The 53,505-nt window shown below is 45.2% G+C and overlaps 1 protein-coding gene across 1 annotated transcript; it reads left to right on the plus strand.

The window, feature by feature from the left end:
• Nucleotides 1-23,499: 23,499 nt before the first annotated feature.
• LOC113450862 (C-type lectin domain family 2 member D-like) lies at nucleotides 23,500-34,184 on the plus strand. Its single transcript, XM_087923423.1, has 4 exons — nucleotides 23,500-23,589; nucleotides 24,273-24,484; nucleotides 30,613-30,710; nucleotides 34,034-34,184. The coding sequence occupies exons 1-4, from the start codon at nucleotides 23,502-23,504 to the stop codon at nucleotides 34,161-34,163; spliced, it is 528 nt and encodes a 175-aa protein (XP_087779549.1). The 5' UTR covers nucleotides 23,500-23,501; the 3' UTR covers nucleotides 34,164-34,184.
• The last annotated feature ends 19,321 nt before the right edge of the window (nucleotides 34,185-53,505 follow it).

The following is a 53,505-nucleotide window of genomic DNA, read 5'->3' on the forward strand; positions in this document are numbered from 1 at the left end:
ACACATTCAGCTTTCACGAAGCTGAGGTTGTTGGCCATGATATAACTAAAGGAGGACGCCTTTTAAAAGAAGCCTGGCTTTCCAACAGCAATTCTATCAATAGGCCTATTGAGCTATCACTGGCCTACCAAGCACTGAGACATCAGGAAAGACCCTGCAGGAGGAGCAGAGACCACTTCTCATTGGGGAACACGGACCAATGGCACACACACACACCCATCCCTGGACATGTGGTTTCATCTTATGAAGGCACAGCCAGGCCTGTCGAAATACAGTGGAGCTCAGCAGAGCTGCCTCAAGTTATAACAGACAGGAATAATGAAGAACGAGCCGGGCCAACTACAAGGTCACGAGCAAAGCAACAAACTGCAGTAGCTGGCATGTTAACATCACCTTCTAGAGATAAGCATTCCAGGCTGGGTCCGACATGGGAGAAAGCAACAACAAGAGATAAGCCTTCTTTAATCAACATGACGGAAGCAAAAACAACAGAGCTAATTATGGATAGGAGGCAGCATGTGCAAGGGCTAAATTGATTAATGATATATAAAGGCAAAGATCTCTGTAATGGTAGCTTAATACTCCGACGATGTCAGCAGAGGCTGACGAAAGCTTAGTGAGTACGTTAAATGTAATTTTAAGTTCCGGAGATCGCAGGATGTCTGTTTCTTCTTTTACATACATACATGTGTGTGTAATACACGCACACACATGAATAGAATAGAATAGAATAGAATAGAATAGAATAGAATAGAATAGAATAGAATAGAATAGAATAGAATTATTGGCGAAGTGTGATTGGACACACAAGGAATTTGTTTCTCAGTGTACATACAAGCAACAAGTTATAAATCATGATCATAATCATAATAAGATACATCATCAGAAATCAATAACACTTAGCGATAGTCATCGAATACTAAATAAGCAATACACATAGATCAAACTAGGATACTAAATAAAACAATATAAATCATTAGATACAAGCATCAAAGTTATAGTCATAAGAAAATGGGGAGATAGATAATAGGAAAGATGAGAGCAATAATTCAGCCTTACTAGATAGTTGCCATGGTTGCCAGCCGGCAAGATGGTGATGTTTGGGTCTCTTCCTAGGGAATGTCACTGTTCTCCTTTTCTGAATTGTGAAGTAAGAGGGGAGTATTTTGGCATTACCAAGGACTCCAGATACCATCATCCAGGGGTGGGATTCTACCAGTTCACACCTATTCACTAGAACCAGTTGTTAACATTCTAAGCAGTTTGGAGAACCAGTTGTTAGAAGAAATTACTGGCCTAATCCTGTAAGGAAGGCAGGAAGGAAACATTCTGGTGTTGCTTACAGAAACTGTCTCTCCGTTAACCCTTATTATGTTATTGGCAGGACTAGACTTCCTGTCTCAGTGAATGTCTCTGGAGTTTTTTTCTCCTCCTTTGCTGGTACTTTGCTTGTGTGGAGTGACCATTCAAAGTTACAATGGCACTGAAAAAAGTGACTTATGACCATTTTTCAAACTTACGACTGTTGCAGCATCCCCACAGTCATAAGAGGCCAGGCAAGGAGATGCGTGTCTCGATGTGAGTGATATTGAGTTGGCCACACCCAGCCAATAACATGACCACCAAGCCATGTCCACCCAGTAACATGACCACCAAGCCACGCCCACCACCTAAGCCATGCCCACAGAACCGGTTGTTCAAAAATTTGAATCCCACCCCTGCTGTCATCCTTCATTGTTCTGCCTCTGGGTTCTGTCAGGTTGCTGTTCTTGATAGCTGACTCTGTGGCTGTGATGACATTTACAATTGGTCACTGTTCTAGAGTTATTGCAAAATTCAGTCCCTTGGATAACACGTTCTTTTCTGTTTGAGTAAGCTCTCATACACTGAGACTCTGAAGAGAGATCCTATCAGCAGTTATAACAAAAAATTCACTGATTGTCTGCAACAACTACTGAAGGACAATGGCAATGACAAGCCACCATACTACCATCTTTACCCTCGGGGAAGATATTGTGGAATAGCCACATATGGTAATCTAAACATTATTTCATTGGGAAAAATATCACTATCCCTTTGTGGCAAGGTCAAATTCTGGGCAAGGTTAAGGATAAACATTTGATCCATGGCGTAGAGGAATTTGCATTCTATGGAACATGACATCCCATGATTGATTGAAGCACTTTTGAGGTAAACTGAGTACCTTGGTTGCTATCTATAGCTTCCACTATCCCATATATAGGTATTATCTGTTCCAATATAATTTTGGTAACTACTGCTGCAGTGGCTCTCATGTTTAGATAAGCCTCAACCGATCCAGTCAAGTGATCCACTATCACCAATAAATATTCAAATCTCCCCACTTGAGGTAATTTAATAAAATCAACTTGAACGCATTGAAATGCTCTCACGTTAAATGTTGCCCTCCCTTTTCTTTATGTGTAGAACTTGTTTATTAACTCTTTTACTATACATATGTCACATTTTTGTTTAGTTACTGTATACAATCCACAGCATCCATAAGCTTCCAAAAACAAGTCAAATCATACCTTAGTCCCTCAATGACTACCCTGATGTAGTACTAGTTCAGTTCTGTAGTAGTTTCCAAGTCAGCTAATTATTGCCTCGAGCTTCAAAGGAATGCAAAACTTGAATTAAGGCATACAGTTCACAAGTCTGTGTGGTGGAGCAACTTAAAGGTAACTTTCTAGCTTCCACCAAAACTCCTTCTCTTCCTTCTACTACTTTCTCTTCCCATCTATAAACAAATTAATACTTCTCCAGGGATGCGATTCAAATTTTTTAACAACTGGTTCTGGGGGCGTGACCTAATTGTGGGTGTGGCTTTGTGGTCATGTGACTGGATGGGCATGGCTAGCTGACTGAATGTGGCTTTGTGGTCACATGACTGGCTAAGCATGGCTTGGGAGCCACGAGACCGGCTGGGGGTGGTTTGGTGGTCACGTGACTGGGTGGGTCAAAAGATAGAAAATCACTTTAACAATACTCTTGGTGCGGGGTTGGACTAGATGACCTCTGAGGTCCCTTCCAGCCCTGGATTGCTGTGCTGTTTCAAATCATCCTCTGAAGCTGTGTCTAGTGCCAGGGTTTGTGGTCCTTCCTTCCTCTCCTTTTCCTTTCTCTCCCTCCCTCCTTCTATCCATCCATCCATATCTCATTCACATTCCTTTCCCTTCCCTCTTTCTCCCACCTCTCCCTCTTTCTTTTTCTTCTTCCTTTTAAAAGAAAGAAAGGAAGGAAGGAAGGAAGGAAGGAAGGAAGGAAGGAAGGAAGGAAGGAAGGAAGGAAGGAAGCTACCATGCATCTCTATGCTATTCATGGTATATTTTCAGCTGGAACCTCTTTCTACTTAAACCAGGGGTCCCCAAATTTGGCAACTTTAAGACTTGTGGACTTCAACTCCCAGAATTCTCCAACCAGCATAGCTGCATCTTGGATTAATCTTGAAACTTTTTGCATACTTGTACTTAAACAGAAAGAATTTTGTTTTAACACATATGGCTTCAATTCCAAAGCTACTTTTTATGAAGACCAAGTCAAGAAAAGGAGATTGGAAACAAAGCAAAGGTTAACCTTCTCATTCTTTCTAACCCCTTCCTTCTTCTGTGGAAGTGAGCCTTTCTACTTGCCATTTTATTACCAAGAATTTACCACCATCTTCAAATTAAAGAATTGCTTTCCAGTAACTAAAACCATAAGTTTGCAAATTGCAAAACACAGCACATAACTTCGTATGTTACATATCGAACCACAAAGTTACAGATACAGATAAGATACAGATAATCAGAGTTGGAAGGGACCTTGTAGGTCATCTAGCCCAACCCCCTGCCCAAGTGGGAGACCCTACACCATTTCTGACAAATGGCAGTCCAATCTCTTCTTGAAAGTCTCAAGTGAGGGCGTTCCCACAACATCCGAGGGCAAGCTGTTCCATGGGTTGATTGTTCTCACTGTCAGAAAGTTTCTCCTTATTTCCAGGTTAAATCTCTCCTTGTTCAGTTTCCATCCATTATTACTTGTCTGGCCTTCAGGTGCTTTGGAAAATACCTTGACCCCTTCCTCCCTGTGGCAGCTCCTCAAATATTGGAAGACCGCTATCATGTCTCCCCTGGTCCTTCTCTTTACTAGACTAGCGAAGCCCAGTTCCTGCAACTGTTTGTTATGTGTTTTAGCCTCCAGTCCCCTAATCATCCTGGTTGCTTTTCTCTCTACTTTTTCTAGAGTCTCAACATCTTTTTTATAATGTGGTGACCAAAACTGGATGCAGTACTCTAGGTGTGGTCTTACTAAGGCTTTATAGAGTGGTATTAGTACCTCCCTTGATCTTGATTGTATCCCTCTGTTAATGCAATTTAGGATTGTGTTCCGGACTAGCAGGCTCGAAAGCCTGCAACTCTGGCCCGCGAATAGCAGATCGTGATTGGTCATCGCAGACTGATCCGATTGGCTAGTAAACGGGCTGCCACGATTGGCCCTGCCAAGAGCAGCAAACTCAAATCGCCTTCATTGGCTGCCTAGCCGCAGCCAGCCCTATATAAGGGGCTGCTGCGGCTGGGATTCTTCGCTCAGATCTGAAGTCACTAATAAAGAGCTGTTGTTGCTATCTGAGTCTTGCCTCTGTTTCTGAACCATCCTCCCAGATCTAACAGATTGCATTAGCTTTTTTGGCTTCTGCCGCACACTGCTGGCTCCTATTTAGCTGATTGTCCACTAAGACTCCAAGATCCCTCTCACAGTTACTGCTATTGATCCTGGTTTCACCCAGTCTATATGTGTACTTTCGGTTTTTCTTGCCTAAGTGTAGGACTTTACTTTTCTCTATATTGAATTTCATTTTATGAGATATGGCCCAGTGTTCTAGTCTGTCAAGATCCATCTGGATCTTGAAAGTGAACGAGGGAAAATATCTGTGATAAATATTTACTGTGTTTTTGGCTTGTCAATCTTAAAAGGCTATGTAAAGGTTGTGACAGCAATAGAAGTAATGAAGCAGCAGCTAGGCAAACTGCTGAATAGTCTGAATTGTGCTTTGGAAATTGTGTAATCTACGCTCTGAAAATGAGCAAATGAATGAGACCTAAAGGTAAGCTGTTCTCTACAAAATCCATTCTGAACTTTCCACCCGAAGCCTGGCCTGGAAAAGCAGAGCAACTTACTAGTTTTGAAGAGGAGGATATGGAATAAAGAAAGAAGATTGGCTCCAACGGTTTTAGGAGACTGTTATGTCCTTGGAACTCTAGGAGTTCCCACTCAGGTCCGTTCACATTGCGGGGGCGGTTTTCCCCCTCGCTCATTGGTTGGTTCTCCCCAGCAGCCAGCTATAAAAGCAGTCTGCGGGGTCCAACCAGTTGCTGATCGCTGCGAGCCAGTTCCAGGCTTGGCAAGCACGGTCAGTCCTTTATTGTTATAATAAAGTATTTGTTGCACTCATGCTCTGGTTCAGCCTCTCATTACCCAAACTTAACACTGGCGACGAAGGTGGGATGGCTACCAGAAGCACAATGCAACCGCTGAATCACTAGCCGCCGATCCCGCAGCCAGAGAGAGCGATCGGCCGGCGATAAAGAGCAACGCTGATCCGCAGCCAGAGAGAGCGGTCAGCAAGCTACGAGGAGCGACGCTGATCCGCCGCCAGAAAGCGGTCAGCAAGCAACGAAGCGAACGCTGATCCGCAGCCAGAGAAAGCGGTCAGCCAGCAACAGTGAGAAGCGTCTGTAGCCGCTTGTTAGCCTAGCTACAGGAAAAGTGAAGCGCTGCGAGCCGCAGCAGCTCTTCGTTTCTTTAGGCGCGAAATTCAAACGGCTGTCATTTGAATTTCAAACCTAAAAAGTACAGCGCGGTGCTGTAAGCCAAGTCACTGATGCCCACGCAGGCGCGAATTTCAAAACGCTGCCAACGGCTGGCAGCCTAATCTCGTGTTTAGCCCAGAGAGAGAGAGGATTGTGAAAAAGCCTCTCCAGAGCTGAAATCACTTGCCTGCCACAGGCACTAGAAACCTTCTGCTGCTGCCCCAGAGATTTTTTCCACAGATTGTACAACCGATTTCCTCACTATGAATTCCAATCCAGTCTTCCCAGCGTTCAAACCGGATGAGGAGAAGTGGGAGTCATACAAGAACCACTTTAACCATTACATCGGCCAATTGGGCTGGCTGATGCAGGGGAGCACCGGAAAAAATCATATTTCCTGATCTACTGTGGAGCCATAAATCTTTGACACTGCCACAGCACTTGTGGCTCCACGTGAGTTAAAAAGCGTTCCATGGTCTGAACTGTTAGAAATCCTTACTAACCACTATTCTCCCAGACCTTCACAGATTGCCAGGTGATTCACCTTCCGTATGAGGAAGCAATCAGACAAAGAGACCATCAACCAGTACATGGCCGCCTCAGGACCGCAGCACTCCATTGTGGGTTTGGAACCTACCTGGAGGACATGCTCCTCGATCAACTAGTCTGCGGGGTCAAGGATCTCCACCTCCAAAGGCGCCTACTCGCTAAGAAGGACCTCAACCTCGCACAAGCCGTCGAGGAGGCCCTGGCAGCAGAACTGGCAGCACACTCAGCCACCGAAATCCATGGTCCAACTTTCAAGCTAACAACAGTTCCAGTCCACTCCGAGGAGGTGGTATTAGAGGAAGCCCCTAGTGATGAAACCAACATCCACCGCCTCACCAACGCCAGGCATCCGCAGGTAGGAGCCAAGCAAGAAAGCATCAGTCCACCCAAGCACATCACCCTGTGCCTATCCTGTGGTGGATCTCATCCGAGGCCGCCTGTAAATTCAAAGGAGCCACCTGCAACACCTGCCACAAAAGGGGCACATCGCGAGAGTCTGTCAAGCCTCTCAAAACTCAGCACAAAGGCACCCTTCCTTCTCACATTCTGGACCTCAGAGGCAAGTATTGAACTGTCGCACTCACCACCATGCCAAGCACACTTGCCATACCATTAGTAAAATCTCTCTCTCCGTTTTGTTAGAAGGTAAACCGTGTCGCATGGAGGTTGACACAGGGTCAGCGCTCTCAATTATCTCGTGGAGCACCCTCAGAGGCTACAGCCCAGTCTATCAACAAGCCGGCTCCAGAAGTGCCAGTTTAGCCTGAAGGACTACCAGGGAAGGTCATTCCTGTAATCGGCAGAGGCAAGTTCCTTGTCAATTTTAAAGCTTTCAAGGTCACCTACCTCTAGTGGTAGTTAACGGCAATCTCCCCACACTCTTGGGGCTCGATTGGTTTCCCCATCTCGCCTTGGGCTAACAGGAGTCCATGCTGTCTCAACCTCTGACACTGACTCCTTATTCGCTGATTACTCAGATGTATTCAGCGATGAGCTGGGGTGTTATAACGGTACCCTATCTCATTCTCAGTCGACCCCCAGGCAGTCCCAATCAGGCTAAAACCGCGTAGAGTCCCATTAAGCTATTCGGCCAAAACTAGATGCAGAATTGGATAAATTATTAAAACAAGGGGTCATTGAGCCAACAGATTTCGCCAAATGGGAGCGCCCATTGTCACACCCCTCAAAAAAGACGGTAGCCTGAGAATTTGCTCGGACTACAAGACCACAATTAATAAGTTTTTACAAGTTAGCGCTTACCCAGTGCCCGTCATTCAGCATTTATTACACACTTTTGAACCTGGCAGCATTTTTGCCAAATTGGACATGTCTCAAAAGCGTATCAACAGTTCCCTGTTGACAGTCAAACAGCGGAACTCCAGACCATTGTCACCCACAGGGTGCTTTCCAGTGCAAGCGTCTCCAATTTGGCGTAAGTGTTGCCCCAGGCATTTTTCAATCCCTCATGGAGCGGATTTTGCAGGGCCTCCCTGGTGTAGTACCCTACTTGACGACATCTTAGTCTCGGCCAGGGACAGACCCCAACTCTTCCAGAGAGTTCGAGCAGTGTTAGAGAGGTTCAGACAGCATGGCCTCAAATTAAAAAAAAGAAAAATGTGCCATTGCCACTAGACAGGTGGACTTTCTGGGTTATAAAATTGACGCCTCAGGCATTCACCCCCTGGAGTCCAAGGTTAAGGCAATTCACGAGGCACCCACTCCAACCTCCAAAACTGAACTGCAGGCCTTCTTGGGGCTATTGAACTTTACGCGTCCTTCCTGCCCCATAAAGCATCAGTGGCAGAACCCCTGCACAGACTGTTGGATAAAAAGTCGCCTTGGCACTGGGGTCACAAGGAAGACTCCGCTTTCGCGCCGTCAAAGCACTACTCACGTCAGAGGCGGTCCTTATTCAGTTCGACCCCAACCTTCCATTAGTGCTAGCAGCAGACGCATCCCCTTTTGGAATTGGGGCAGTATTAAGCCACAGGCTCCCCAATGGCTCCGAGGCTCCCATCGCTTTTTTCTCCAGGACGCTCTCTGCAACAGAGCGCAATTATAGCCAGATCGATAAGGAAGCTCTAGCAGCTGTTGCAGCAGGAATTATCCAGTTTGCAGGGCTGTCTGCTGTGGGGCACTCGAGTGGTCATCCCGACCTCACTGCGTACCCGAGTTCTGGAGGCGTTGCACGAGGGGCACCCTGGCATCGTCAGAATGAAGGCACTAGCACGCAGCTACGTATGGTGGCCGGGCCTCGACGAGGACATCATCAGATGGGTAAGCTCCTGCAATCCCTGCCAGGAATCCCGTCCAGCTCCTCCTATTGCCACCCCTACTAAGTGGGAAAGCGCCAGCGCTCCGTGGTCCAGAATTCACATCGACCTAGCCGGCCCATTGCACGGGAAAATGTTCCTAGTGGTCGTGGACTCCTACTCTAAATGGATTGACGTGGCACAACTATCCACGACCACCACGCTAGCGATTACCAAGGTATTAACTCGCCTGTTTGTAACACACGGGCTGCCTGACTCCATTGTTTCCGACAATGGCCCACAGTTCGCATCAGCCGAGTTCAGCCGTTTCGCTGCCAACCTAGGCATCCGCCACATCTTCACGGCCCCATTTCATCCTGCCAGTAACGGATTGGCTGAAAGAGCCGTTAGGACCACTAAAGAAGCCCTAGCTAGGTTCAGCAAGGATGACTGGCACCACAAACTCTCGCGTTTCCTGATGAGCCAGCACTCAACTCCGTGCTCAGTCACTAACAAGTCCCCAGCTGAGCTCCTAATGGGCAGGACGCCTGAGGACTGTATTGGACAGACTTCACCCACATTACTGCCCTGACTCTCCCTCGCTTCCACATCGGGGTTAGGCATTTTATCTTACAGGAACCCGTATTCGCATGAGGAACTTCGCTGGAGACCCTCTGTGGATCCCGGGCGAGATCGTGGCCATCACCAGACCCAGGTCATATCGGGTCAGACTGGAGGACGGCCGAGTATGGAGAAGGCACCTGGACCAGCTGCGAAGCGTCACAGCACCCTCGTCAGCAGTGACTCTGAAGTACAAACCGGGCGAGGCCACAGCATCAACCCCACATCAGCACCAGTTCCGGTGACCTGCTTACACCAGCGGCCGATCCAGGGAATCCGAACACGGACAGCGACGCCCAGATGGCTGACCAGTCCGAACCAGTCAACGGGAGCACGTCCCCAGTGACCAGCCCTACGAGTCCCGAGCCAACCCGAACCGAGGGGCGCGTTAGTGACTCCTACCAATCCTGCCTTCCCTACAGACTCTGAACTGACAGACAACCCACCAGAGCTGCGCCGTTCTGGGCGCCAGCATAAACCTCCTGCCTACCTCAAAGACTATGCGTGTTCGCATCTGGGGGAAGGGTGTTATGTCCTTGGAACTCTAGGAGTTCCCACTCAGGTCCGTTCACATTGCGGGGCGGTTTTCCCCCTCGCTCATTGGTTGAGTTCTCCCCAGCAGCCAGCTATAAAAGCAGGCTGCGGGGTCCAACCAGTTGCTGATCGCTGCGAGCCAGTTCCAGCCTTGGCAAGCACGGTCAGTCCTTTATTGTTATAATAAAGTATTTGTTGCACTCATGCTCTGGTTCAGCCTCTCATTACCCAAACTTAACAGAGACTGCATAGTTTTGTTTACCTAGAACATTCCCAAAGCAGTAATCAATAGTGCATTAGCTCCAAATGTTCTTTTGGCTAAACACTGAATTCAGGCATACTGGATGGCTGGATGCTCCCAGGAGGCTGCAGAGAGGCCTCCTAGGCCCAAAACGGGGCCTAGCAAGCCTCCCTGGAACCTCCTAGGAGCAAAAGCAGGGGTGTGAGGGGGGGTGGCATTTTCGGCCTAGCAAGCCTCTCTGGAGCCTCTTGGGAGCAAAAATGGCCACCCTACACTGAGAGCCAGGCAGACCTCATGGGAACTCCAGGGAGGAGAGGGGAGGGGTGAGCGAGGCCAGCTGTTTTTCAGAACGACCAGTTTGCCGAACTGGATGTAAAATTAACATCGGTTCACGCGAACTGGTCCAAACTGGTAGAATCCCACCCCTGTACTTCTCCCAAGGAAACATCCGTTAAATCAAGTCTAACCCTAGGCTATAATATTGTTCCGGACTAGCAGGCTCGTAGCCTGCAAATCTGATTGGCCCGCTGAAAGCCGATCGTGATTGGTCGCCATAGACTGATGCGATTGGCCAGTAAACGAGCTGCCGCGATTGGCCCTGCCAAGAGCGGCAAACTCAAATCGCCTTCATTGGCTGCCTAGCCACAGCCAGCTCTATAAAAGGGGCTGCTGTGGCTGGGTTTAGTTGCTCAGATCTGAAGTCACAAATAAAGAGCTTTAGTTACTGTCTGAGTCTTGCCTCCGTTCTTGAACCATCCTCCCAGATATAACACTGGCGACGAGGATGGGATGCGGAGGCAACAGAAGCTATTAAATTGAGCTAGCCGAAGGAGCACGTGGCTGACAGAGCGCAACGACAGCGACATATCCAGCAGCGCTATACCACCCACACCATTCGATCCAGCTAGCGAAGATTGGGACTCATACATGGACAGATTTCAAATGTTCCTGGAGTCCAACAACCTCAAAGATGCCACGCCCAGCAAGAAACGAGCCATTTTTCTAACCCATTGTGGACCAGCCATTTTTAAGATGGCTAAAGCCTTAGCCAAGCCAGCTGAAGTTAAGACCATGGATTGGGACACCCTTGCTCCCATCCTGCGCAACCATTATGCCCCAGCCGTGCCAACTCTCATTCACAGGCATGAGTTCTACCACAGGGACCAACATGAAGGTGAGAGTGTTGGGGATTTTGTGGCAGACCTGAGGAACCTGGGTGGTTTGTGTGGCTTCGCCAACCTCGAAGAAGCCATGAGAGATCTCATCGTCCTTGGCCTCAGAGACCCAACCACTCAGAGCAAGATCATGGCCAAGGGAGACATCGCGCTCGCAGATGCCATAGCAGATGCCATAGCAGCCGAAGCCACTCGTAAATCGGCAGCACGAATGCGTCAAACCAGCGGGACCAACCGCCAACCCACCAACGATGTTGGGAAACCTTCAGACAAGTACACATCAACCACCCATCACGAAGACGTCGAGTCATCCTCAGACAGCGAGGAAGAAGTCCACAGGCTCCGGTCAGAACGTGAGCAATGGGACCAGTGGGGTCGCAAAGCCAACTACCAATGCGCCGGATGCGGGGAAACCATCCCGATCCGAATGCAGATTCTTAGATGCCATATGCCGTTTTTGCAAGAAACGGGGACACATCGCGAAGGTATGCAGAAACAAGAGAAATTCCAGCCCCAGATGGAGATGGAGCAGCCCAAAGAGAAGCGATGGCAACGCTACCATGCAGAGGGACCGCCCTAGCAACCAGTGGAACCGGTACAGCAGACCCCGAAGGTTTAACGACGCCCCTAGATGAGAGGAGGCTCATCAAACCATCATCATCGGCCACGCTTCATCACTTGATGCTAAAAAGATCCGAGTAGAGGTCATGATTGAAAACAAACCATGCAACATGGAAGTCGACTCTGGGTCATCACTATCCATGGTATCCTGGAGAACACTCAAGCAGCTAGTCCCCAACATCCGACACCAAGACCTCAGCAGTCAGAGAATCATACTAAAAGACTATCAAGGCAACCAGATTCCAGTCGCAGGTACCCGCCATGTGCAGGTCTCGTTCAAGGGACATAAGGCAATTCTACCACTCACCGTCGTAGACCGAGACCGCCAAGTCTATTGGGTCTTCAGTGGTTCGCGCCACTAGGAATCGGAGTGGCTGGCATCCATCATACTGAAGACAATGACTGGGAGGCGGCTCTCGTCCACGATTTCCTAGAAGTGTTCAACGAAAGCCTAGGCAAGTACAAGGGGTCCCCTATTTCATTTAATCTTCGCCCGACATAGCACCCATTCGTCTAAAGCCATGCCGAGTTCCCTTTGCTCTTAAATCCAAAATTGACAAGCAACTGGACAAATTAATTGTGCAAGGCATGTTAGAACCTATTGACCACGCCCGATGGGAGACACCAATGGTCACCCCATAAAACCTGACGGGTCCATAAGAATCTGCGGTGACTACAAGGCCACCCTCAATCACGCTACAGCAGAGCGCCTACCCAGTGCCAGTTGTTCAACATCTCCTGCATTCACTTGGGGTGGCAAAATATTCGCAAAATTAGATCTGGCCCAAGCGTATCAACAGCTACCAGTTGATCCGAGACTGCAGAAGCCCAAACTATAGTCACACATCGTGGTGTTCAAATGCAACAGGCTCCAGTTTGGTGTAAGCGTAGCCCCAGGCATCTTTCAAAGCCTGATGGAGAGACTATTACAAGGGATAAAAGAGGTCGTGCCCTATTTTGATGACGTACTAATAGCAGCACCCACAAAAACCAATTAGAAAAACGTCTCAGAACAGTCCTACAGAGGTTCAAAAACGCTGGCCTCAAGGTTAAGAAGGAAAAGTGCCAGCTTTGCACAGAAAGGGTGGAGTTTCTTGGCTACCTTCTTGACAAGCAAGGAATCCACCCCACAGAAAAAAAAATTGGCAGCTATCAAAAACGCCCCAAGACCTAAAAACAAAACCGACCTCCAAGCCTTCCTGGGACTTATTAACTTTTATAACATCTTCCTACCCCAGAAGGCAACCGTTGCTGAGCCCCTTCATAGACTACTCGTTAAAGGGCATCCTGGAATTGGGGACGTCGGGAGGAACACGCCTTCCAGCAAGTAAAGACCTCCTTACCTCAAAGGCAGTACTAATTCAGTATAATGAGACACTACCTTTGACTGTCACGTGTGACGCCTCACCATTGGGGTGGGGGCCATCCTGAGCCACGTCCTACCAAACGGCTCAGAAGCACCAATTGCATTTTTTCAAGAACTCTATCAAAAACAGAAAGAAACTATAGCCAGTTAGATAAGGAAGCCCTTGCAATTGTCTCTGCAATAAAACGATTTCATGAATATGTTTATGGGAGACCATTTTCTATTATAACGGATCATAAGCTACTACTTGGGATCCTGGCGGAAGGCACAAACCTACTCCACACATTCTCTCCCCAGAATGACGCGATGGTCGGAATTTCTCACTGCCTATGACTATCAATTAAAGTACCGCCCGGGAAATCATTCCCACGCAGATGCCTTGAGCCGCTCACCGCTACCCGAGCCACAGGAAGACCCAGCTCCCACACTCCCTGTACTGCAAATAGAGACAATGCCATCACCCCACTAACGGCACAAGACATCGCGTTTGAAACCAAAAAGAGACTCTTGTTTGGCACGAGTTCTTGGCTGGGTGGAGAGGGGATGGCCAGATTACGACACTAAGGAAATGTTTAAGCTGTTTAAAAACAGACAAACGGAACTTTTTCTCAAAAAGGGTGCGTTTTGTGGGGAGACCGAGTTGTTGTACCAACTAAGTTACAAAAAGGGTCTTGCAAATGCTACACGATGGACACCCGGGCATCGTGCGTATGAAAGCGCTGGCAAGAAGTTACACCTGGTGGCCAGGTATAGATAAACAAATCGAAACCTGGGTCGCCTCTTGTAACAAATGCCAGGAAAACCACTCAGCTCCACCTAAAGCCCCACCAACAGAATGGGAAACACCCAGGGGTCCTTGGTCTCGCATTCATATTGACTTTGCGGGACCTACGAGAGGCCACACCTTCTTAATAACTGTTGATGCCTACTCAAACTGGCTTGAGGTCAATAAAATGAAAGCAACCACTACTGAGGCGGTCATTAAAAAACTGAACAGACTCTTCGCCACACACGGGTTACCAGATGTCCTGGTCTCTGACAATGGGCCCCAATTTACTGCCTTAGCCTTTGAACAGTATTTAGCGGAACAGGGCATCCGACACGCACTCACATCGCCCGGCTCATCCTGCGGCAAATGGTAGGGCTGAACGAATGGTTCAGTTTACAAAGAAAACCCTGCAGAAAATGGATCAAGGCAACATCCACGACAAAGTCACTAGAATGCTGCTCCTGCAACACATCACACCAAACAGCACGACCAACAAGTGCCCAGCTGAACTCCTGATGGCCAGGAAACTCAGATCGCCTCTAGATCGTTTGCACCCTGCCTACACCCCGGAAAAGCCCCTGGGTTCCAGCAGCAAGCACCGTGTTTTCAAGGTAGGAGACCTTGTTTTCTCAAAAAAAAATTTCTGGGATCCCCTTTGGATTCCTGCCCAGGTAACTCAAATTACGGGCTCCCGCTCCTACCGATCTACTCACCACTGATGGCAGACCATGGAAACGCCATATTGACCAACTGCGCTCCAGACTAACCACATCTTCCAACCCTGACCCTAACTTTGACACTAGGCGGGAGGGGAAGCAGTGAACTCAGAATTAGAACCAACACCTGTCTATTCCGAGCTATCACCGAGATCACCGCACCAGGGTTGGCAACACTCACCAGCTGCAACTGAGACTGGACAGTCGAGGCACGCCGCCAGGAAGCAGCATCCAGGCAGGTTCAGCGAGCCCGGGAGCCAGAACAGTAACAGCGAGGCTGAAGACTTCATCACCCCGGAGGCACCAGAGGAGAGCCCTGACCATGACACTGGTTCACCATTCCCATTTGATCCAGCAAGCAGTCCATCTGAACCCGGGTTTGAACAGGGTCAAGCGGAAGTGCGTAAGTCAGGCAGACAGGTGCAAAGACCTGCTTACCTGCGAGACTATATTACTCCACCCCTTAAACGGAACCGAGAGGGGAGGGGTGTTCCGGACTAGCAGGCTTGTAGCCTGCAAATCTGATTGGCCCGCTGAAAGCCGATCATGATTGGTCGCCATAGACTGATGCGATTGGCCAGTAAACGGGCTGCCGCGATTGGCCCTGCCAAGAGCGGCAAACTCAAATCGCCTTCATTGGCTGCCTAGCCGCAGCCAGCTCTATAAAAGGGGCTGCTGTGGCTAGGTTTAGTTGCTCAGATCTGAAGTCACAAATAAAGAGCTTTAGTTACTGTCTGAGTCTTGCCTCCGTTCTTGAACCATCCTCCCAGATATAACAAATACAATTACCCCAACACAATAATGTTCAAGATCAGATCCTCCCTATAAATCTCCTCTTTATCCTTGACAGACAGGGTCTAGCATTTTAGACAAAAATGCCACCGGCTGTCTTTTCCTTCCCACTTCTAGGTTAAAGCCCTCAAAACGATGTAAACACTAGGCTCTTCTTCCAACATTTTAGCATACAAGACTTTATTCAAAATAGCTTAATTATCTTTTCATAGCCTGCAATATCCAGTCAATCCTAGAAATTTCCTCAACTCCTTCAGGTGTTATTTTTCTACTTCTTTCATTAATCAAATGTCCTAAGTATTTTGTCTCTCTTTCTGATATAATGCTCTGAAATATATACGGATCAAACTTTAGTATCAATTCTCTGCTTTTAGTAAAAAATAAAAAAAGGGTCAGATTCAGATTCCATTCAGATGGAAGCAAATTCTCATTAAGTAGGTGAAAAACATTTACAAATGTAAGCAAAATATTTCAGAGGCATTTCTTTTATATAGGTTTAATTAAGCATTTAATCCAGAAAAAAAATCAAAATCAAAATTGTAACAGAACAGAAAAGAATAATGAAAGGCAAGACTGCAAGAGTAGATGTTGAATGTCACTCAGTGTTTCAGCCAAGCAAGGAGGGGGAAAAATGGTTAAAAGGGACAAAACAGAAAAACTGCAGCTCACTCTAGCTTCAAGAAATTATTGTCTACAAGAATCAACCAGCAAAGAGAAAATCTCACTTCAAGAAAACAATTCTCTCTCTCTTTCTCTCTCCAGTTTCAGTAAACCACACACATTTTTTCTATGAATTTCTCTCCTACATTCTCCATGGGACCTTTCTCATTTTTTTTCTTGAAAACACTTGCTATTGCCTTTCCACTTACTTCACAACAACAACAATCAAAATTATGGCTTTTTTGTGTTCGTTTCTGTGGTTTTTTTTGATGAATACTAGCCCCATCCCCACCCTCTTTCTCATAGCACTGTTGTTATGGGGAATTTCCTAATTGCAGAAAGAGCAGTACTTCCTGGCAGTCTTGTTCTGTGAGACTAGGCCTCACATAAACCACCATACCTAAAAATGGCGAAAGCACGTTAAAAAGGGTAGACAAAAGCCAGGAAAAGCTCCTTCAGGGAAAGGAACCAAGTCATTAAAGAAACAAAAGGACAAAAGTTGGACCTGAGCACACGGCAAGCCCACCCACTACTCCAAAAAAACCAACCACCACCAAGGACTTTCAGGGATAAAAGATGTCCTGAATTCTGCCCACTTTTCAAGTCATTTTTGGATCCAGACTTGGAGGCTTCTGCCCCTTTGGCTAATGCCTGGCAGCCTAGTTGTGGACCCCGGGTAAGTGTGTGTGTGTCTGTGTGTACACGCGTACATGTGTGTGTGTTGTGGCTCCGGGCTTGGATTCAGCTCCTGTGACTGATATGAGTTCAAGTGAGGAGGTCATGGCAGAAAAATATGAGCCGGCATGGCTCAGTGTTTGGAGTGGTAACCAGGATGAGGAGATGGACGTGACAAAGGACGACAGACCTGATGTATTAGAATTGTCAGGACCTTTGACCTCCTCTGGTTCCTTATCTGATCAACAGCTGGGAATGGCTGACAGGGAAGTTTTGAGAGAGTCTTCTAGTGGAGATGAGAACTTGGAAAATTTGTGGTTAAATGTAAAAAACAGAAGACGGTTGAGAAGGCAAAATCAGCTGGAGAGAATGAGGAGAGCAAGTCAGTAAATTAGCACGTTGCCTCAATGAGTATAAAAGGACACAGCTGGGCTGGTACAATTTGCCAGGAACAAAGTGACTTATTTGAGTGAGGACGTTACAGCAAGAAGCTCTGAGACTGGAGATTTATTGCCAGGACTGGTTTGCCGGACAGACTAAAGATTTATGCTGTGGATTGAGATTCTTGCCAGCCGTTATCTTGTAAGACTTCTTTCTGTTTGATTTAATTTGAAACGGCTGCTTTCTGTTTTGTTCGTTGGAATTTTGAAGGGGAGTCATAACATGTGTGTGTGCATGTTTATAAAGATATTCTTTATAATCAATAAAAGTTTGCTTTTATTTTAAATTCACTAGGTCTCTATGTATTTTAAAGAACCGCTTGTGCCTAAGTGTTCAATTGAAAATGGTTTGAGTATGGCAATTTTCCAGTGAGTTATATGAGTGAATGACCTATCAGTTGAACTGAGAGCATACCATTCACATTAACCTAAAACGAGACAAGTGCTAAGGTTATGAGTAATGGATGCCTCAAGCAGCATGACTGAATACCATGCTTACGATTTCTGCCACATGAACATTAAACATATGTCATGCAGGATTGTAAACAACTTAGATTGCTCTTGTGAATGAGGGTGGGTTTTACATTTTGAAATAGCTAAGTAACTGATCATACAGATATGACAGACGAAGACATATTGTTTAATGTTCTACGTTATATTATTTTATTCTACTGGTAGTCCTCGCTTAATGACCATAACTGGGGTTGATATCTCATTGCTAAGTGACAAAAATGAGACATCAGGTGTCTGCAAACAGATTTATGACATCAATTCTGCTGCAGCTGTTAAGCAAATAACGCATGATCATTAAGTGCAAAATTGCAAGTTGCAATTTTACTGCTGATAGCTTCGTTGACTTTGCTTGTCAGAAGCCAGCTGTGTGAAGCACACCAATGGGAATCATGTGACCATGGGACACTGTAACAGTTGTAAACACACATTAGTTGTGAAGCACCCAATTCTTGTCCACATGAACATAGAGCAGAGGTGGTATTCAGCAGGTTCTGACCAATTCTGGAGAACCAGTAGTGGAAATTTTGAGTAGTTTGGAGAACCGGCAAATCCCACCTCTGACTGGCCCCACCCCCTTCTAGTCTCTGCCTCCTGAGTCCCAGCTGACTGGCTGGGTCTTCTTTGGTTGCCCTGCACAGGAGAACGGAGCTGGAAAGCAGGTTAGTGGGGTGGGGAGGGAATGGAGATTTTGCAGTATCCTTCCCCTGCCATGCCCACCAAGCCACACCCACAGAAGTGGTAGTAAAAAAATTTGAATCCCACCGCTAAACAGAGATACTGCAATGGTTATCTAGTCATAAGGTTACTTTTTCACTGCTGTTGTGACTTTGAACAAGGGCAGTCATTAAGAGAGGACTATCTGTGCAGCTGTCGAGTTCTAATGACAAAGATTAAAAATGTGAAATAGAACAAGAGGGTTGCTGATTCTGTTGAGATTAGGCAGTAATTTTGCTTTGTCAAGAGAAAAGGAGGCTCTGATCCCACATAGGAATCCCCTACTCATATCAGGTCCCATTTGCTCTCCCCAATGAAATTTCCTGCACTCCATCAGAACATTTGTGGTAGGTAGCTCAATAGCCCAACCACTCAGAGAGTCTGAAAATGTCATGTGCAAACAGACTTGCTCTCTCCCTGGGGCTCTCCAGCCTTCGTAGCTTTATTGAAAAGACCAGGTGTCAGACTGGCCACAGCTTGAACCTCTAGATAAAATAATGATTCTTGTGTTCTGACCCAGCCGGGTTCCCAGACAGCAAACACAGACAAACTCAGTAACTCAAACCTTCACAGCTTTAATCTACAAACGAACTTCTTTGTAGATAAAAGATGTCTTGCAGCCAATTAGTCCAACCCAAAAAACCTTGACAGAATTCTTCAGATAAGCCGGAGTCTCTACACACAATGCCGAGTCCTTCGAACGTTTTTGCCTTCTACAGAGCAAAAAACCCTTTGAAACCAGGCTTATATTCCCTGGAGGGAGGAGCCATTACTTCGCATTCTTACTCCTGAGTCGCCTGTGCTGCTCCGGCTGTTTTCTTCTATGAATCATCCTGCGCTCACTTGCACTTAGCCCAGGCTCCTCGGGAACCTCCTCCTCACTGGTGCCAGCTAACCACAACATGTTGGCTCCATTTGATTGGGAAAGTATAGCTTTATTAGAGATTAAGTATATTGTAGCATTGCAAAGCCAGAATTGAAAATTGCACACTAAAAGTTCTAAGATCTACTTTTTCTTCCCTTAACTGTGTCTCATTGCCCACACCAATGTAACCAATCAGGTTCAGGCAAGATGTTTTCTTAATGTCAGTCCAAATGCAGCTTGATATGCGCCCCCCTCCTTCTTCCACCTGGGTGGCCTTGAGGTGGCATCTGGAAGAGATATAGAACTTACTTTCATTTCCCAAAGCATTTCCCCCCTTCTTTCCCCCTCTGCACAGTCTTTCCCTGCATAGCCGTGAAGCAAAAGCAAGCATAATGTGGCAGCTGACCTTGGGTCTCCAACAGGGCCTTCCCAACCCGCTACCCCCAAGTTGTTTGGGCTGTGTGAAACCGCCATTAGGAATGGCTCATCACTCAGCAGAGGATAGATTAGCTTGGCTCCTGGTAAAGAGTTCCAGTAGAGAAACTGTCATGCTGTTGCTTTAACTTAGGGTAGGACTTCCCAAGTGGTCAATATTGACCTCCAATGGTCAATAGGACTATCCAAGAGGTCAATAAATGGCTGTGGATCAAAGAGGGAGGTCAATAAATGGCTGCAGGGAGACAATAGGTCAGAAGATCAAGTGGGGTCAATTAATATTTTGGGGTCCCTTTGTGGGGGGGAAAGCTCTCACCCGCCTCACGCCTACCTCTCCTCCTGCAAATGGCCCGGCTGGATGAGGCAGGACTGGAAGGCAGGCGCAGCAGCGGCGTCGGGGGCAGAAGCAGCAGCAGTGGCGGGGGCAGAAGCGGCGGCGGGGCGGGGCAGAAGCAGCAGCAGTGGCGGGGGAAGAAGCAGCAGTGGGGACGGGGCGGGGGCAGAAGCGGCGGCAGCGGAGGGGGGAAGAAGCGGCGGCGGGGGCAGAAGTGGCGCGGCGGGGAAGAAGCAGCGGCAGCAGCAGGGAAGAAGCGGCGGCGGGGCAGAAGCAGCAGCGGTGGCGGGAAGAAGCGGTGGCAGTGGCGGGGAAGAAGTGGCGGCGGGGCAGAAGCAGCAGCGGCGGCGGGGGCAGAGCGGCGGTGGGGACAGCGGCGGCAGGGGCAGAAGCGGTGGTGGGGCAGCAGCGGTGGGGGCAGAAGCGGCAGCAGTGGCGGGGCAGAAGCGGCGGCAGTGGCGGGGGAAGAAGTGGCGGCAGCGGTGGGGAAGAAGCGGTGGCGGGGCGCGGCAGCGGGGCAGAAGCAGCAGCGGTGGCGGGGCAAAAGCAGTGGCGGCGGGGGCAGAAGTGGTGGCGGCAGGGGAAGAAGCAGCGGTGGCGGGGCAGAAGCAGCAGTGGTGGCGGGGGCAAAAGCGGCGGGGGCAGAAGCGGCGGCGGTGGGGGAAGAAGCAGCGGCAGGGGCAGCAGCGGCGGGGGCAGAAGCGGCAGCAGCAACAGCAGGAGGCCTTTTCTGTTGCTGCTTGGCCTGGCACTCGCCTCACCCCACCTTGCACCTGCCTCTCCTCCTCCTCCTCGCTGGCTCTGGCACGAAGGTTGGGGTGGGCACTGGGCCGCATTACGAGGCGACCTGGGCCGCATGCAGGCCGCAGGCCGCGGGTTGGACAAGCCTGATTTAAATGGTATTTATTACATTATTTTCATGCAATAAACGATTGGAGGTCGATAGACAATCTGAAAGTTCATGAAAAGATCAGTGAGCTTGAGAGTTTGGGCACCCCATAGTTAGACACCACGCAATAGTATGCCATTCAATATGTGAATTGGTCCTGAATTCATAGCCGAGAGGTCAGTCAGTACACATTTTATTTCTGATCTATTTTTATACCTAGCACACAAAATGGTCCTCTAAATATCACATTGATTTATTTTTCTAGTGACAGTTTTCATGCAATTCATTTCTAGTTACTTTCCTGTGTAGCACATTCTATGTGTGGGAACAGAAGTGTAGAAAGCATGTGAGCAGGTACCAAACAGGGCTAGCAGTCTTAGGCAGCCAAACTACTACTCTGCATTAGCATTAGTCCCCTGTCTAATGTAACATTGCCATATGCTAAATAAAATAAATAAAAATCCTGTGTATTTAGTTATAGCAGGGGTGTCAGGCCCCAGGGGTGGGGGGCAAATCCGTTTTGCGGGGTAGATCTGGCCTGCAGGGCCACCCTGGAAACAGCAAAGGACTGGCCTGCGGTGCCTCTGCCAGAAGAAAACGAGCTCGGGAGGGCCACACAGGCCCTCCCGAGCTCCGTTTTCTCCGGCAGAGAGTTGCAGGAGGCTATTGCAGCCAAAAACAGAGCTCACAAGGGCTGTGTGTGGCCCTCCCGAGCTCCGTTTTCGCTGACAGAGGGTTGCAGGAGGCCATCGCAGCCAAAAACAGAGCTCACAAGGGCTGTGTGTGGCCCTCCCGAGCTCCATTTTTGCTGGCAGAGGATTGCAGGAGGCCATTGCAGCCAAAAACAGAGCTCACAAGGGCTGTGTGTGGCCCTCCCGAGCTCCGTTTTCGCTGGCAGAGGGTTGCAGGAGGCTCTCGCAGCCAAAAACAGAGCTCACAAGGGCTGTGTGTGGCCCTCCTGAGCTCCATTTTTGCCGGCAGAGGGTTGCAGGAGGCCATCGCAGCCAAAAACAGCTCACAAGGGCTGTGTGTGGCCCTCCCGAGCTCCGTTTTCGCTGGCAGAGGGTTGCAGGAGGCCCATCGCAGCCAAAAACAGAGCTCACAAGGGCTGTGTGTGGCCCTCCTGAGCTCCATTTTTGCCGGCAGAGGGTTGCAGGAGGCCATCGCAGCCAAAAACAGAGCTCACAAGAGCTGTGTGTGGCCCTCCTGAGCTCCATTTTTGCTGGCAGAGGATTGCAGGAGGCCATTGCAGCCAAAAACAGAGCTCGGGAACCCATTTTCACTGGCAGAGCATTCAGGCCACCAGAGGCGCCCAACACGAGTGACGTCGAGCTGGCCATGCCCACCCTGGCCCCCTAAGATCAAACACAACCCTGATGTGGCCCTCAATGAAATCAAGTTTGACATCCCTGAGCTACATTGTCTCTGTTTCAGTGTTTTTTACCAAGTGTGTAGATCTTGTTCTGGTCTAGCCAAGCAGCTAGGGGTAGGAGTGCCTTCACACATCTTCATGTAGCGCTCCAACTGAGACATTTTCCAGTACTGTGCAAATACAATCCTTGCTGCTGTCAGAACATGTAATATTAAGTCTAGATTCCCTTTATCATACTTTTCCGGTATTATGCCTAACAAAAATGTTTCTGGCTTATAACCTATGTGCTGCTTTAACATTTTTCTAACCATGTACGTATTTTTGTCCAATATTTCTTCGATTTTGCACATGTCCAGCACATGTGATAATATGTACCCAGTATCTGTATGATGGTATGGGCAAATTTTTGGGGATACACTATAGAATTGGACAAATGGCAAAAACTTTGGGAAGTTGTAAGTTGACAATGGCAATTACGTATAAGGAAAACCTACATAAAGTATTTTATTGGTGGCATTTACCACTGGCCAGATTAGCAAAGATGCTTAAAAACATGTCCACCAGATTTTGGAAAATCAAGGATGTTATATGGAGGAAGCATAACCCCAGGGCAGGGAAAGAGTCATCTTCAGTCAGGGGCTTGAAAGTGACAGATGTTGCTAGAATTTTTTTTAAAAAGCACCTGCACAGGAAGGCATTAAATATTTAAGCATTTTGGAGGAACTTTACAATCTTTGTGGTTTGGAAACAACAGATAATTGCTTTTATTGACTGGACCTGCACAGTCACTACCATGGTTAACCATTTCTAACCACAATTTGCAGCACTCTCTGAGCAGTTTACAGTGTTTAGCATATTGCCCCTAATAATTCAGCCAACTTTTTTCTCCCTTGTGACTGGGGAGGCTAAGCTAAAAAAAAAGACCTTTCTTCCCCTGCGGGGGTGGGTGGGCATAGTTACACTATTAGCTCGTTCCAAGAAAAGACTGGACAAGAAAACTCCTCCTTCTGGTGTAAGTTATCGCTCACCCATGTGCCTTGAATTTTCTTACTTAAGTAAGACAGCTTCCTCTTAATCTGTCATTGGAATCCTCCTCGGTCTGACATTTGGTTTTTCTTCTCTGCTCTAGATAATTTACAGAACCACAGATATTCAATCATGGGAAACGCTTTCATTGCCCACCGTGGTCATATTGTCACTGCTGTTGCTGCTGCTGTGGCTTCTGCTGTTCTTGTCTTTTGCATTGGTAAGTCATCTAAACTCTAATATTGCAAGCTAGATAATGCTTTCATTTCTAGTGAGGGGTTGGTTGTTGTTGTTATTTTGCAAATTTTGAATCCCATCATTGCTCTTTAGCCAATGAAAGCCTGCACATTTCTCCTCTAGAGGTGCAGATCTATACCTTTTCTTTATTACAGGTAGTCTTTGAATTATGACCAGTTGCTTAGCAATGAATTGAAGTTATGATTGACCTTCCAAGGGCTAAGTACGACTCAGATTTGAAGTTATGACGGCTGCTCCCCCAAAGTCTCGTGGTTTCATTTTGGGGACTTGGCAGTTGGCCTGTATTTGCATCTGTTTGCAGTGCCCTGCAGTCACATGACTACAATATACAAGTTTTTTGCTGGAAACTAATGCTCACTTTGTTTCTGGTTAAAAAATAAAAACTCATTGAGGAAAATGGCTTTGCTTTACAACACCATGTTTGCTTTATGACCATCATGTTCACTAAACAACTGTTGCAAAAAAGGTTGTAAACTCAGGTTGACCATGTGACGCCTCAGCTTATGACGGTCATGATTCACATCAGAAATTCCAGGCTTCATTACGGTCATATATTGAGGACTAGCTGCATTCCCCGTTCCGATTTGTGACTGGTTAACTGTGGAGAATGTTTGTTAGATCTTGATCTCTTTTTCCCCCCCTTAGTATCACTGATAAATAAGCCAACTTTAAACCCTGATGACTGTAAGCTGCTATTGGCAGCCTCTGAACATGGGAGACGCCCGTGCCCGACTGACTGGATTGGGTACCAGATGAAATGTTTCTACTTCTCAGATAAAGAAGAAACCTGGTCTGCTAGTCAAGACTTTTGCTCTTTGTACAACGCCTCGCTGGCCGTTATTGAAGAGAAAGAAATGGTAAGAGGTGAAAATATCCTATTGCATTATTAAGAGAGTCAGGATGGTTCTGCTTTCGTGCAGGGTCCACACGTATCAAATGTACTTGTGGGGAATTCATCATCTTCTTTTAATGACCCCATAATCCCTCGCGGAGTGGAGTCGGGCAACTGAATGGAGCTGAGTGTTTACTGGCCAGATGCCCTTCCTGTTGCCAATGCGGAGTTATATTCAGCAGATATATTCTCATTGTGCCCAGAGAGAGAAATAGCTGCCTCTACCTAGGATCGAACTTACAGCCTCCTGATTGTGAGGCGAGAGCTCCACCTCTAGGCCACCTCACCAATTCTACTTGAGGGGAAACAATTTTATAAAATATGTCAGTTTTCATTAAGGAAAGACCATCTATCTATTGCTCCCTAATTTATCATCAGTCTCTTTAGCCTATGTCTACTACTCGTTTAATGGTTGTCCAGTTTAGTGACCATTCAAAGTCGTGATGGTACTGAAAAAGCAACTTGATGAGCGGTTCTCACATTGACAACTCGTGCAACGTCCGCATGGTCATATGGTTGAGATTCAGATGCTTTGGAATCAGCAGGAGTTTATGATGGTCCCGCATCTCACAATCACGCGATCGCCATTTTTGCATTACACAGTAGACTTCCAACAAGCCGCATGAACAGAGAAGCTGGGAGTAAAATTGCCAAGTTATGGATGTTGCACTAAATGACCACAGGTGATTCTCTCAAAAGCCAAGGCAAAAGTGAGGCTGTCAATCCGTCACAATCATACGATCTCTTGCTTTACAAGTGTGTTGCTTAGCAACAAAATTGCCAGCCCCAGTTGTGGTCAATAAGCAAGGGCTACCTGTATTTCTATAGGCTATTTTGAAGTGTTCTATTTCCTTTATTTACCTCTAGACTGACTTTTGTTTTAATATCTTCCAAATATCTTCTAACTCTAATATCTTCCAAATCTTACCTGTCTGATTTTTATTCTTTGCCATCTAGTCAAGCTTCAGCTTTGCTTTAACTCTATCCTGGTTCCAGCATTGCCCATTGCTAACTACTTCCCCCTTCTCTTCTCTCTCTTCATTGTGGACTGACCCAGCTGGATTTGAGCATCATCACAGTGGAGCTACTCTGGTGTTGCTTGACCTCCCCACCAGTGGCTGGTCTTGTAAGGTCTTGACGTTCTTGCTTCACCTGGCTCTTTTGTGGGGATCTTGTGGTCCAGCTTTGCTTCTCTTGACCACTCAATGCGTCTGGCCGTTCTGGCTTGACTTCTTCTTTAGCCTCCCCTGTATTGTGTTCTGACCCAGCCTTCACGAGCCCCGCTCAACAGCCTACTCGTGAGCAGGAACCCCTTTTTATTTAGAAAGGCAGAAATTACACAACATTTACTGACCAAGCTCCAGGTCGACATCCTTAGGTGATTCACAAGCCGTCGCAGTCTCTGAGTTCCCTGCGGGGAGCTCCAATTAATCCCAACACAAAGAGTCCTGACCAACCTGGTTAGTGGCAAAGAAATCCTGGCAAGGAATCCGCCGGAGGGAACTCTTCTGGAGCATTAACGGATGTCTCTGACAACCATGCCTCCAACACCCCTCCTCTTTATATCCCAGCCATGGGGGGGCTTGTTAACGTCTCCTTCTTTTCCTGAATAGTTGGCCTCAGTCCTGCATTGTTCTCCTCTCCACACTTCTCTGCACATACGCACATCTGGGACAGGGCCCAGCTGTTCCTCCCCCTCGCTCAACTCAGGCCTCCCAAAACAGCTGTCTCCCCACCTGAGCGTGAGTAGATGGGCCCTACTTTGCATCTGGCTCTGAGGTCTCTTACTCCTCAGAGTCTTCCACCAGCCCAGACACCCCCTCCATCTCCTCTGACTCCTCTGACTTGACTGCCATTGTGATGACCCGTAGTCTCTCAAAATAACCCCAAACCCAAAACATACACTAAAGTCCGGTAATGCCTGCAACTTCAACTTCACCGTTTTATTAGGCACGGTTTAAAGTCACAAAAGTAAATAATGAGACAAAAGGAAACCAAAACAAACCGCATTGATGAGAGTTCTGAAGGAAGCCAAGATAATTAATCATACATTCCAGGAAGATACGGGGAGAGTCCATGGGAAGAACGCCAACAAAGATAAACCTCTTTCAAAGGAAACAATAAACTTTGACTCCAGCAATTCTGACTACGTAGTTACAAACGTGTATACATAGATCCCAGATGCAAGCCACGAGGAGGATCATGGTAATCTCCTCCTGAGTGGACCTCGCTTTCCCCTGATCCTCTCCTCCCTGCGAGACCTAGGATGGAGAGGAGATGGGCCTGGGTCCTCCTCTGATTGCTCAGCCTGGCCTCTGCCCTTCCCCAGCCTCCTCCACCACCTCTGGAGCCACACTCCCACTCCCTGTTGGCTGTTCCTCCTCTTCCTCAGAGTCAATCTCCACCAGGGGAATGACAGCCATCTCCGCTGGCAGTCAACAACCCACAACAAACTAGGCTTTCTTGCACTGGTTGGCGTGGTGGAAGAGCCACAATTCCTAGACCTCTTAAGTACAAACCAGCCTCTTTCTAATGCTTTCGGCCTTCTTGTTCTTCTTCCTGTTCTACCTTTCTCCTGCTTTTTCTTTCACAGAGATCTCTGCTGGTGCAGGTGGCTTCTGCTATGGGATGTCGTCTTTGCATGACCCAAGAAAGGGTACAATCAATTCAGCCTTCTGGATATTTCCTAGGGCTCTTCTAAGCAGTGGTGGTATTCTAACAGTTTGGCCCAGTTTGGCCGAATTGGTAGTTCCAAGGATCATTTGTGAGTGAAGGGTCATTCGGTTCACACTGACGATCAGCTGCTGGGCCCTCCCGCCTGCCCTGGCTCTATACTGACCTTTATTTCCTGCTTTTGAAGCTCAGCTGCTTCGCACAATACAGTGGATTGCCACGCGTCAGCTGTTAGAGGCAGGGAGAGTGCAGGATTGCAGGAATAGAATAGAATAGAATAGAATAGAATAGAATAGAATAGAATAGAATAGAATAGAATAGAATTCTTTATTGGCCAAGTGTGATTGGACACACAAGGAATTTATAATGATGCAAATGCTCTCAAATTATGTCTCATATACATAAAAGAAAAGCTACATTCGTCAAGAGTCAAGGTATCATCAGGTACAACACTTAATGATAGTCATAGGGTACAATAAGCAATCAAATCATACTAGGAAACAGTCAATATAAATCTTTAGGATTCATGTGACAAGGTTACAGTCATACAGTCACAAGTGGGAGGGGATGGGTGATTAGGAGTGATGAGAAGATTAACAGTAATAGTAGTGCAGACTTTGTAAATAGTTGGACAGTGGTGTTGAGGGAATTATTTGTTTAGCACGGTGATGGCGTTCGGGAAAAAAACTGTCCTTGTGTCTAGTTGTTCTGGTGTGCAGTGCTCTATAGCGTTGTTTTGAGGGAAAGAGTTGAAACAGTTTATGTCCGGGATGTGAGGGGTCTGTAAATATTTTCACAGCCCTCTTTTTGACTCATGCAGCATACAGGTCCTCGATTGAAGGCAGGTGGATAGTAATTGTTTTTTCTGCAGTCCTAATTATCCTTTGAAGTCTGTGTCTGTTCTTTTGGGTTGCAGAACCAAACCAGACAGTTACAGAGGTGCAGATGACAGACTCAATAATTCCTCTGTAGAACTGGATCAGCAGCTCCTTGGGCAGTTTGAGCTTTCTGAGTTGGCGCAGAAAGAACATTCTTTGTTGTGCTTTTTTGATGACGTTTTTGATATTAGGTGTCCATTTTAGGTCATGTGAAGTGTGTGTTTGGCGCGTCCGTGTGTGAAGTGTGCAGAACCGGTGGTAAAAAAATTTGAAACCCTCCAATGCTTCTAAGGGTCTTCGTCATTGCATATCAATAGTAGGGAGATAAGCTACTTCCTCGTTCTTTCTTCTTTCTTCTACTTGAGACACAACTTATCACTGCTAGGCTTTTTGCTACTCTGCAACCTACTGACAACTTAATCTTCATGTCCTTATTTGACCCTATATACTTGGTCTCCCCTCCTAGTTTTGCTGCCACGCAACTTCTCTGGACTCTTGACCTCTTCCCCTCTTTTGCTAAGGAGGAATTCTTCAGCGGCCCTGCATAGTACAAATATACACACACAAACACAGAGACACTGGTGATTCATCTCTCCAAAAAGGTCTTTGGGCTTAGCTCTGTCTCTCCTTTCAGCCGTATTTTTTCCAGATTTGCTCTTCCCAGCTTCCTCTATTTTTTTAGCTCTTTCACTTGTTGTTGTTGTTGTTATTGTTGAAAGTTCTGGAACTTTAGTAAACCTGCCAGCCTTTCCTTCTTGAAATAGCCACATCTTTTTTAAAGGGACCGTCTCCCTTTTCTCCTGAGTGGGACCCTTTTAATCCTTCAGGGAAAAGAAGTGGGAGGAAACAGCAGGATTGTTTTTACCTCCAAAAACCTCTAATAAAATGATATAAGTGTCGGGGTTCCAACCGATGCCCAAATGAAATTAAGAGTCTGAAGCCATTCAGCAAGAAACGTTGTTTATTAGGAGCGCCATGTTGGTTTCACCCAGTTCACATCTTGCCTTTGACCCTGTTTCCCCCCTCCCCCCAGAGTGTGTCACCAATCACATTCCCCAATGAAGCAATTTTGCGGGTCATAGAAGCCACTCCTTCCAGCCATTGCAGGTCTCCGTGGAGATGGACTTAACTTTGGCCAGCTAGGCTATGTCTTGTTTTGACTGAGGTGTGAACTCCTTGATGCAGCTGTGAGGCACGATTCCCATCCCCCTGCCTATGGCAACTTGGGAGAAGTTCAGGAAAGCTTCACGGGTTGACAATAAGATCATTTATATTACGGCTGGGTTAGTGCTCTGATAGTCTGATTGATTCTAAAAAGGAGCTTTGAAGCACACAGGTATGAACACGGCAGCTTTCTGCAGTTTGAAACCATTGCTTCTTTTTCTGAGTTTCTGGGGCAGATGCTGGCTTAAGGATCTGAAGACATGCTGAATTTATGTTCTGATGCTCTTTGTAAAAATACACTCTACAGCTGTGCAAAGCCTTAATTTATAGCCTTGAAAAATGTGAAATCTTATCTATTTCTTTCTGATCATATGCAGAGAAGACATATAATAATAAAGAACATGTCCTTAATTTATTAGTGTGACGTAGAGGGTCAAAGTATTTTGAAGAGAGAGCGGTGAGTTCCAAACTCAAGTCCACCCTGAGCTAGTGATTTGGAGCAAATCTCCCATCTGTTTTGTTGTGGAGGAGGCAGTTTCTGTATGCTTGTATGATCTCCTACAACTATGTAATGCCCTGTTTCCCCCCCCCCCAAAAAATAAGACCTATCCAACAAATAAGGCCTAGTATGTTTGTATGTGTGCCCCTAATATAAACCCTACCCCCCAAAATAAGTGCTACTTAAAAGCCTGTGCAGCTGGCTACCCATCTGGCCCATTCCCTCTGGTTGCTCACAGTGCCGTGGCCATGAGATGAGACAGGGGGCTGGTGGAGCTGCCCCACACACCTGCACTGGCTTACCTCAGGGCTACTGCAGCCATGCCATCCACGCCCCGACAACTGCCTTGCAGCGGCAGCACCAGCAACCGTGTGCAGCAGGAACCCACGTGGCCACCAGCCCACTATTTCTGCTTGCTCACGGCCATAACAGAGCAGGAGGCAAGCAGTGTGCTGGTGCAATGTCCACAAGGCATGCGTCGGGGCATGGATGACCTGGCTGTGGGGGACCTGGGGTAAGCTGGTGAGGAGCGTGTGGGACAGCTCCACCTCCCCAACTTGCCTTGTGGCCACGGCACCAGTGTGTCACTCAGCCTCCTGCCTCCCCACGAGAAAGCAGAAGTAGGCCTCCCATACATGGAGAAAAATAAGACACCACCCAAAAATAAGTCCTACTAGTTATTTCGGGGCCCAAAAGAAAATAAGACTTATTTTGGGGGAAACACAGGTATATAATATATAATCAAATAATATTATGGAATTATCAGCCAAGTCCAAATATATGTGATTGAGGAAATAGATAAAGGTTAAAACAAAAGTATATTCAGGGTCCGTAATCATTTCAGAGTGATTTAATGTTTACCATTTATACTCTCCAAAGGATTTTGTGCAGCGTTACAAAGGCAGCATTTCCCACTGGATTGGCCTCCAACGAGACCCGAAGCAGCCCTGGAAATGGGTCAACGGAAGTGCTTCCACGTGAGTCATCCTTTCTCTCTTATACCTTCACTTGAGGAGTGGTGAGATGGGCGGCATATAAATTTAATAAATTAATGAAATAACCTCTATACCAGCCAAATGCTGAGAAGAAGTGGTGTGAGGTTTATTCATCATCCGGTGCCATCCTGTTTCTTGCATCAAGCATAAATGCACGGCATACTTTTGTAAATGCTAATGTTGTGTCCAAAACAGAGGTGGTGTTCAGTAGGTTCTGACCAGTTCTGGAAACTGGTAGCAGAAATTTTGAGTAGTTCGGAGAACCGGCAAATACCACTTCTGACTGGTCCTGCCCCATCTATTCTCTGCCTCCCAAGTTCCCAGCTGATCGGCTGGCTCTTCTTTGGTTGCCCTTCATGGGAGAACGGAGCTGGAAAGCAGGTTAGTGGGGTAGGGAGGGAATGGGATTTTGCAGTAATCTTCCCCTTGAGTGGGGTGGGAATGGAGTATATCCTATTACAGTATAGCCTTCCCCTGCCACGCCCACCAAGCCACGCCTACTTAACCGGTAGTAAAAAAAATTGAGTCCCACCACAGGTCCAAAACTAAGGAATTTGGAGAATGGAGGCAAGCCAATGTGGTGTAGTGGTTAAGTTGTTGGACTTGAGAAACTGAGGTTAGGTCCCCCTCTCAGCCACAAAAGAAATCTGGGGGTTATGGACCGGTCCTTTTTTCTCAGTCTCAGAGCCAGTGTGATGACCCGTAGTCTCTCAAAATAACCCCAAACCTAAAACATACATTAAAGTCCGGTAAAAACTTCAACTTCACTGTTTTATTAGGCACAGTTTAAAGTCACAAAAGTAAACAATGAGACAAAAGGAAACCAAAACAAACCGCATTGATGAGAGTTCTGAAGGAAGCCAAGATAACTAATCATAAACTCCAGGAAGATAACCGAGGAGAGTCCATGGGAAGAACGCCAGCAAAGATAAACCTCTTTCAAAGGAAACAATAAACTTTGACTCCAGCAATTCTGACTACGCAGTTACAAACTTATATACATAGCTCCCTGCTGCAAGCCACGAGGAGGATCATGGTAATCTCCTCTTGAGTAGACCTCGTTTTTCTCTGATCCTCTCCTCCCTGCGTGCCCTAGGATGGATAAGGGATGGGCCTGGATCCTCTTCTGACTGCTCAGCCGGCCTCTGCTCTTCCCCAGCCTCCTCCACCACCTCTGGAGCCACACTCCCACTCCCTGTTGACTGTTCCTCCTCTTCCTCAGAGTCAGACTCCACCAGGGGATTGACAGCCAGTGTGATCTAGTAGTGAAGGTTTCACACTGAGACAGTGGAGATCCAGGTTAATGTCCCCTCTGAACCATGGAAATTCCCTTGGTGACTTAGAGCCAGATTCTCCCTCAGTCTTGATTGCCTCATGTATTAGAGGGGCAGTAGTAGGATTCAAAAATTTGGCTTGGTGGGTGTGGCAGGGGAAGGATACTGCAAAATCCCCATTCCCTCCCCATCCCACTAACCTGCTTTCCAGCTCCATTCTCCTGTGCAGGGCAGTCAAAGAAGACCCAGCCGATCAGCTGGGACTCGGGAGGCAGGGAATAGATGGGGGCGGGGCCAGTCAGAGGTGGGATTTCTCCGAACTACTCAAAATTTCTGCTACTGGTTCTCCAGAACCGATCAGAACCTGATGCATATCACCTTTGTAGAGGGGTACCTGTGAATTTGTGCAGCAATTAAGGCAGCAGGATAGAAACTGGGAGACTGTGATCCCAAAGGTGCTTTTCCAAAGGCAACTGGACTTCTTGGTTCTTTTCCCCTTGAAAACATTTCACTTTTCATCCAAAGAAGCTTCTTCTGTTTTGGGTCCAAGAAGTCCTTGACTTTTGAAGAGCATGCCTGGATGATTGCGAATCTCCATAGACGGGAGACCGTGTAGTCTTCCCTTGGGTATAAAGCCAGCTGGTCCCTTGGGCCAGTCACTTTCTCTCATTCTTACGAAGGAAGCAATGGCAAACCACTTCTGAAAAACTTCGCCAAGAGTTGTCCAGGCAATCTTTGAGAATCAGACACAATTGAACATAAGGAAAAACAAATGATCTGTTCCTAATCAAAAAGTTGAGATAAAAGTCTGACAGATAAACACGTAAAGAAGAATAATGCCACAATATGGTTGCTTTCTCAATTAACTTGGAGTCCTAAGTCAAAATTTGTGCTGGAGAAAAGAATAGACATACCAGCACTAATCATACCTTATTGAAATTAGCCACAAATAGCAAATTCATGGCCTCCAGGTGGACTCCAGTTCCCATCTCTCAGCTGTTTCGCCGAATTCCAGACAGGAAGGGAAACAAAGGTCTCAAGGTAATGATCAAATGAGTCTTTATTCGTCCATACAATGCTCCGGATTCAGGTAACAACAAGTAACCAAAAGGAATTAAAGTCAGCTCTGGCGCGCCTCACAGCCAGAGCTGTATTTATACACCAGCTAACAACTTAATGAGTTTATCCACCATCCGGTGAGTGCTATTGCATCACATCCGGCCACCATGTAATACCCTATACACCATGCTTTTATCCATTAATTATCCACCCCTATTTACCATATTTGTACAAATATCATATTCCATCATTGTATTTACGCCTATGAAGTGACCCTCCACCCCTCCCGAGATCGTTAGTTCAACAGGCAGTATCTTAGTCGCTTTGTTTACAACCGCCCACAGGCTGTAACAGCTCAGCGTGTGACGGTCAGCAAGGCTCATCGAACCCCAGGTTGGGTGATTAACAGCACTTCCCCCCTCGATGGCATAGTCTGATATGGCACAACGCGTGGTGTCACGGCTCCAGCATACCCTGGAGACATGACACCATCAGCTCTGAGCACAGAGGATGCGTGAGTTGTAACTCAAAATTTCTAGGAAACACCACACTGGCTACTACCACACTAGTCCCCTGCTATCTTCTTATCTCCCATTCAGTTTTGCTTCTCTCTATAAGTAAGCTGAGATTTGCTCATCCTTGACTCAGTAAAAAAACCTATATTGGCGTGAAATTTGAGACCTCGATTGCTATCGTTCCAATCGAAGGCACTTGGCCTGACTTTCCTCCAAGGCCATGGGTGGTGAAGAAGATCTTAGGCATCTTGTGAGTGCTCATGGAGATTGTTGGAATAAAGAAGCAAATTAAGTCACCTAAGGGTAACTTAAGCCTCTCTTACTTATATGTGGGGGTGAGAGGAAGGCAAGGCTATGGGGACATGGCAGAAAAGAGGTTTTGCTAAGGCAAGTTGACGGCGTGGTTGGATGCCAGCAGGGAACAAAGCTTTTAACCCTTGTTGCCCTTGTGTTGCAGGTGGGAGGTCCTCGGTGATGGAGGGAACTGTGCCTACCTGAATGACGAAGGCAGAGCAAGCTGTTCCAGGTGCAGCACCCTCCATCGCTGGATGTGCAGCAAGCCTGATGAGTTCACACGTCCAAGATAGTTTGAAGACATATGGCTTCCAATCCACCCAACTGGCATTATCTCCTAATGTTGGATAAAGTAATGCATGGGCAGCCCAGCCCAGCCCAGCTTTGCTTCCCCAAGGAGGCATCCAGCCACGCTTACCTCCTCCTCGAGACTGCTGCTGCCACCGCGCTCTCCCTCCTTGGCCAGGTTACCCATGGTGGGTGCAGGAGGGCAAAGTGTGTGGGTCAGAGGGAGGCCCACTCCCTTTCCGTGTGAGGAGACTTGGCTTTGTAAGCAAAGCATCCTCAGCGATAGGATGGGAAAGCACCAGGGGACGGTGAGAGGGCAGCAGGGCTGCTGGTGGCCCAATGTTAAAGCAGGACCTCCCTCAGATCCTCCCTCCCTTCCTCTCCTTCCAATCTTCTTCCTTCCTCCCCTCCCTCCCTCCCTGCCTCTCTCCTTCTCATTCCCATCTCCTTCCTGCCTGCCTTCTTCCCTCCCTGCCACCTTCTCATTCCCAACTTCTTCCTCCCTCCCTCCCTCCCTTCCTGCCCACTTCTCATTCCCATCGTTTTCCTTCATCCCTCCTTCCCTGCCTCCCTCCTTCTCATTCCCATTTCCTTCTTTCCTTTTTTCTTTGTCTTTTTCTTTCCTTCCTTCCTTCCTTCCTTCCTTCCTTCCTTCCTTCCTTCCTTCCTTCCTTCCTTCCTTCCTTCCCACTTCTCATTCCCATTGTTTTCCTTCATCCCTCCTTCCCTGCCTCCCTCCTTCTCATTCCTTCCTTCCTTCCTTCCTTCCTTCCTTTCCTTCCTTCCTTCCTTCCTTCCTTCCTTCCTTCCTTCCTTCCTTCCTTCCTTCCTGGAGAGAGAGCAGCAGGGCTGCTGGTGGCCATGTGCTAAGACAGAATTTCCCTCAGACCCTCCCTCCCCTTCCAAACTCCTTCCTTCCTTCTTCCCTCCCTCTCTCCTCCCTCCCTCCCTCTGGGTCCAGAAAAGGACAAAGGGAGGGGGAGAGGGTGGAAGGAATGCTGGAGGCTGGGAGGAGGGAAGGGCGATAGAGTGGCAGTGATGCCAGTGGCCGTGGCTTTCCTACATGGGGGCGGGGCGGGAGGTGGGGCTATTCCGGGGAAAGGGAACCGCTTGCAGGCTGCAGGACCAGCAGGCAAGGCCAGGCCGGCAAATGGGGCATGGTATCCCTGGAGGCGCTGGTAGTGGGCGCAGCGCTGCTGCTGGGGCTCTACGCGCTGCTCTACTACTGTCCCTCCTCCTGCATGCATCCTGGGGGAGCATCCAGCTGGGCTGGGGCCAAGGTGCTGGAGGCCGGTCTCTTACAGTCTCCGCGAGTCAGATGATTTAACCACATCGTGGGCTGGATCTGGCCTCGCGGGCCTTGAGTTTCTTTCACATGACCATCCTAGCGTATCATATACTGGTAATATGGTTGTCTTAACTCTTGATCTTGCTGGTCAGAGGTCAAATCTTAGGATCTCCTTTTTTGAATGAATAAGGAGTTAGGGTGGTGATGTGAAATAGAGGGGGCAGAGAGTTCCCCCTCCCCCCCTTTGACTATTGTTGAGGTAATTCCCCGTTAGGAGAATGAGCCCATACAGGGAGGCGTATTTGAGAGTAGTGTTTGAATAAAACACACACAGTACACAGATACACTGTACAGTAAATGTAGGTTTTTACTTCCAGAAAGTTTAAGCAAAGGTCAAGATAAGCAGTCCAAAGTCATTCATAGGTAAATCAGTCAGTTTTTTCAATCCAGGGATAATTCAATAACAAAGTCCAGTGTCAAAAACAGTTCAGTATCAGACTTACATTAAATCCATGAATTTCAGTCAATGAGAAGAAATGGAAGAATGGCAATACTTTCCAACAGAAAGAAACAGAGATTCACTCTCTTCTGATACTAAGGCTAAACAACCCACGTTTCTGGCTCCATCTTATGGCCATTTGAGTAACCGCACCCAATTGCAGTTTTTAGCAAGCTCTTAAAGACATAGTACTAAAATGTTTATCCTGGTTTATATATTTCTAACCCAAATACCTGTTAGGTGACCTAACAGGTCCCTAACAACTATGTTGAAAGAAACTCTCCTCAGGCCTGGGTTGGGATAGCTAGAAGATGTTCAGATGTTTAACGAGTTGCTTATTTCCTCTGGATTTTCCTCTGTATGATATCGTCTTATATCTCTATCATGTTTACAGTTCTGCATTGTTTACTGTTCTAGACTGTTTACATCTCCACATGGTTTAGACCAGTGGTTCTCAACCTGTGGACACCCTGGGGGATGGCAATGTTATCACAAGTTATCCGTGAAGGCTTGAAAAATAAATGTTACAATTTAAATCTTGAGTTAAGTCTTGGGGGTCTGTGGACACAAGAAGTATTTAAAATGGGATCCCTGCTGAAGAAAAGTTTGAGGAACACTGGGTAACACCTCTATATTGATTTCAGCATTATATTTTACACCTCTGCCTCACAAGTTGCCTTGGTTGCCAGTTTTGCTTTTGGGTCCAACTTAAGCTGCAGGGTTTTAACCTTGAAAGCTCTTCGTGGCGTTGGACTGGGTTAGCTGAGCCACTGCCTCTCCCCAGTTACCCCTGCCCATCGCCTTAGCTCTGGCAGAGAAGGCATCCTGCTACGGATCCCTTAGTGCAGGGGCGTCAAACTCGATTCCATTGTGGGCCGAATCAGGGTTTGTGTTAGGGATACACCCTAGCAGAATCTGCACGGCAGTCAGGCAGGCAGGCAAAATATGTGAGATAAACATTTTTGTAGCTTACACTCAGTAAAACAGATACACTGTGCTAGTTAAATAGTTTATTCCAGTAATAGTTTTAGCATAGTCAAAACAGTCCATATATCATTCACTAATTCAGTCCGTCCGGGGATTATACAGTTGCAAAGTCCAGTGTCGAAAAAGAGGTCAGTAAACTTACAAATATTACAAATAAAAGTAATATATCTCCTCGCAGTAGAGATATGAAGAAGTCAAACCTCCTTTCTTTCTTCAACGTTCAGCAACTCAGCAGTAGGGAACACGCAGTTAGCAAACCAGCAATCCATCAAACCAGCAATCGTCAGCAATTCAGCAGGTTCTCTTGCTCCCTCTTATGGCAGTTTACAACCGCACCCAAAATTACATGCTTTGCAGTTTAAAGTGACACACACTTAAACTTACTATCATAGTTTATATATATTATTTTACCCAAACTACGTTAGGTAACCTTGTTATTCCTAACAGTTTGTTTGCCCTTGGCGGGGGGTGGCTGGTCATTGCAGCCAACTGGGTGGGCATGGCCAGAGTGAGCCCCCGGGGCTGGGATAGCAGGGGCCAGTCCTTTGCCATCTCCGGCACAGCCCCATGGGACAACTCTGGGCCTATCGCAGGCCAGATTTGGCCCACGAGCCACGTGATTGACATGTCTGCCTTAGCGAGTCCCAGGAGAGGGCCTTCTCTGCCATAACGCTCACTTTATGGAATATTCCTCACACACACCCCTTCCCCAGCCATGAGATTAGCGCCAACCCTGAATTTTCTGGAAATCCCTCAAGTCCTTGATATGACATCACACCAGAAGATCCCAGGGAAATCAGTGAGATTGTGATGTTGACATCTACTTTCTCCTAGGCCTTATGAGTTTAATTTTTTTTAAGTAATGATTTTTCTTAATGTTTACTCTTTTAGCCCCAATCATCGCCAAATATGATAGCCAGGAAGATAAATTTCATGTTTATTATTTTTGAAAGGATGCTATCCCCACACTCAAAATTCAGGTGGCCAATATATCAAGTCAAATATCAAATACTAAGCTGTGTACAACTGCACAAAACATTTATTTATATATATTGTTTTATAGCCGTATTATTTTTTCCCTTCCCCAATAACAAATGTGTTAAATTATTTCCCTTTTTACTGTACTATTTTATTGTAAATGCTGGTCAAAGGCCATACTAATTATACTTGATTTCATGTGATTGACTATTTTATTATTGTACTGTGGGAAGCCCGCCCCCCCCCCCCAGCCCTCCTAGAAGAATGAGATATTTTGGGAAATATTAAAAAGGCAGAATATTATATTTAGCTAAAGGAGAAATGGAGAAACATGCTCTTAAAGACAGAAATCAGCCCTAGTCTTTCTTAATAGCCAAGAGCAGATGCCAGCATTTAAGAGTTAAAGAGCTTATTGAAAGAGGAAGACAAGTATCTAGATAGTTCTGTTCATAAGCAAAGCAAAGACTGCAGGCAGAAATCCATTCAAGACAGGATATTTCTTCCAGCAAAGTTTGACAGCTAACGCAGGCAGAATGGTAGGATTAGAAAGCAGCCCCTCACCCATGGATCCAACACAAGACGAAAGCCATTAAGCCACAATAGGAATTGCCCAACACCCTTTCAGAACACAAGCCCCTTCATTGCATCGCCCCCAGAACAGTTCAAACTTGGTCACAGAAACCTATAAAGATCCATCCGCTCATTCAACCATTTGTTCAGCTGCACAAGAACCACAAACCCTGGGGGTTTTGTTCACCAATAAATGGATCTTCTTTTCAATCAGCCTCCAGCCTTCATTTTGTTTCCAGTGCCTTTCTCCCGGCTTGTAACCAGGATATTTCTTCCAACAGTATTGCATACAGCTCAGAGTTACTTTTGGAAAGGTGGGCATATAGATATATAAATGAATGAATAGGTAAATAAAAGTGTATATTGAAAATCATGGCAATCATTCTATTTTACATCCCTTGATTCTTATAGTGTCAGAAAAACTCTCACCTAAAGGGAGAAAAAAACAAAGCATTTGGAGACTGAATCAACAAAGGAGACTTTATTGGAATATCATTGCGCCAGCTGACCTACCAATACAACTCTCTGTTTGGGTACCCAGTTATCTGAATGAGCAAAGGATGACATTAACATCCATGACAAAAATTACAGGAAAAACTAAAAACAAAATCCTTCTTAGTTTATATGTGTGTGTGTGTGTGTGTGTGTGTGTGTGTGTGTGTGTGTGTGTGCATTTTTTTTTCTTAAGTTTTCGTGGGTACTTACATGTATGGCATTCGGCTTTGCTCGGGTATTTTCCCACGTCATGGTAGTTGTGCTTTTAAAGTTGTAGCGACGTTTCAGCAGAATCTCATCTGCCATCACTACAGAAGCCTGATGATGGCAGATGAGATTCTGCTGAAACGTCTCCTAACTTTAAAAGCACAACTACTATGACATGGGAAAATACCCGAGCAAAGTCAATGCCATATATATATATATATATATATATATATATATATATATATATATATATATATATATATATATATATATATATATATTTTCTGGGGTTCTGCAGTATTTGTATGTGGATCTTTGGTTGTTCGGGTTTCTCCGCGTAAGATTCGGTATCTAGGCAGCGTTTGATGAAGTCTCATTCATCATCTTCAGGCTTCTGTCTTCAGCTCTTGCTTCACTCTGAGAAGGTTGGGAGTCTTGGTCACTCTGAGAAGCAAGAGCTGAAGACAGAAGCCTGAAGATGATGAATGAGACTTCATCGAAACGTTGCCTAGATACCTCGAATCTTACGCGGGAGAAAACCCGAACAACCAAAGATCCACATACATATACATATACATATACATATACATACATACATACATACATACATATATATATATATATTCTTAAGTTTTCGCGGGTACTTACATGTATGGCATTCAGCTTTGTTCGGGTATTTTCCCACGTCATTGTAGTTGTGCTTTTAAAGTTGTAGCAACATTTTGGCAGAATCTCATTTGCCATCATCAGGTTTCTGTATAGTGTTCATCTGTGAGTCAGGCTTTTACAGTGGTTTCAGATTTAAATTTGGGGCAACCTATTGCTGTGCCAGAATGTTTTTTTCTTCATCCTGATTGGTTGGGAGTCTTGGTCTGTGTTTATTGGTCTTGGAGTTTGCTGTGTTCTGCTTGATTGGTGTTTCTAATATCTTCTGTCTGTTTTTTGGCTCTTTTTGTATCTTGATTGGCTGGCAACATTGTGTTCCTTTATTGGAGGCCTTTAGTGCAGCTTGCACAAAAACACACTGAGACATAATAGAGACCCAAAAGATGAACAGACCTATGGAACAGCTGTCCTGCCCTACATAAGAGGTACTACAGACAAAATTAGTAAGATACTACACTATATATGTTTTCGCAGGTATTTATATGTATGGGATTCAGCTCTGGGTATTTTCCCACGTCTTTATAGTTGTGCTTTTAAAGTTGTAGCAACATTTCAGCAGATGAGATGATGATGGCATGATGATGGCAGATGAGATTCTGCTGAAACGTCGCCACAACTTTAAAAGCACAACTATAAAGACGTGGGAAAATACCCGAACAAAGCTGAATACATATATATATATATATATATATATATATATATATATATATATATATATATATATATATATATATATATATATATACATACATACATACATACATACATACCAACGACTTTATCTCAAAAGACCCCAAAACTGTAGAAATGGTGGTAGATTTTAGGAAAACCCCTCCTATACTACCACCTCTTACAATACTAGACAACACAGTATCAACGGTAGAGATCTTCAAGTTTCTAAGTACTATCATATCTCTGGACACCTAATATCAAAAAAGCACAACAAAGAATGTTTTTTCTGCACCAACTCAGAAAGCTCAAACTGCCCAAGGAGCTGCTGATACAGTTCTACAGAGGAATTACTGAGTCTGTCATCTGCACCTGATTCTGCAACCCAACAGGACAGACACAGACTTCAGAGGATAATTACAACTGCATAAAAAATAATTGCTACCAACCTGCCTTCCATTGAGGACCTGTATATTGCACAAGTCAAAAAGAGGGCTGTGAAAATATCTGCAGATCCCTCACATCCTGGACATAAATTGTTCAACTCCTTCCCTCAAAATGATAGAGCATTGCACACCAGAATAACTAGACATAAGGACAGTTTTTTCCCGAATGCCATCACTCTGATAAACAACTAACTTCCACAATACTGTCAAATTATTTAGTAAGACTATATTACTATTATTCTTCTCATCCTTCCTATTACCCATTTCTTCCACTTATGACTATAACCATATTGCTTGTATCTTTACAATTTATATTGTTTTATTTGTTTTCCTGGTATGTTTTCGGTTGTGTATTCGTAACCTATGTATGATTTGAATGCTTATAGTATCCTATGACTATCACTAAGTGTTGTATCTTATGATTCTTGATGAATGTATTTTATTTTTTCTTATGTGCACTGAGAGCATATGCACCAAAGACAAATTCCTTGTATGTCCAATCACACTTGGCCAATAAAGAATTCTATAAAGAATTCTATTTTAAATGAATTACTTTTTCCAGCATCAGAAAGCCTGTTGTTTTTTTTCAATCATCATGTTTTTCCAACAAATCTTTACTTTCAAGAATATTGCTAGCAATAAGATAGAATTATTATATTGTCCCTCAGTATGTGTAATGCTGGATTTGCACATGATTAAGATTAGAAGAACAGAAGACTCAGATGTGCCAATAGCATAATGGGTCTATGCCGCCCCCTGCTGGCCACATCAAATTTTTAAAGCATCCAGAAAAATAGATGTATACATTTCTATTGATCTAATCAAACAAGCAGGTCATCCCCAAGATTACATTCAATTTTGCATTTTTAACTTTAAAACTTTGAAATACATCATATTTCACTTCATCTTCCAAGGAAAGATTGAAGGAAAATGAGGTCCAGGCAGAAGAAGAACATCATGGCTTCAAAATCTAAGGGACTGGTTTGAACAAAACTCAACAGCACTTTTCATGCAGTTGTTGATAAAAATAGGATTGTCCAACATGATCGCCAATGTACGATGATGGATATGGCACAAGAAGAATGATGTAATGTTTGTAGGATGTTTGCGGGATGCAATACAGTGTAGACTAGTTTCCTTCCGAGGCAACATGACTTTGTCACAGCTAAATAATCTACATATTCTGACTGCTGGACTACACAAGGATCTCCCAGCAAGAAAAAGAAGCATGAATACTATATATAAATGAACATATTTGGAACATACTTTTAGGTTATTGTCAAGGAGTCTTTGTCAGGGTTCCGATGGATGCCCTAATTAATTCATAAGCCTCGAGCCAAGCTTCAAAAGAAATCCAATTATCTATTAAGAACAACATGTCAGCACTTTTCCCAAGTGCAGTTGGCTCTGCCCTTCATAATTTACTGCCCACTATGACCCTGCTTCCCTGCTCCTCCCAAGGTGTGTCATAAATCACATTCTCCAACAGAGCACTTTCGCGGGCTATAGAAAACACACCTCTCCAGCTGGCTCTGGTAACCTGGGACACAATCTGGAGAAAGGTATGCATAGAATGTGCTTCTGGTCATAGCAACCGAACTACTCCATCAGATCTCCCCAGGGGTGGGATTCTACAGGTTTGCACCTATTCGCTAGAACCGGTTGTTAACATTCTAAGCAGTTCGGAGAATCTGTTGTTAGAAGAAATTATTGGCCTAATCCTGTAAGGAAGACAGGAAGGAAACATTCAGGTGTTACTCATAGAAACTGCCTTTCCATTAACTCTTATTATATTCTTGGCAGGACTAGACTTCCTGTCTCAGGAACTTCTCTGGAGTTTTTTTCCTCTCCTTTGCTGGTACTTTGCTTGTGTGGAGTGACCATTCAAAGTTACAATGGCACTGAAAAAAGTGACTTATGACCATTTTTCACTTACAACTGTTGCAGCATTGCCACAGTCATGAGAGGCCAGGCAAGGAGATGCATGCCTCGATGTGAGTGATATTGAGTTGGCCACGGCCAGCCAATAACATGACCACCAAGTCACACCCACCAACTTCGCAACACCCACAGAACCAGTTGTTAAAAATTTTGAATCCCACCCAGCCAATAACATGACCACCAAGCCATGTCCACCCAGTCACATGACCACCAAGCCATGCCCACCACTTAAGCCACACCCACAGAACCCATTGTTAAAAATTTTGAATCCCACCCCTGCGTACAATGAAAGCAAGCACCATCTTCCGTGCACATCATGACCATGAAAATAAACACAAACACGCATCCTTCACACTCCACACATTGAACCGAAAACCCTCGACACCACACCAACACTTCACCATACAGTAGAATTCAACAGAGCTACTGCCCTGGGATAGAGGCTGCTTTTCAGCCTCTTTGTCCTTGTTTTCATTATCCTGTACCGTCTGCCAGATGGTAATAGTTCAAAAAAAGGGTGCCCAGGATGAGATGGATCTTTGAGAATGCTTTGAACATTTATTATATCCCAATATTTGGGTAGGCCCGGAGGATGGAGGGGGGCTCCCCATTGGGTGGAGAGAAAGCCCTCTTCCTGGACCTTGCCAGTTGGATTTTGTTTCAGGAGGCAGGTAACCAGGCGTTCGCAGTATCTCTGCTGCAGGGAATAGCTATAAAATAAATGGAATGGAATAAAGGAGCAACTGGGGCCACAGCGGGGAGGAATCCTAGGAAGTTTTAACGAGTCATTTTCATCAAATGTACATTTGGCAGCCCTGTTCGCATTCCTGGCACAGGAATTCCTGGCACAGGGAGAGGGGGGGCTCGTGCATGATTGCTACTTACTTGATGGAAAGCCATGGCGTTGGAAGAGTGCCTAACAGCTGATGGACGCTGATGGATGGAAGAATGAAGAAAACACATGCCGACGCTCAAGCCTTGATGAGCTGGTGTTTCCCTTCTTCAGAAATCTAATCACTGGGTATGGTGGAGGGTTTTTTTAGCGCTGGGGCAAGGGAGCCCTATTGGGGGATTTGATTGTCTGGTGTGGGGAAGGTGGAGCAGTAGGCAGCCTTTATTAGTCGTAGGCAAAGTTCAACGAGTAGAGCTGGCTTTAATTGCACTTTTGTTTGTGCTGATCAGTTAGTGCCATTCCCGCAGAGAAGATGAAAGCACTAAGGAAAAACCAAATTGTGCTGGTCTTTATTTGTGGCAAAGCAGAACCTGAAATGCACTAATTATCACATTAAACAAGAGGAAAACCTTCTATGCATCAATTCCACCCGCGCTTTCTACAATTTTGTAAACAACAAACTAAAAGACTCAAGGTCCATCCCACTCCTGAAAGAACCTAATGGTAAAGACTGCAACAATGACACCATTAAAGCCAACTTCTTTAACACGTTCTTTGGCACAGTATGTAAACAGCAATGAATCATGCTCAGTATTTCCTAGTTGAACCACAGACAACTACAATGATCTAATACATATCGATTTTACAGAAGACTATGTTGAAAAAGCACTGCGCAATCTAAAACCATCTCTATCTATTGGACCGGACGGAATATGTGCCTACTTCTTAAAAAAGCTATCCACTGCCATAGCCGAATCTCTAAGCATAATGTTTGAAAAAATCTTTCAGGACCAGCTCCTTGCCAAAACTATGGTCACAAGCCATGGTCATCCCCATCTTCAAAAAGGGAGACCCCAGCCTAGTTGAAAATTACAGACCAATCTCTTTATGCTGCATCACCTGTAAAGTCATGGAATCAATTATTAACCAATCCATTATCCTCCACTAGGAGACAAACAACCTACTCTCTAATAAACAATTTGGTTTCAGAAAAAAACTATCCTGTAATCTGTCACTCTTACACTGCAAAAACATATGGACTACACAACTCGATCAGGGCAAAGCAATAGACACAATCTACATACACTTCTATAAAGCCTTTGATTCAGTGGTACATGACAAACTACTCCTAAAACTAAAATCTTATGATATCTCTGGACAACTGCATAACTGGATAGAAGCATTCCTGTCAAACAGACAACAAATGGTCAAAATTGGGAGCATCCTATCAAATTCTGTACCTGTCAACAGTGGTGCCCCCCAAGGCAGTGTTCTAAGACCAACTCTCTTCGTATTTTATATAAATGACCTCTGTGATCATATGAAGAGCAACTGTGTTCTCTTCGCTGACGATATAAAGCTATTCAACACCACAGACAATACTGTTACCCTTCAAAAAGACCTCGACTATGTATCAGAATGGTCAAACAAATGGCAACTTCAAATCTCAACAAATAAATGCTGTCTTACATATTGGCAAAAAAAATCAGAAAATAAAATACAGGCTAAATAGTCAAGACCTTGTTGATGATCCAAACTCTGTCAAGGATCTTGGAGTACTCATCTCTAATGATCTAAGTGCTAGAGCCCACTGTAACTACATAGCCAAAAAGGCGTTAAGAGTTGCTAACCTAATCTTACATAGCTTTTTCTCTGGTAATATTACACTACTAACTAAAGCATACAAAACATTTGCTAGACCAATACTCGAATACAGCTCATCAGTCTGGAACCCATATTACGTATCTGATATTAACACAGTTGAGAAAGTCCAGAAATATTTCACAAGAAGAATTCTCCACTCCTCTACTTGTTGCAGAATACCTTATGCCACCAGATTTGAAATTCTAGACCTAGAAAACCTAGAACTACACTGCCTTTGGTCCGATCTAAGTATAGTATATAAAATCATACACTGCAGTGTCCTACCTGTCAATAAATACTTGAGCTTCAACCATAACAATACAAGAGCACACAATAGATACAAACTCAAGGTAAACCACACCAAACTTGATTGCAGGAAATACGACTTCAGAAACAGAGTGGTCAATGTCTCGAATACTCTACCTGACTCTGTGGTTTCTTCCACAAACCCCAAAAACTTTAACCTCAGACTGTCCACTATTGACCTCACCCCTTTCCTAAGAGGTCTGTAGGGGGAGGGCATAAGTGCACAAACGTGCCAACCATCCCTGTCCTATTGTTTCTTTATATACACACACACACACACACACACACACACACACACGTATCCATGTATTCATAACTATGTTTTTACTTATACCTATTATCTTGTAAGCAATTGACAAATAAAATAAAATAAAATACAAATAAAATATTAATTCTCAGAATGAGAGAGAGAGAGAGAGAGATAAAACAACATATAGACTTTAAACCAGAGATCTTTTTATTGGGAATTATACCAGAAATATACAATAAAGAGCTGAAATGTTTGATTGAAAATGTTTTAACAGCGGCTAGAATTGTATTTGCTAAGAATTGGAAAAATGATAAAATACCTATGCAGGAGGAAATTATTAAGAAAATCATGGATTGTGCCAAAATGAGTAAATTGACATTTGAAATTAGAGAACAAGAGGATAAACAATTTTATATGATCTGCGGTTTATTTTATCAATGGTTAGATAAAAAGCCATGGTAAAGAAAAAGATTAGTAAGCCTTACAATAAAAGTTAATAGATTGATATAGAATACAATATAAAATATATAACCATTGGATGAATGTATAAGATTAAATCATAATGAAAATTAGAATATCTCATATAAAATAGTCAAATGAATGTTTAATAATTGATATTATATAAGCACAAGCTAGACCGATAAGGTGAGAATTTATATAACTTGTGAGTAATGGTAAAAAAAAGGATAGCAAAAAGATTGTAACCAATTGACACACTGTATATATATAATTGAAAGAGGGTTTTATGTTTTTATGTCTTGTTTGTATGTTTGTTGTAAAAAATAAAAACTTTGTTTAAAAAAAAAGAATGAGAGAGAGGGGGGGGGAAGTCAGCTCTGAAAGTTCAGCAATAGGTAGATTTTAGTATGTATATGTCTGGGCGTGTCCCTTGTCCAGGATGCTGCAGAAAGGAGAAGAGGGAAAATAGATTTGTTCCAGGTAGGTAGGTACTATAGGTAAGTACCTACCTATAGGTGGGTAGGTACTGTAGGTAGGTAGGGAGTAAGGGAGGGAGGAAGGAGGAAGGAAGGAAGGAAGGAAGGAAGGAAGGATGGATGGATCTTGGAGTCTTAGTGGACAACCAGCTAAATAAGAGCCAGCAGTGTGCAGCAGCAGCCAAAAAAGCTAATGCAATCCTAAATTGCATTAACAGAGGGATACAATCAAGATCAAGTGAGGTACTAATACCACTCTATAAAGCCTTTGTAAGACCACACCTAGAGTGCTGCATCCAGTTTTGGTCACCACATTATAAAAAAGATGTTGAGACTCTAGAAAAAGTGCAGAGAAGAGCAACCAGGATGATTGGGGTTAGGGTGACTGGCCCAGATTGGGTACTGCAAGAGATATCCACCCCTCAACCAAAGTTTTATTTTCTCAATGAGAACATTGGACTGTACCTCAGTTTATTTTCATCAGACTTAGAGTGACATTTTGGCTGACTCAAGAGGAGAACTATTACGTTTGGAAATTTAAAAACGAAGGCCAAACAAAAAGCAAGAAAACCTTAACAATTTAGAAGTGTGTATAGAATTTTATTTGGGGATTTCAGTTTAAGGAAAACCAAGTGTTTCCAGATTTCCCCACCCCACCCCCCCCAAATCTTCCTTTGGTGTAGCAGATGAATGTTGATATGTCTTGTTTCTCTCTCTTTTTTGTTAGCAGCAAGTGACCAGATATTCCAATGGACTTGTAATAAATGCAGAAATATAAAAATTGTACCTGTCATTTCCCATGTCATCCTCATCATTTTGATCCTCATCATCTGTCTGCTTTGTTACCAGGGTAAGGAATCCAGATCTATTGCTCCCATGAAAAGTTTCTTAAGGTGACTCCATGAAGCCGAATGACCTCTGCAGTTAGGTCAGAAACATAAGAGTTGGCCTTGTCCTGGATTTTAGTCACTGAACTTTCTCTAGTCAGGAAACCTCATTTCCTTTGTTTGGGGAAAAAAAAAATCTGTGTTTGCTTGAAAGTGTCACTGAGTCTTGTTTTGTGAGATTTATCCAGAATGAGATAGCCAGAGGGAAGAAATAGCCATTTGGCACTAGTGAGAAGAGCAGAAATAATGGTTTAAGGGACTTATTAGGAAAATGAATTGCAAACAGCAAACATTTGGGTCTTTTTTTGCCAGCTGACTGTAGCAGTAGAGGCAAATATCAAAAAATAAAACAAACATGCATTTCTTTATTTAGCATTTTCCTGCCAGAAGCAGCAGTTGTGAAGTAGGTGGACCAAATATACAATAGGTCGACCAAATTATTGGAAAATCCCACAAAGAAGATTCATGGCTGAGTAATTGGACTTACATGTGGTTTCTCGGATTCAAATCCAGCATGGAAATCACTACTCAGGTCCACAGCCTCTGTTAACCTGAGGATTACAGGACGGAGGTTATTATAACTGCTAGAGCAGGGGTTCCTAATCCCTGGGCTGTGGCCTCTACCGGGCCGTGGCCCGTTCAAAACCAGGCTGCAGAAGCAGCAGCGGGTGAGTGCATGTGCACAGCTCCACTTATGCGAGGAGTGGATGAGGGTGTGCAGCTACATTTGTGTGAGCAGCCCACCACTTGTGCAAATGGAGCTGCACGCGTGTTTGCCCACCACTTGTGTGGAAGCACCCCCCACACCAGTCCACAAAGCCAGAACACTTGGAGACTGTTGTGCTAGAACCGTAATGGTGAACCTATGGCACACTTGCCACAGGTGGCATGCAGACCCATTTATGCTGGCACGCAAGCTGCAGGCAAACTTACCTCACTAGGCATGTGCGCACCTCACAGCTGATTTTCTGCCAGTTTGAGGCCTTTTTCCGCTTCCCAAAAGCTTGAGGAAAGCTTCTACAGGCTTTGCAGGCTGAAAACTAGCCCTGTTTCATCACTTCCTGTTTTTCCAAAAATACTGGAAGTGATGAAATGGGGCTAGTTTTCGGCCTGCAAAGCCTGCAGAAGCCTTCCTCAAGCCTCTGGGAGGCTGAAAAAGGCCTCAAACCAGCCGAAAATCAGCTTTGAGGTGCAGTACAGGTAAGGGGGCAGCGGGGGTGAGTGGGGATTGCATGCGTAGGGGGAATGGGGGGGATTGTGCGCATTGCCTTCTGGGTGCTGGCACGTAAGTGCAAGCATGCAAACGCACACACAGTTTTTAAGAAGATATTGGATATCCATTTGTCTGAACTGGTGTAGGGTTTCCTGCCTAGGCAGGGGATTGGACTAGAAGACCTCCAGGGTCCCTTCTAACTCTGTTGTTCTATTCTATTCTATTCTATTCTATTCTATTCTATTCTATTCTATTCTATTCTATTCTATTCTATTCTAAATGCAGCCATCATGGCTTCCCCAGATCAGACTTTGGTCAATTGGCAACCGCCATGTGTTTATTCATTATTTTTATTTATTTGGAAAATGTATATGGCCGCCCAACTCATACTGACACTGGGCTGCTTACAGAAATAAAACCCCAATTACAATACAAAACTCAATAAACCCCCAACACAAAGCGACAGCAATTAAACCAACCAGTTGATGGGCTCCATATCACCCTGGGGGCTCCGGGTCTCCTGGCGAATCAGCCAACGGATGTTGCAGCATTCTGGGGTCACGTGATCCCCATTTGCGACCTTCCCGATGGGTTTCCAACAAGCCAAGTCAAGGGGGGAAGCCGGATTCTGCCATGTGATTTGATTAACAACCGCAGTGATCCGCTTGTGGAAAAAAAAGGTCATAAAATCAGGAGCAACTGTTGCCTTGCTTAGCAATGGAAATTCTAGTCACAACTGTGGTTGTAAGTCGAGAACTACCTGTGCAAATACCATGTTCAGAATTCCGCTTAGAGTCCAGAATGCTGAGCTCATTGGAATAACAGAGTAACGGGGTTGGAAGGGACCTTGGAGATCTTCTAGTCCAACCCCCTGCTCAACCAGGAGACCTTATAATATTTCAGGCAAATGGTGGTCCAGTCTTTTCTTAAAAACCTCCGGTGTTGGAGCATCCACAACTTCTGGAGGCAAGTCGTTCCGCTAATTAATCGTTCTGTCAGGAAATTTCTCTTTAGTCCTAGGTTGCTTCTCCCCTCAGTTACTTGTCTTGCTTCTTGTCTTGCCTTCTGGTGCTTTGCAAAATAGGTTGACCCCTTCATCTTTGTGGCAGCCCTTTAGACCAGGGGTCGCCAACCTTTTGGACCTCAGGGTCCACCAAACTCATAATTTTAAATCCCGCGGAACCACTAATATGAATTTTGACTTGCTGACATTGGTGGGAAAGTCGATCCCATATTCCAGAGCTGCAGTAGTCACAGGACTGGCCCTTTGGTCATCCTGGAGCAGCTGCTCCTCCACCCGGGTGCACCGGCCTGCCATGGACTGGAGGACCCACTCCGGGATGACCAAAGGACTTTCCCACCAATGTCAGCAAGCCACCCCGGGGCGGATTTCCCTCTCCCGCTGTTGGTCTTCCCTTCCGGTTCCAGCTCGCATGGCTCTACTCAAGGTAAGTTTTCCGCTTGGCCAAAGGGTGGGGGCCAGCGGGTAGGCAGGCCATGTGGGTGGTGCAGCCTTGTGTTCCCGAGCAGCCTGGATTAATTGCTTTGGGGGGGACATTTCTCTGTGGACCACCCAAATTTTCTCAAGGACCACCTGTGGTCCCCAGATCACTGGTTGGTGACCACTGCTTTAGATATTGGAAGAATTCTATTATGTCACTCCTAGTCCTTCTTTTCATTAAAGTATACATACCCAATTCCCGCAACTGTTCTCTATATGTTTTAGCCTCCAGTCCGCTAATCATCTAAACAAACATATATTGTACAACTAATATTTTCCAATAGATGAATTCACGAATTCTCATATTTGTGAAGGCAAGGCTCAGCTAGATCAGTGGTCCCCAAATGGTGGGTGGCAGCCCACTACTGGCCCCTGGCCTTATCGCCACCAGCCTGTGTGAGTGGGTAGCCAGGGCACACGCATCTACATGCGTGCTCGGGAACACTAACGAGCGTTCTTGGCAGTCGCAGCCCACTTGTGCAGCAACAAGGCTAATGCAAGTGGGGCCACAAGAGTCCGCAACGAGGCCTTCATTGTGGGTGCTTGTGGCCCCACTAAAGTGAGACTTATTGCAGGCACTTGTAGCCCCACTCATGGGAGTGTCATTGCGGGTGCTTGCATAACCTCACACAAGAGTCATCGCAGACAGTCGCAGCCACTCTTGCGTGAGTTTTGCTGCAAATGTTGTGGGCGTCCATGCGCACACACATCCGTCTGCCTTTTCAATCGGTCTTTATCCCAGTCCACCATTCCATCTTGTTTGAAGGCTTCCACCATTGTTCCACTGCCAAAGAAGTTCCCTATCAATAACCTCAACGATTACAGACCAGTGGCAGTCACTCCTATCATCATGAAATGCTTTGAGAAATTGGTCTGCTGGCACATCATTTCTGGTCTCCCGCATACATTTGATAAACACCAGTTTGCATATAGAAAAAATAGATCTACATAGGACGCTATAGCCATCACTCTTCACACTGCTCTGACTCATCTAGAACAGCGGGGGGGCTATGTGAGGATGCCTTTTGTGGATTTTAGTTCTGCGTTTAACACAATACTTCCACATAGACCAGGGTCTAAACTTCTGGACCTTGGGCTTTCTAATTCAATCTGCCTTTGGATTATGGATTTCCTGTCTGGCCACTCAGAGAGGGTCAGATTAGATAATCATACCTCTTCAGCCCTTATTCTTAACACTGGTACACCACAGGGTTGTATGTTGAGTCTCTTACTCTATATTCTTTATGTACATGACTGCATTCCCACTCACGCTAGTAATACTATTCTAAATTTGCAGATGATACAACAGTGGTGTGACTTATCGCCAGGGGGGATGAATCTGCCTACTGAGATGAGGTGAACCGGTTGCTTTCATGATGTGGAGACAATAACTTGGTCCTCAACACCAATAAGACCAAGGAGCTTATAGTGGATTATAGAAGGAACAGATCAGACATTCAGCCCTTGCTTATCAATGGAGACCGAGTGGAGCAAGTGGCCAATTTTAAGTTTCTGGGTGTTATCCTAAAAGAGAACCTGACTTGGGGTGCCCACATTGCAGCCCTGGTCAAAAGGGCCCAGCAGAACTTCATTCATAACTTCTAACAGTGGAATACACAATGATTCTTGAAAGGTTTTATAAAATTCTACAGGAAACCCATCTGGACCTGGTGCCTTTCCATTATTTTGTTTCTTAAGTGCTTGGCTTAACTCCATCATTGTTATATTGCTTTCTAACATTTCTTCAATCTCTTTAGGTATCTTAGGTAGATTTGCATTCTGCAGGTATTGTTTAACTTTCTCCTCATCAATATCTTCTTTCTTATACAAATGTTTGTAAAAATCATAAATAATTTCTTTTTTCTCTTTGCTGCTAAAACATGGTCAGAGGCTTATATTACACTTATTCCAAAAGAGGAGGCGGACCTACTTCAATTCAAGAATTATAGACCGATTTCCTTATTAAATGCAGATTATAAAATTTTTGCTTCAATATTAGCAGAAAGACTTAAAAAGTATTTGAATAACTTTATCCACCCAGATCAAAATGGGTTTCTGCCAAAGCGACAAATTAGAGACAATATGAGAGTAATTCTGGACACCTTGGAATATTATGAGGCGCATCCTGAAAAGCAAATGGCTTTGATATTTTTAGATGCTCAAAAGGCATTTGATAACGTAAATTGGAGATTTATGTTACTTTTAATGGAACAGATGGGCTTTGCTAGAAGATTTATTCAGGCAATAGAAGCAATTTACAATGAACAAACAGCTAAGGTAATGATGGAGGGAGAATTTACAGATCCTGTTAATATAAGAAAAGGCACAAGACAAGGTTGTCCTCTTTCTCCCTTGTTATTTGTATTGACTTTGGAAGTGTTGAATAGAAATATCAGAGAAGATAAAACTATAAAAGGAATGAAAATTAAAAAGGAAGAATTTAAACTACAAGCTTTTGCAGATGACCTAGTCTTTATCCTGGAAGATCCTATAGAAACAGCCTTGAAGCTGTTGGAAAAGATAGACGCATATGGGGAGGTGGCCGGTCTGAAAATAAACAAAGACAAAACAAAGATTTTATCAAAGAATATGCTGCTGAGACAAAGAGAAGAACTGGCAGAACTGTTAAAAATTCAAGTTACAAATAAGGTTAAGTATTTGGGGATATATTTGACGCCAAGATGTTGTACATTAAAGGAGAACAATTATATTAAACTTAAACAACAGATAGCCCAAGATTTGAAAAATGGGAAAACCTACAATTGTCATTAATAGGAAGGATTTCAACAATTAAGATGAACATTTTACCCAGAATTTTATTTTTGTTTCAAACAATACCAATTAGACTTGGAAAAAGAATATTTTGAGGATTTAAATAAAATTGTTTTGAAGTATATATGGCAAGGCAAGAAAGCAAGGATAAAGTTAAAGCTTTTACGGGATGCTAGATCTAGAGGAGGGTTTGGCCTGCCT

This window comes from Pseudonaja textilis, chromosome 2 (assembly GCF_049901715.1).
Source record: "Pseudonaja textilis isolate UNSWEBS1 chromosome 2, rPseTex1.2, whole genome shotgun sequence".
In the NCBI taxonomy this organism is placed as follows: domain Eukaryota; kingdom Metazoa; phylum Chordata; class Lepidosauria; order Squamata; family Elapidae; genus Pseudonaja; species Pseudonaja textilis.

What these genes read in the sequence shown, in the direction of transcription:
- LOC113450862 (XM_087923423.1), top strand. Translation starts at nt 23,502, where the DNA reads ATGGGAAACGCTTTCATTGCCCACCGTGGTCATATTGTCACTGCTGTT. An exon ending in TTATTGAAGAGAAAGAAATG is followed by an intron (nt 24,485 to 30,612) that starts GTAAGAGGTGAA and finishes TACTCTCCAAAG; the next exon opens with GATTTTGTGCAGCGTTACAA. An exon ending in GTCAACGGAAGTGCTTCCAC is followed by an intron (nt 30,711 to 34,033) that starts GTGAGTCATCCT and finishes CTTGTGTTGCAG; the next exon opens with GTGGGAGGTCCTCGGTGATG.